We start from the raw sequence: 72,089 nt of genomic DNA on the forward strand, positions 1-72,089 counted from the left end.
ACCTGTGGACTGCTGAAAAGAATGTATATTCAATCATCGATGAATGAAATATTCTATACACATCTGTTAAGTCTAAATTATTAATTGTATTTTTGTTCTATAGCTTCTTTATTTAGTTTTGATTGGAAGATCTATCCAGTAGTGAGAGAGATGTGTTAAAGTTACCCAGTGTTATCATGTTGTGGCCTATATGATTCTTGAAAGCGAGAAGGGTTTGTTTGGATTACATAGATTGTTTGACACATAAATATGTACCATTGTTATGTCTTTTTGATGTATAGTTACCCTAAGCTGTATGAAATGTCCTTCTTTGTCCCTTCAGATAAAATTTGACTTGAAGTCTACTTTATCTGATATGAGAATGGAAACCCCTGTTTGTTTACACAACCCAAATGGGTGATATGCTTTTTCCCATCCTTTCACCTTCAGTCTGTGGATGTCTTTGCCTATGAGGTGAGTTTCTTGGAGACAGCATATTGAAGGGTCTTGGTTTTTAATCCAATCTGCCAGTCTTTGTCTCTTGAGGCAGTAAATTTTCTACTTTGTGGACAGTTTAGGGAAAGACAGATTATAACAACAACTGATGTAAATAATATATAGCATTGAACCAAGTATAATAGGAAGAGCTATTAAATCTATAATGTTAATTGTCACAATAAATAGAAATGGTGTGAGATTAGGTCATTGACACTCAATGTTATTATTGAGAAATGGTTTTTATACTTTATTATTTGAATTATTTCTGATTTTTAATTTGAATTAGTTTCTTGTTGATTGACTATTCTTCTAGTGTAGTTTCTCCCTTTGCATTTTAACCTTTATTTTTCATTACTTCTTCATGAAATATTTTATTGAGTATGTCCTATAGTATAGGCTTCCTAGTTGTGAATTCTTTATACTTTTTTAAATCATGGAAAAATTTTATTTCATCCTCAGTTATGAAGCTTAATTTTCCTGGATATATCATTCTTGACTATCATTCATTTTCTTTCAGAGCTTGGTATATATTATTCCAAGATCTAGTTTTGAGGGTCTGGGTTGAGAAAACAGGTGAAACCTGAATTGGTTTCCCTCTAAATGTGAATGCCATTTTTCTTTGGCAGCCTTAAAATTCTATCCTTATTCTGCATGTTACTCGTTTTCATAATAATATGTCTTGGAGTGCGTTTGTTGTAATTTTGTGTATTATGGGTACTGTAAGCCTCAAGTGTCTGATTTTCCATTTCATTCTTTAGGTTTAGGAAATTTTCTGGTGTTATTTATTTAAAGAAATTGTGCATTCATTTTGTTTGCATCCCTGAGCCTCATTTATTCTAATAAGTGTTAAATTTGGTCTTTTCAGTTTATCTTATATTTCTTGGAAATTCTGTTTATTGTTTCTTAACATCTTTTATCCATGATCAACTTTGTTTTCAAGATTACGTATTTTGACTTCATTGCCTGAAACCATGTCTTCCAAGTGGTCTCTTCTGTTGATAATACTTTCCAATAGGTTTTTAACTTGACTTACTGATTCCTTCATTTTGATGATTTCTGCTTCATTTTTTTTCCAGAATCTCTACCTCTTTTTTTTGAAGTTTTCTTTCACTTCCTGTATTTTCTCTTTGATTTTACTCCTTACATTGTTCTTTACCTCTCAGATTCACTTATCTATATACATTCTAACCTCCTTATCTGACATTTCTTCTACTGTGGTGTCACTGAATTCTGTTATTGAAGCATCTTTGTTTCTTTGGAGAAATTTGTTCTCTTGTTTTTTCATGTTGTTTTTGTGTCTAACCATATAATAGTATTGATCTGAGGCAGTAAATTTTCTAATTTGTGGACAGTTTAGGGAGAGACAGATTATAACAACAACTGAAAAATAATATACAGTGTTGAACCAAGTATAATAGGAAGAGCTACTAAATCTATAATGTTAATTGTCACAATAAATAGAAATGGTGTGATCTGTTATTGCCCTCATTAATTACAGTAAGTTTGCAAAAGGGTATACAACTTAGAATGGTGGACAGAGTGAACAGAAGTAAAGTTGGATGTGATGATTATGAGGGAGAAGGAGGAAAAAGAAAAGTGAAATATTAAAGGAAGATTGAAAGAGAGCAATTGAGATTGGCTATTAGCAGAAGAAAAGAGAGAAAGAGAATCAAGGAAAATAGATAAGTGACATAAAAAATATATATAAAGTAAAACTTTAAAAAATAGAACATTTAAAAATAAAAATAAAAAATAAAGCGAAACCAAAATATATTAATCAAACATTCTAGTCCTTAAAATACTGATCCATGAAAAATAATTGCCTTCAAAAATAACAGGAATGATAAAAGAAGCAAGTATGAATATGTATAACTCTCTATGGACTATTCAGGTAACAAACAGAGAGAAGGCAAAGAAAAAAAAAGTAAAATTTTTTAAGAAGACAAAATTTGGTTGGAGGGAGACTGGGTTTTAACTCAGGGGCACTCCAACACTGAGTCACATCTCCAGCCTTATTTAGTATTTTATTTAGAGACTGGGTTTCACTGAGTTGCTGAGTGTCTCACTTTTTCTGAGGCTAACTTTGAACTGGTGGTCCTCCTGCCTTAGCCTCCCAAGCTGCTGGGATTACAGGTCTATGCCTCCATGTCAAACTGAAAAAAAATATATTTATCTTGAAAAATTAGAGAATTGTTTCCATTGTAATTCAAAAATTTCTCAGCTCCCCTTCACAGCAGTGTTAGGTGGGGTGGCCTGCTTTGTGATGCCTGTTCCACTTTCAGGGCCAGTTGCTGTCATGTAAGAGCAAATCCCATGGGCAGAAGGCTTGGAGGTGGGGTTTAGGCTTAGGTAGTGTCCAGGTTCTTCTTTGAATGGTTATTGCCATGAAGATTTTAAATCAGCACAACCCCAGGCCCAGGAGTTGCTGATCTACGATGGAAGAATGGACCCAGGGATGTAATCCAGGTTCCTTTCCTGTGGTGGAGGAGACAATGCTTAGTCCATCACTGCTGGACACCACATTTCATGGTCTTGGATTCAGTCTCCAAGCTCAAACTCTCCCACCCCGCCCTTTTGAATTCCCAGTCAGGTCCGTCTCTCCCACCCAGTCTTTCAAGCCCAATTGCATGAAAAGAAGGGATCTGGGTGCGTTTCTGTGACTAGTATTTCCCTGTGTAGACCCCTCCATGTTCGATTTTCTCCCGGTCAGTTAGGTTCACTCTATGTCATGCAGTGTGAGTTTGCCAGGTCTGTATTTTGGGCCATACTCAGGTTTGCTGGGAATCAGCTTCCCCGGGTGATGGCCCCACATCATGGCTGCAAAATGTTTCTTTCTTCTTGTTCTGCAGGCAGCCAGGAGAAATGTGGTTTCTTTCTCCACAAAGATATTGTGCAGCACACCTCTCAGCTTAGGTGGGCAGTGCCTTTGATCTCTGATTTCTCCTAACCCAGACGTACCTCAGGTCTCCTAAATTGCAGGTTCCTGTAATTCCCTTTTCCACCCACTTTGCTCATGGAAGGACTGCTCTGGCTGCCTCCAGCGGTTGTTGTTGTTGGTGGCACTAGGTATTTCTTCCTCATTTTATTATATCCATCTTCATGTGTCTAATACCTGGTTTGAATGTCCAGTATTAAATCCCAGTAAATACCCCCCTTTTTTTCATCCACCTTGCTAAGGAACTGCCTATCTGCTTTTTTGGTTTCACACAAAGGGATAACTAAGAAAATGACCTTCTCTATTCTGCCATCTTGCAAAACTCTAAGATCTGTGATCTTAAACTCTGAGCTCTGTTCTCTCACTAGAAACACAAAAATAAACAAATGAAACATAGATTTCCTGACCTCAGGTTATTTTTTATCTCTAGTATTTTTTAAAATGTTATTTTAACACTGCATGTGCTAAAGAGTAGAAACTGTAACAGTCATAATCTTAGAGTATAAGGATGAATGATGGGAAATATCAGAAAAATAGGTAATTACCTTGTTTCTAATTTGTTTATGAACATGAGGCTTTCTACATAATAGAAAATGTGGAATATCTAAAAGGGTAAAAAGAAAAACCTACAATTTGATCATATTGCAAATTAAATGTCAAACTCTTATGGTTCATATATTTAATTTTAATTTTGTTCTATACTTATACACAAACCTGAGAGCATAAACATGTAACCTGTTCTATAAAATGGAAACATTATGTGTTAATAAGTTTGTGTTTTATGTTGATGTTTACATCTTGCATTATATTTCTATATTTGTCTTTAATGTATTTATAAAATTTTATTCTAATGCCAGTTTAGTGTCTCCTTCCCTTTTGCTTTTCCCTTCTGCCTTTCTCTTTTTTCCTATTAATACTGAAAGCCTGTGATGTTTTCACATGTATCTATTGGTACTGCCCTGATACATGTGTAAAAAAAAGCCAAAGGAAATAAAAATGAGGCCTTCGTCTTAGGAGTTCAATTCCATGACAACAAATATGAAAGCAAATTAAGAAACTAGATAATTATGTTTTAGTACAGATTAGGAAGGAAATAAATGGGATGATATGAGTCATTAATTTGTAATCCAACTGTAAAATAACACAATTGTAGATTGAGTTAGGCATTTTTAGAAGAGAAATAAACTTATCAGACATTTACTTAAGCTCTTGGAATTTATTCTCTCAATGTTTACATTAACTACATGCCATGACTACATTTATATGTAAGTGAGATCAGTTGGGTGAAAGTAATATTTTATAAATTTCTAAGAGAGCATCTGATTAAGCCACATTAGTATTCCCCTTCATTTTTCAACAACTGTAATATCATCACTCACAACCTATCAGCAAATTAATATCTCCTTTAATTTTCATAGGGCTAATGGAAAGAAGCATTAATATTTCATAGAACTTCAAAAATCTGAGGTGTGAAGAAGTTGTTGACATGTCCAAGTGACGCTGCTGATCATGTCCATGATACTTCAGTTGATTGTTTCTGCACTGTGGACCCTCAGGCTGGAGAAGGATGCCCTAGCAGCTCCAGGTAACTGCTCCACCTACTCCTTCCACCTGGAGGACCAGTGAGGAGCTCCCAGGGCAGAGCAGAGTGTGCCCTTGGGCACAGCAGAGTTCCTGGGAATGGGAAAAAAAAAAAAAAATATATATATATATACATATATATATATACTTTTTTCATATACATTTATTTTAAGTAGTTGACTACATAAATATCAATTTTCACAGGACATGAATAGCAGTTTCCCAAAATATTTATTGCTACTTGTAATGGCATCCCTAATCAATCTGTTATCTGATCTATACAATAACTTCCTGACATTGGTTCCATTATTATGCTCATTTTTCATATAAGCTATCTGGGGCCTAAATTTAAGTAGTTCGCTTATTATTTAACTTTATTGAGTCAGAACCTAAACCTTAAACCAAGCCTTAGTTCCTAATGCCTGCTGTCATAGTGTATCTTTTTTTAGCCACTTATTGCATAAATTTGGTCAAGTATCTTTGTGCTCAGCATCTCTTTTTGTTAAATGAGCGTAATATTCACCAACCTGCTTATGAAAGGGAAAGGTGGCCATCAAGACCACAATGTGAAATGACAAGTGAAACACAGAAATAAAACTGTGAATATACTTAATAAATCCAATCTCTATACGAGTGGATATGCTATTATGAAAGTCGAGATGCACAGAACAGTTCAAAGTAGTTTTCAGCAAAAGGTAGACTAACTCTAGAAGATGACAAGTACTGTTTGCGTGCAACAGTGCCAACCACTGATGGGCAGTTGACCTTGAAGTCACCGAGTGACTTGAATACTAAGGTTTTTTCTTTCCTCTGCTCAAAGTCGCTGTCAGCAATTCAGTGTCACTAAGTTTCTGCTCTGCCAATTGGATTAGCATAGTTAGAAAAGACTATTTATAGCTAAATCTTGATGGTGTTTCATTTTATGAAATTTATATAATTATGGTAGTGAATCTTAATTTCTTACATCTTGATGTAATTGCTTTGCCTTCTTCCTACCATTTACATGAAATATTTTGTAACACTTTTACAATTTGTATTTAGTAGAATTCAGAAATAATCAAATCTAATTTAGAGAGTAGAAAATTAGTTTTGAAAGTAGTTAGCGACTGATGCAGAGTCACATCTTCAAAGCAGAGAGAACCTGGGTCACTTAAATCCCTATTCACCTCTTCTTTGAAATCAGCTTCCCACCTCCTAACTAAAATGCACGTGAAATATTTTACTTATCTTTAAGATTCATCTTTTTTATTAATTTCGCTACTTCTCTATACTTGATTGAGGTTGACCAACATATATCTCAACATTTATTTGAAAAGTTTTCAGAGACGTTTAGATAATAAACTATTTTCCATAATTAGTTAGTTTAGGCACAATAGTTCATATTTTAGAGAAAATACTTGTAATTAGGACACAGATAGGAAGAACTATAATTTGCAATTGTTACTAAGATGATTTCAAATCTCAACTAACCTCTTTTCCAAACGGCAACCACTCATTTAGTCTTTAATGACAACAGAGATTCAAAAACAACTGTTTAAACATATTTATGTGATATTGTGGTAACTTAGAAATCCCTAAAAGAGCAGTAAGCTATGGTTATTGAAAACCTCAGGACAACAGTATGGCTTAATTGCAAAGTGCTTAACAGAAGACCACAGATATTTTCCTAACAGAAACTAGACACTACAGGTATCCCTTAGTAATACACTGAAATGGCATTGCCCCATGCTGTGCAGAAATGAAGTCTCCTCCTCAGGATCCATCACGTTAGATAAGCTTCCACTTTCGTAGCATGGCCCTGCTGTCCAGCCACACGGGCAGCCACTCAGCCATACTGGCCTCCATCCTTTGATAATCTGTTGGCAGTTGCCATGACCAACCAATAATAGTCAGTGGCTCCAAATGGGTGTTCCAGACAGTGATCGATCACAGATATTAAAGGAAGCAATCCAACCTTGATTTTCCCACCCATGTAGTTTTGTGCAAACCAACCAGACTCCATGGCTTTAAAATTGGCCAAAATCTAACCTGAGAAAGCTTCACGAAATTCAAAAGCATCAATATCATTCATGGTTAATTCTGCCTTTAAGATTCATCTTAAGTTCTGTCTACAGTAGCCAGTTCTGACTGAGGTGAATCTACCATTTTCAATCATTATTTCAACAATGCAGAGATCAGCAACCCAGAATATCAGTAGGCTGGGCCTGCTCCCCCTCTCTGTTAGACAACACAACATTGGTACTGGTATTGAAGAAGACAGATGGGTCCCACTTTATGCCCCTATTCACACGACCACAGAGCCTTGGTCCTGTGTCCCATTCTAAAAGTGCTGCCAGGGAAAAAAACTGGCAGGGTGTTATAATGTAGCATCCTGTGTCCAGAGTTTTATCTTTTACCATGAAATAGGACAAATCTTCATGGCAACAGTCATGTTACTTTTAGCAACACAATTGAAAAGTGAGTTTCTTACCACTGAACTCTAATATGAAAGGTGTTGACAAGGACTGGGATCTCTATCAATAGAAGGTGGTAAACGGGAACACCTCCTGGAAAGCTAACAGTGGGGCAGAGGTAAGGCAGCACCTGTAGGAAAATTCTAGCAAGGATAACAGATAGGACGATGGGGTTATATTCACTTTACAGAGTCTACACCACAGCAAAACTGGAAATTATCTCTCTGAGTTCCATCTTGCCTAAAATCTGTGATATGACCCAGACACGTGCTCCCTGGGGCCTCAAGCTGCACCACCAGGCTTCTAACACGGGGACGGGCTGCACACCTCCTGTCAGGCTCGGTGCCTCACAACCCTGCAGCTTCCCATGCTAACGCTGTGCATAGGGGCCCTCAGCTCCCTGACTCCCGTCACCCGCCCATTCACCAGTCTTGGCTTGTCCACACCCAAGATTGCCTAATGACTGTGGGCCATCTCTGCCCTGGGAAGCCCAGAAACCACCATTGCTATCCAAGGGGGCTGGCACTGCAACTTCTCCAGAGAGTTCTGAATGCCATTTCCAGAGGGGAAAATTGCTTCAGAGTGGTTTCCTTCTTTGTGTGCTCTTTCTCAGGTTGGAACAGTCCCACACGCTTTTCTTCACACAAGCAGGTGTAGCTACAGTTAAAAGTAGTAGTTCTTGTTAAACTATCCCTCTTCGCTTTATGACTTCATGTGTTTCTCTTGTTGGGACCATGACTGAGGCAATGAATGCGTAATAATTGCTGGTATTTTATGAGGACTCTTTGTGTTGAGGAAACTCTGCTAAGCTCGTTATCTAAATTATCCCCTATATATATCTGTATTTACATCAATATTTATATCCAGTGCATGTTTTTATGTGTATACAAACATATATCCTCAAAGAAGAAAATAGGAGAATTTAAGTATTTTATGAAAATGGTGGGTTCAGGCACTAATACTTTGGGTAGAGCTGATATTGATACTTAATTGTACCCACACGTCACTTCCATGAATTCTATGAAATTTACCTCTTTGAAGCCATGATAACATGCTTTGCTGGTATTTCTACAGCTATTTTCCCTCTTTGTATTAGTATGTGTGTGTGTTTGGTATGTAGAAAGAGATCTAAACCACAGAGCTTGGAGGAGTTCTATAACATGGAAAATATATTGGCAATGTATATATGTTACATAGCCTTATCATTTCCTGTACAAGGCTAAAATATTAATAATTATTTTCATCACTAGTTGTGAAATGACTAAACTGTCAAACTGTTGGAGCAAAAAAATATATTTTTGAAGATGGATTTTTTTTTGTAAAATGTACATATCTGTGATTTATAAGTACGGAAACATCCAAACACAAGGATAATTTTACAGTTATTGTGTCCAAATTTAGGTAGGAGTATTGACTTGATCAAATAAACTTACTCTGGCATTATTTTCAATCAATTTTATTGGTCAAAGATATCAACTTTTATTAGATACAGAATTTCTTCACATTATTACCTGTAATAAAAAGAATAAGACAAAACAAACAAAAATTCAAGTCTATTATTTTAATAAACAACAAGAAAAAAAAAAAGAAACACCAAAAAACAGGATGTAGAACTCGCATATAGATATTGCAGAGAAAAGTTAAAAGTGATTGGTTTCCCTAATTATTAAGAGGAGCATTTCACCAATTAAATGATGTAAATTTTAACAGGTATAGTATTTGATAATAGTGTCTCTGCTGTCTCCTTCCCAAAGGGATTCTGCTTGTACAATCTTTCATGATAAATCTAATTTAGGTACAATTCTCTTGAACTGGCAATTTCCACAAAAGATAGCTTGAAATTGGAATGATCAAACTGAAAAGTCCTGATATGAGTACAATTATTCAAAAGATAAGTAACTTTGAAAAATAAAGGAAAAAAATTCTAACTATCCAGTGGTTATTATTTTTTTTTTAATTATGGAAAAAGACTTTCAAAAGTAGTTTTGACTTTAAAATACCTTCAATGGCAGTGGGCATTTCTCAGGATTAGAACAGGGGATAGGAGAGCCAGGAAAGGTTGACCAATGAGTAAGATAAGAGCAGGAAATTCTAGTGTGTCATTGCACAAACAGGTGATGAATAATGGTGACAGTTCGCTGTGTATGTCAAAACCTAATGGAAGGATTCTGAAAGTTTTCCCATAACAAAAGTGATAAGTAAGGAGATAGATATGTATAACCCGAGTTAAACTTTACACAATGTATTCACATATCAATACATCACATGCTACCCCATAAATCTGTACAATTTATATGGTTTGATGTATCAGTTAAATGTAAACTCAAAAATTAGAAAATTACAGTTAAAGACAGAATAATTTGGGATTTGTGTGGGGTTTTATTTACTAAGTAACCGACACAATTTTATTTTTATTTATTGAACATTATTAAATCAAGAAATGCATGTCTATCTCTTTGAAAAGCATAGTCTCCATGTCCAATAGAGACAAAACACTCTATTTTTAAAACTTATTTTATTCTTAGTTGAAAAGAAATATAAGTACAAAAATAGAAGCTTATCTTTCCTTTTCTTGCTTATTTTCTCTCTTAGAACTTCAGTGTTCACAGTTTCCCACTCAATGTATTGTGTTAGGCTACTCAACATACATACAATGCGAAACTAACAAATCAATGAAATTTCATGTTTTTCTGGAATTGATCCACAAACACTGGAGGAAGATATCTTTCTTTCTCTTCACCTCCCACCTCTCACTCTCTCTTCTTCCCTTTGTTTTAATTTCAATATGTATATCTAATTTTAAGAATTGATAAGTAAACTTGGGGTCAATATTGCTGCTACATGGGGAAACGGAAATGTTTCATTCCAAGAAACCAGCATGATCAATGATTATCACTGAGTAAAAGCACAAAATTGCATTACCAAATCACAATAATAACATTTCAGTGCCATTATATTCACAAGTACAGATGCAAAATCCTAAAGAAAATACTAGCAAACCATGTTCAGTGTGCTGGCACCTGACCCAGACTGGTCACTGTGTGGAAGATGCAGTGGTGAGCCCCCTGCCGGGAGGGAGGAATAGCCATGCTTAATTCAACCTCTGGGTGCGCAGGGTGAGTTCTGCTGAGGTGGCCAGGCTAATGCCAGCACTTGGAGCCAAATCTGTATGCGCTCACATGTCAAAGTTATATTTATGCCAGGAACGCAAGGAGGATTCAACAAAGAAAAAAATGCATTGATGAAATTCACAATATGACCACAGGGAAAGTTTACATATTATATTTGTGTTTATCATGTGTACAATTGGAAACAGAAGGCACACAGATTCGTATAACTTGAAGAGGGTTTATTTAAAAAGAAGTAAGGACAAAGATAGTTGGGTTATATGGATGAGAGGAGGTATATTGAAGGGGCTCACCTCACAGAATTGAAAAAAAATTCATCATAGTATCTGAGAATATCCATATATGGGAAAATATAAATATATAAAAGTAAAGATTCTTTTACATCCCTCTTAAAGAAGGGATAAAATGCTACATTTTTATAAGGAATTCAACAAGATAAATTAAAAATGTATGTGCATGGTCAAATAGCCATTGAGAGCGACTACCATCTTAATGAAAAGAGGTTCCGCTATGGAAGGAGGGAGATTGTCTGAGCAGATAATCAGAAATTATAAATCAAGAGCAACAAAGACATGTGGTATTGTCCCAAGGACAATGAGCTCAAGCTGTGCATAAATTTGAGTGTCATGAGAACAGTCTCCAAAGGACTTCAACTGAAGTCCAATTGTGCCTGGCACAATTGATCTAAATAGAAGGATCAATTTGCCTTATGACTCTCAGTCAATTTTTTGTCAGTTACCCAGTGAAGTTCAGAGGGCTAATGGGCTGCTGGGTGAGGTTATGGATGGGCTCAAGAAAAATGGACAATTTCATTGAGGCTGGGTAATTTCATCTCCACCTCTGCAGACTGAGAATATCAGGGAAGAGCTTTTTCATCAAGTAACCATGTTGCGTAAGTTGTGGGGGACCTCTGGCTGATGATGCCTAAGGACACTTAACTGACCTTTACTCCACTGGCTGCTTGAATGTTTTCTTAAGCTTCAAATCTCTGTAGAAGGAGAATTTATATCTAAATATAGGTGTTGGAATACACAGAATGACTTTTGATATTCTGACATAGCACATACGATGTAGATCTCCATTACTATATGCATCGTTGAAACATTTCTAAAAATTTTTTTTGGCCCTTAGACCATACAAGTATGTTAGCCTTTTTTTCCTCTACTAAAGCACTGTGAACAAATTTCAAACTCAGAATTAAAGGCATATTTAATATAGAAAGTATTTACTTAAGTTTTGACAAAATGAGTGTAACATAAAATCCGTTTGATAATTTTTCTATTGATGGAATTTGTAAAAGTATGTTTCATATATGTGTATATATATATAAAACATATCAAAATATATGTATATATATGAAATTCATATATATGAACTTCATAGGTATATATGAATGATTAATTTGATCTTCAGAAGGTAAAACATCATGTATGCTATAAAACACTAATTTCAATCGATTAAATGGATAATTCTCCATTTTTATATGTGCATATCTGCTTATTAACCTACAAAAAGGTTTTCATGTATGGGATATCTCACTGGTGGAAAAATACACACATTCACTACCACCTTCTTCCCAAAATAGTAAAAGCAAATGAGCAAGATAAGCATTATTTCGGTGATTATTTGAAGGAGTTTTCAGGAGAATCGAAATTATGCATATTCAGTAATGAAAGGTATACAAAGTCATTTTCTGGTCTCATTTAAAATATTCAATCAAAATCATTGCTTTTGTAGATAATGTAGCTGAAAATTAAAAGACTGTAAATCAGCTAATCCAAAACCCACTGCATAGAAAGCATCTTGTCAGATCAAAATTCTAAGCAGAGCTCACTTTCAAGTGAGCTTTTCCCACTAATCTAAGTAGGAGTGACTGGGTGGTTTAGAGCTTCAGATCTGACAGAATATTTCAGCTGTTAGAAGTTCAGTGATGCCACTGCCCATTGGAGGGAAAGATATTCATGTAGGTGGCACATGGCCTCAAAAGCTAACTAGGAGATGAAAATGATTGGGCTTACTACTAATAAAATGCAAGGCGTGCTGGTCGTTTTTAGGACTTAAGGATGATTTAGATCACTTAGTAAAATATTGTCCAAGTCAGGATTTCTGAGGATAGTCTAAATTTATTTGAATTAATAATAATAATAATTGTTTTTAAAGAAAAATTCAAACCTTGCTAGACTGAAATTATCTACTTGTGTGTGACAATTATAATGTCAAATTTTCTGGAAGTGTAATGATTTTCAAATTATACATTAGTGTCAGATATTTAAAAATAAAATAATACAAGTTTCCTTTGATAATGCAGATTTTACGATATTTAAATAACTTTTTAAAATTTATTTATTTTGATTCATTGTACACAAATGTGGTACAACTGTTGTTTCTCTGGTTGTACACAAAGTAGAGTCGCACCATTTGTGTGATCATACATTTCAGAAAATTTCCCGTATCTAAATGACTTTTTTTTTTAATTACTGTTTAGTTTTAAGAGATTAATTTGCACAAAACAATAGGTTGATCTTTACTATCATGATTGCTAATTTATCATTCAGATTTCAAACAAGATGAAATTATTAAGAAAGGAATGCCACTGAGAATTTTCAGTGGCAGCAGGTTGAGTACTAGCTTGATTGCTTGTCAAATAGAGCTCATCAAAACAGCCTGATCTATCAACATCTCTTCCAAAGCTCTTGTTGAGGTTTAATTGCATTGCTTCAGCATTATAGGGGCCCTTTAAGAGGCAATAGGCTGCCCCCCTACATGAATTGGTTAATATTGGTATTGCCAGAGTGAGCCAGTTGTGACAGGCAAAGAGAACCTCTAACTCACCCAACTCCATCACCTAGTCCTGTGTCCCACTGGATCCCAGCTCTCTGATACTTGAGCTCTTGAACCACTTGATCCTCTTCTCTATTCACATATCTGTTGCTTCTGTTAGTGAATTTTAGAAACAGAGGATACTGAAAGGAGCAAATGCAATACAAAACAAAACCCTGAAGTCAGAGCAGATCCAGATTACAGGAAGAGGCAGGTATTATTACTATTATTATCTTTATTATTATTGCATTTATCTTTTTATTTTTATTCCTTTCAATTTTTTTCTTTATTTTCTGTGTGCTCTTGAATGAAATAAAGGAGACCAAGGCAAAGTGCACCTGTATATTGTATCTGCATTCCCCTGTATTGATCTGGTTAAGGTTGAATACAGGTTAGCAGGGGTGGCACACACCTGTTATCCCAATAGACATGAAGAAGCATCACAAGCTGGGCCACTTAGTGAGACTCTGTCTTAAAATAAAACATAGAAGAGACTCTGGACATGCCTTAGTGGTAGAGCACCACTGGGTTTAATTCCCAACTGGAATTGGGGTGTGAACAAAGGAAAGAAGTAGTTAGCATAACTAAGTGTATTCTTGCTGAGTTCTAATCCATTGTGACTGGGGGACATTATAAATGCAGCTAACTTCATACATAAATTTAGTCACCACAAAGTGGGACTGTTGCCCTTCATGAACCATCATGATTTGCCCCTCAGCTCTGCTGTGTAAGCATTTTAACAAGAGTTAACCAACAATCTCCCAGTCCCAAATATGCAAAAGATCATCAATTTTGCATTGTAGTAGATACTATTAGGTTTCTGTTTTTTTCCTTTCCAGAATATTTTACTCTCTAACTTCCAATCATATTCAACATCTGCGGTAAGACTTCTGTAGAACTGTAAAATACCCAGTACAAATTTTATCTCCAGGAACTTATTCTAAATATTTGGCAGCTCCCCCACATTCCAGCACATCCTTTTTCTCCAGGCCACAAAAAACTAAGCATCGATAATCTTGTTTTCTCTATCATGTAAGATATTTGGTACTGGGTTTCCCCTGAAAACACAAAAGAGTCAACTAGCTGTCTGGACACTCATAGTGTACTAAGAAAGATCCTGCCAAAATTAAAGAGCAAAAGGAGAACACAAAACAGTACTAACAGTGTGATTTCATGTTTCATGTTGATGTGGAGAAAATCTTAGGCGATAAAGGATTGCTTATTGATTATTTGATTATCTTATTCAAAATTTAATAGGCACAGAGTACTGTTTGGTTTCCTTTCTAGCCTTGTTCTCCTCAGATTCCATATACTCTATGAATTAATCAAACTCCTGCATTTAAATCATAACCTGTAGAATCATGAGGCTTTTACCTGTATTTTCTCAATATCCAGATACATGGATCCAACTCCTTAATATCTCCTAGATAAGAATCAGTTAACTTGAACTTCATGTACAGAAAGTCTAACTGTATCACTGTGCACCATATTGCCTTGATCAGAGGGGAATTAAAATTTTCTAATTTTAAATATTTTCACAATTTGCTGTCAGTGTTTCTTTTAATACCATATGTATTTGGTAATGTTCTTTTCCTACCATATGTATTTTTTTTTCACTTCAGAACTTCATCATCTCCACTACATATGTGGTATCATAGAATTCTAATTTGTTTTCAATTTCAATATTCAATTTACCAAAAATTTGTCAAGCTACAACTAATTTTAATTTCACTAACATTAAAATTATCTTTACACTTCCTTACTTGAAACACTTGAATGTGTAACAAATGTATGAAACATTCAAAACTCACTGGGACATATAGATTAAAGGTGTTTTTATTTTTATTTTTTTCTCAGATAACTGTGTTTTCATTTTTATTTTTTACTTTTGTTTTTGCACTGGGGATTGAACCCAGGGGTTCTTAACCACTATACCACATACCCCACTCTTTTTATATTTTATATAGAGACAGGGTCTCACTGAGATGCTCAGAGCCTTGCTAAGTTGCTGAGGATGGCTTTGAATTTACCATCCTCCTGCCACCTAAGCCACTGGGATTACAAGCCTGTGCCACCACACCTGGCTCAAATAACTGTTTTTAAACAAGTCACTAGAAATTTCCCTCATATGTGTCTTTCTTTCATAGACTCTATCTCTTGTACATTCTATAAATTACAAATCCTTTTAAGCAGTAAAAATCACTAGTTCAATCTCCTTTAAATTATTATTTTTATTACCTTTCTTGACCACCTCTAGCTAGGGTGTAATTTATAATCTGAAACACAGACCATTATGGAGTGGCAGGTGGGGACTTACCTTTCTGTTCCTCTTCCTGGCCACTCATCTGCTTTTGATTGGAGCAGCAGAGGGGAGAAATTTCAGGAAAAGAGCAAGAATCTATTTATTTAACTGGAACTTTTGTAACATTTCTTGGCTCTACTTGGGCTTGATCAGTCTGGTCTTCAGATGTTGGGTCTCTTGAAGGGCTCATACCTCTATGCTTTGACCATTTCCTGGGTCCTTGATAAGATATGCATTCTGTAGTATCAGGTAGAGGGCTTTGTATGCAATGCTATTGAGATCTATCTGGTATTGTTTACAACTTCTGTCTCATTTATTTCCATTGACTCTATTTTGTACCCAGAAAATAATAATGCCACATTAACATATCCCAGTTTTATTGGATTTTATCAGAATTTTTGCATTTTATGCTTGTTTAGCTTCATAAAGGTTGTTGCTCTTTTAATTGGTGCATACTATTGATGAGTGTTATATTTTCACTATGGATTCTGGCTTTCTACCCTAAAAGGTGTTCTCCTCCAGCATGCCTATTCCTTTGAACTTTTATTTAACTTTTTCTCTAAATTATAACCACTGTTCTTTTTATGTTTTACTGTGTCAGACAGAATGTGTTTAATGTGTTTATCCTTCTACTCTTTAGTCTTTCTGAATCTGTATTATAAGTTTTAGTTTGCAGTTCACATTGAAAACATTTGTTTCAATGCACAAATTAAGTCCATGAAAATTTAGTCTTATGACTTATGCTTGTTCTTTGTCATATAATTATATTTAATATGTTGTAACATTGGTCCATTTTCGGCTTTGAATATAGCCCTTAGTGCTCTGCCAGTTTGAATTATTTTTAAAAGGACATGTTTCTTTCTCTTCCTCTCTCCCTTCTCCTCCCTAATCTCTCTCCCTCCCTAATCTCAGGGGGAACAGGATTACCTTTGTTACCCATCCTAGACAGAGCGATCTGTCCCTGAGCACACACACCACAGGAACTGAGTAACTCATACTTGGGGACAGCATCAGAGGATCTCAGCAATGATATCTTCCTGATTAACAAGTGAATTACAAGTCCAGACAAGAAACAGGTGGAACATAGCCTTTCAATCACTTCTAAAATCCCCAATTCCCCTAATGGGCAGAATCACAGCCTCTGGCACAGGATTTCCCTGTGTTTCTCATTTGCTAGCAAAGCAATAAAACTTCTTTTTCCTTTTTCTCAAAATCTTGTCCTCATTATTGGATTGGCACGCAGGACAAGGACCCAGCTTACTTAACAACCTTGGTACCCTTAATGGGACCCAAGACAGCCCCCACTCCAGCTTTCTTGGACAGGCCTGGCTCTCCATGCAACCCCACTTCCATGGTGAGGATGCAAGGTGGCTGGTGAACTTGTTGAGAGCCAACTGCAGGAGAGTTAGCAGATGGGTGAGTTTGTCTCAAGTCTAACTGGAGATGCTGTTCCTGTGAGTAAGGGGAGGGATCCAGGGACCATGCCAGCAGCTGCTGAAGTTCCTTTTGCTTTGGGAAACTCCTGCCTTCTCTCCCTGAATGATACAGGTTGCTCTATCGTGGTCCACTTTGAAAAAAAGGAGAGTCAACTCAGTAAAGTTGCAACCCTCTTGGCCACCTGGTAAGCCTCACCCCCGGCCGCCCTGGTATGCATGCCAAGACCAGTAATTCCACACATCTGGTTCTTCTTTGTGGGAACATCTGGTCCCAATTTGTGGGACTATCTGTGGCACCGCTGGTGTAGGAGTCAGGCACAGTTAAGGGGGACTCTAGGGATATCTGCTTCCTTCTGGTCTATTCTAGGTTCTCCTCTGTTTGTTGACCTTGGGTTTGGGAATTCCCTATGGTTGTCTGTCTATGTTTTTGTTTAGATCTCTTACTGCCTCTTGAAAAGACATGGGCAATACTGTGTTGATCCTAGAGGTAGTCTTGACTGATCTGTTTTAAAGGTCCATATGTTGCCCATGGTTTTGGGGATTCTCTCTGATTGTCTGTTTCTTTTTCCTACAATCTTGCTATAGGAATTGGTCTGCAACAGGTAAAGTAAGTAAGTTGAAGAAAGGTCCACCTATATATATAAAGCTAAGAAAAGGATCATGTTTTACTGTAAGAATCGGGCTTTTGAATACCTTTCTGAATTATTATACAACCTTCATCTATGATTAGCTTGCTTTGTATGTTGGTTTTGAAAAGTCTGAGATTAGTCTAATTCCTTTTTTTATTTTTATTTATTTTTACAGACTGCATTTTGATTCATCATACACAAATGAAGTACAACATTTCATTTCTATGGTTGTGCACGATGTAGATTCACATTATTCGTGTAATCATACATGTACTTAGGGTAATGATGTCTGTCTCATTCCAGTCTTTCATACCCCTGCTCTCTCCCGCCTCTCATTTCCCTCTATGTAATCCAAATTTCCTCCATTTTCTTTTACCCCCTCCCATTATGTATCAGTATCCACTTATCAGAAAAACCATTCTGATAAGAAAAGCCTTTGGTTTTTTGGGATTGACTTATTTCACTTAGCATAATATTCTCCAACTCCATCCATTTACTTGCAAATGCCATAATTCTATTCTTCTTTATGGATGAATAATATTCCATTGTGTATATAACTAAATTTCTTTACCCATCCAGCTATTAAGTGGCTTCTTAATTGATTCCACAATCCAGCTATTGTGAATTGAACTGCTATAAACATTGATGTGGCTACTTTACTGTACTATGCTGATTTTAAGTTCTTTGGGTATAAACCAAGGAGTGGCATAAATTCCTTATTCCTTTAGTTTTTATGTTTTTTTTTTTTAATTTATCATTTTGCCTAGAAGTTTTGAGTATTCTATTTTCGAAATCTTACAGTTTTAACAAGATGCCTCTGGATACAGATTATTTCTTTGAAATTATTCTACTATTAATATCTGAGACTACAAATTTCCCTCAACTAAAATGCTTCAGCTGCCTATTAGAGGTTCAAACACATTGCCTTCTTATTTATTCACAACAGACTTTCATTGTCCAGCTACAGAGTAGCATCTATTCATTTCATCACAAGCGTTCACTCAACAGCCTCTGTTCTTAGCGACACTGACAGAGTACAGGGCTCTCTCCTCTCCCTTCAGCGTCACTTGTACTAGACCACAACATCTGCGACTTGTTTCCCTCATTCCTTTGCCATCTTGCCATCTTAGTCTATCCTTTCTTTAAGTCTCTCTCTCTCTCTTTTTTTTTAAATAAGATAGTGATTTCCAAGTATTTCTTTTTGTAAAGTCATGTCTCTCTCTCCTGGCTTGTACTTATTTTGGTATTTTGTCTGATTTTGTTTTGTTTTCATTTTTGTCGCTTTAGTGATTGTTTTTTTTCTTCTTCTTTCACTTACCAATGCATTCATTAAATATTAGTTAATTCCATATTAGATATCAAAAAAAGTAGAGCTCTCTGACATTCATGGGAAAGGAGGAAAAGACAAAAATGAAATAAAAAGCTTTAATAAAATGTAGTCATGTTTTCTCACTAGTTCTCATGGGTGGAAGCTGGAGAATCAAATTCTACCTGGAGGATTCAGGAATAGCTTCATCAAGGAGAGGAAGATTTTTTTGAATTCTGAAATGTTTAGTATCTAACCCAGGAGATAGTAAATAGCACATTGTAGGCAGAAGGAAATTTTCTTTTAAATTTTGACTACAATGAATAAGAGAATGGTAAATTTGGGGAAGTGTTCTAAGGTGAACAGAAGTTCTTGTGCCAATGCGGCTACAGAGGAGTCTCCACAGGTGGGCGAGGGATGATTAGTTTTCCACCCTCAGATTCCCTCTGGGTTGTGGCCCTTCTGATTAGAATACAAGGCAAGTCTCTGCCTATCTAAATTTGTATTATCAGAAAGTTTGGGCAATTTGTTCTGTAACATTCTTTTTTATCCCCAACTGTTCCCACATTGTAACAGTTAGGAAAACATTAAAGGAATTGCCATACAATTCTTTTTACAAATTTGTTTTGTTACTGAAGCAGTGAAATGTTTTCTTTAGAGTCTGACAATAACAAACACAAAATCTGTAACAGAATCAGGCTTTTCAAATCTATCCCATTGACACCAATCCCATTATCTCGAATGAAAAGACAGGCCTCTTATAACTTGAAATAAAAATTACGCCATAGTGTTTAGGCTCATTTGCATTGGATGTTGAAAGAAACCCACTATTGAGACAGGAAAATACCTAAGAGTCAGGTGGGAGAACATTGAAGTCTGATTCTTTGTAACCATATTCAAGATTCCAAGAGGACCAACTCCTAAGGGAGATTTTAACTAACTTTGCTTCATTTCCCATTTAAATTGTGTTTCAATGACTTTCAGGGTAAGTTTTACATAAAATAAATGCAGAATCTAGCAATTATTGATGTAGAAAGTTTATTGAAAAGAGACATTTTTACATCAATTAAAACTCATGGCATTCATCCAACTCACGTTTCGTCAAGACTGCAAATAGCCTAAGCAATAATCATAGAATCATTTTATTTGGGGGATCTGGTGGGTAAGATCTCATAAGATCCAAAACGACCCTTCAAGGTGGAATAACGTTGCATAGAATGCAATTTAGAAAAAGTCTGACAAAAGGCTGTTAGGATATTTTTAATTTCATGGGATTTCATCCAAGTCATTTCTGTTTCTAAGTTCACAATATTTGGAACGTGATAGTGCCAGTGCGTTCATGTTACTCCTATGATTAGTGATTATTTTTAGCTAAGAATAAACTCAAACAAAATAACAATAGAACTACCTTATGATCCAGCAATTTTGCTGTTGAATATGCACCCAAAGGAATTGGGATGTACAAGCCAGAAGGACACCTGTATGCACACACTAGTACTGCACTGGTCACAGGCAGCCGGGATATGATGTCAACCTGCATGCTCATCAAAAGATCAAGATCCGTTCATGAGAAAATATGGCATATATACCAAATGCAATGCTATTCAGCCATAAAATAAAACATGATCCAGAGGGAGGGGGAGAAGCAATCAAAGGAAAGAGTGTTAACATCTGCTGGCAGGAATCATTTCTGGTGCTCCCTGGCACCAGAAATGTATTTCCAATTACAACAGCTTTTTCAAGTAGTTTTCAAAAGTATCTTTGTGCTTCTTCACAACAGGTCTACTGAACTGACACTGATAAGCCCTGTGGACTTTCAGTGACCTAGGGTTTCTAGACTCCCCTCGTACTTAAGGAAGATACTATCCTGTGCAGTGAGCATTGGGACTTGCTTGAATCAACTGTGTACAACTGTATTAATTCTCTTTTATACCAAGTTACATTTTTTAAATGCTTAATTAGTCTATCATAGATTTTCTTTTTCTAGCACTTAAAAACTCCTAAAATTTCCTTTTAGTAAATATCCAATAAGTTTCTTCTCTATTTTCTTGAAGCTTTGATTTAAAAAAAATTTTTTTTGAAAGGTAACTTGCAGAAGTTGTCTGTCAGCCATTCTTCTTCTCCTTTTGATGGCGTCCCATGCATGGTAGAGAAATCACCCACCTTAGGGAGTGAATTTTATGGGAGTACAGCAAAAAGAATAATGAGGGTAGTGACCAGAAAGACTTCTACATGTGCCAAAATTATCACCCTATGTTTGAGAGTAGATTCTAGGTGTTTTTCTATTCTTGTATGACAAATAAGGTAAAAAGGTTCTATAACCAAAGGAATCTAAATCAGGATCAGAAGTCATGGGACTAATGTAAAAAAATATGTATCAATATAAATATTTGTTTTTAATAGTAAGCCTAAAAGTAAACTTATTACAAATTAATACTAATATTTTAATATTTGGACATTATTTTCATAAACTAGCAAATAAAAATAAGTGATTATGAAAAATTAAATTTTCCAAAACCTGTAAATGCCATTGTGAACTTGGTTAAACTTTTCACAAGTACAGATTATCATGTCACACATGTCAAATTGTCTCAAATGCTTTAAATCCTTTAAAAGTTAGATACTCAAACAAGATGCAATTAACTTCCTCTAAACGCAACATTAACAGCAAATTTTATTAACTACACTCTTACTGAATAAGTCCCCATGTGTTCTTGATATAATTTTTATTTTTTCCTTGACTGGTTTAGCCCCAGAGCTAACCCCTATAATGAGGTAAACTTAACATCCCTATATATTTTTTTTTATTATTTCTGATTTTATATCAGAATTCTTAATTTCTATATTCTCTTTTCTGAATTGATATGACTTTGTTCTTTTAGACAATTTATGACTTGGGTTTGCTTTCTGTTACTGAAATAAACACTGACATATGCAACTTAAAAACAGAAGAGTTTTATTTTAGCTCATGGTCTCAGAAGTTCCAGGATGTCCAGGTGGCCTGTGGTGGGCCTGCATGTTGGTAGCCAGTAGTGGAACCACCACTTTCCTCAGGCAACCGAAAGCAGAAGAAGAAGAGGAGGGGCCAGGGAACGAATATCCCCTTCTAGGGCCTGCTTGCCAATAACTTAACTTCCTTTTGCTAGGTTTCTCCTAAAGGTTCCACCACCTCCAAATAGCACCATGGGCCACAGACCAAGCCTGCAACCTGAGCTTTTGGGGAACGTTCAGAATCCAAACTATAATGTAGATAATTTGTCTCAGTTGAAAGAAAATCTCAAGCTCATGGTTTTAGAAGAACTCAGTGATAAGTTATTTACCCGTGTCTCAAGATCCAGTTGGAAGAATTATCCCTTTTATATAGTTGTGAATGATCTGCATGCAATGTATAAAGCTGCTCCCCTGCCCATCAGGTGCAGTCATTTTCCCCGCCTCCCAACCACTTGTCAATCTGTGAACATCCTAGCTAGCTATTGGTTCATCAGTCAGCTTGCAAGTATCCTTCTCTGATATTGGTCCCCTGTTAGCCTGGCAGAATTTAACTGTTTACTCTAGCTTCCCGGCCATCTTTACCCATCCTTCTGCCTGTCCTCCTCACTTTCTCTACCCTCCTGGCTTTCACACTCTCTCTAGTGTGTGCTCTTTCTCTTTCCTTTCTCTTTCCTCTCATTTTCTCTCTTACCCTGCAGGGAGACACTCTGTTTGCTTAATAAACTCCCTTATGTGATTTCCCATGTCCAGCGTGGTTCCGTGGGATTTTCCTTACACTGCATATCTTAATGAATAATTGCAATGGTTGATTTTAGTTTCCTTCTTTGTATTGAAAGCTTCCTTATTCTTTACTTTTTACAAACTTTGGTTTAACGTATATCAACCTGACCATTATTATTCTTCATCTGACTGAGGGGGATGTCTTTAAATGCCTTTCTTATACCACTGAAAGGATACATTGGCATCTTTAATGCCATATCCTCTGAAAGCTATACCTTTGGCGAAGTTTTATGTTATTCTCAAAGGAGGAAAAAAAATAAATAAAGACAAGAAGAAGAGGCAAAGATGTCCTTCTGCTCTCACTGGGAGGACTGGATAGCATGATCTATCTACCATTGTAATTATGTTTCTTTATTGGGGTAACTTCATTGAAGTGAAGATCTCAAATCCAGGGTTACCATAACTCAAGCATATTATGAAAATATCTTCTTAAGCATCCAATTCAGAAAAAAACTCTGCTTCCTTGAACCCTCCCCCAAAAGATTCTAACCGAAACCCAAGTGAGTTTCTTCTTGTACCATATCATGTAGAAGCTTTACTTCAGCAAGAAGTATGTCCAACTGTGTTGGGTGCTATGGTTTGGATATAAGGTGTACCCCCAAAACTCCTGTGTTAATGCAGGAATTATCAGAGGCAAAGTGGTTTGATTATGAGAACCATAACCTAATTAGTGGATCAATCATTTGAAAGAACTACTATCCTGGGTGGTAGCTGTAGGTGGATAGGGTGTAGGTGGTGGAGGAGCATTGTGGAAGGTGTGACTTTGGGGATTATGTCTTGACCTCCTAGCTCTGCCTTCTCTTTCTCTCTTTCTTGGTTACAATGAGTTCGACAGCTTTCCTCTGCCACACACTTCCACCTTGAAGTTCTACCTCATCTCAGGCCCAGACTAATGGAGTTTGCCATCTACAGACTGAAACTCTGAAAATGTGAACCAAAATAAATTTCCTCCTCTAAGTTGTTCTAGTTAGGTATTTTGTTTACCTGGCTGGATATTTGTCATATTAATGGTATTTTGAAATTGTATCTTAGCTGAGTTGATCTCCCCTCTCACAAGTAACTTAGGTTTCAGGGAACCATCTGTATGTAAAAGATTTAGCAGAAACTGCCCTGGTCTGTGTTCAGGAGTCCAATTCCAGATTATTATTATTATTATTTTGCCTTTCTCATTCTACTCCTTACCCCCTCTGAAGTTCTTGTATATCAAAAGAACTACATTTTATAACTAAACTGTGCTATTTAGTGCCCCACACCCAGTTCATTTATCCAGTTGTATTCACAATTAGCCTGAAGTCACTTTGTTTCTGGAAAAATGAATGCAGTAATGTTCGGAGGAAGCAGTCACAATAGACAAATAATATTTTGTTTTTGTTTTTTCTTCATCTCAAAGATGATACAATTGTGAAAAGAACTTTAATAAGAGAACCATATGTTTATTTTGGCAAACTTTTTCCTTCCAAACTCATTTTATGAAACTAAAATCACTCTGATACCAAAACCAGACAAAGACGCATCAAGGAAAGAAAACATCAGACCAATATTCCTAATGAACATAGATGCAAAAATTCTTAACAAAATTTTGGCAAATCACATACAAAAACATAAGATAGTACACCATGATCAAGTGGGGTTCATCCCAGGGATGCAAGGTTGGTTCAACATCCAGAAATCAATAAAAGTAATTCACCACATCAACAGTTTTAAACTAAAGAATCATATGATCATTTCAATAGATGCAGAAAAAGCATTTGATAAAATATAGCACCCCTTCATGCTCAAAACACTAGAAAGAAAAGGGACAGTAGGAACATACCTCAACACTGTAAAGGCTATCTATGCTAAGCCCACAGCCAACAGCATTATAAATGGAGAAAAATTGAAAGCATTTCCTCTAAAAACTGGTATGCAGAATTTTTTCAAGATGGATTTCATGTTTTCTCTGTTAAAATTAGATAACTAAGGTAGAGAATCGGAGGTTCTAGACCAATGCCCACAAGCTAGCGATTGGGAGAACTAGGTTTTAGACTGAAAATTACCCTGACATGGAACACTGAACTTTAATTTGAAAGACTGTTAAATTAAAAAAAAAAAAGAAAAAGAAAAAGAGAATATTTAAGGAATACACACAATATTTTGAAAAAGATCTACATGTAATAACATACTAGTATAAAAGGAAGACCATTTTAAAATGACATAATTGTAGGTAATTTTCAGCATATTTTTGGTGTTTTGTTATGAATTGGTCAAATATGATATTTAAGAGTTATGATACTTTATTAAAACCATAATTCATTAAAACTAACAAAGAGATTCTCTATACTGTAATTATTAATCATTTAATTTAACATCCCTCATCGTTTCATATTGAGGATAATTACAGATCACTGCACAGTTGAATACAGATGAGAACAACCATAGAATGCTGGAGAACATGAACCAAGAGTCATGACAGACATGTAAAGTGTAGTGAGCAATCCTGGACACAATTCATGAGTTTTGAGGAAAAGTGGTATGATGCAGAGGTATCTCTGAATATTGTTCTACAACTATAATTATGTGGAATGAAATCAGAAAAATATACCTGTATGTTCAGTTCTCTATAAGCTGAGGCAAGTCTGTAACTCTATTGGACATGCTAGGGTAAACGATCTAATGAAAATGGTTTTAAAGGTACTGAACTGGAAACATAATGAATAGATGCACTTAGCACTATCAGTCTCTGAGTTCTTATTGATAAGACAAATACTTTTAGAACCTATGACTCATCCACAGAAATGTGAGGGAGCATTTTCTAGAGCTTTCTGGAATGCTAAACTCGTCAAATCTGCAGCATGGTTTTCCTCTCTAATGCAATGAGCTGTGTAAATTACAGTCATCATTAAATAGGAATGCTAATGTACATGGCATTTCCCAAGGTTAGTTTTTCCATAGCCTTAGAAATCAGCTGCTGCCAAAAACACATTTCAGCTTCATATACATTCCTATTATGGCAGTTTTCATCTGCTTACCTCTGCTATCTGATAGCAACTGGAATCCGCAATATGAAAATAAAAGAAGAAATGCAAGTCTCGCTTTTCCCAAACAAAAGGGACTCTTATCATAGTTTTTGAGAAAGCCATCCTACTTCTCTTATAGACATTATTTGAAAGACTTTAGGCTTTATAAGAGAAAAGTGTGTGTGTGTGTGTTTGTGTATGTGTGTGTGTGTGTGTGTGTGTCTGTGTCTTTGTATATATGTACACACATGCATATGAGTATTTAATACCACTCAAAGGACACTACCATGAAAATTGGTTCAAATTAACTGAGGTACTCAGTTTTAGTAGAACACTTACCCATTTACTCAAGTGTAAATTAACTTATATGGACTTCTTAACTGACTCTAAACAACAAAAAGGGGTGTATTGTAGTATTTTGTCCTTATATTGTAAGCACCTTTGATGATGCCCGGTACGTGGACATGCTTACTAAAATGTTTTTGATTGAATAAGTCAGATCATCCTTGAGTTTCTGTCTATCATAGCTTCACAAGGCACTGGCTGACTGATTGGGTATAATAATATACATGTAGACACACAAACTTAATGACATAGTGTTTATATCATAAAGATTATCTACAACAAATAAGATTTAAAAAATTACAAAAAGATTATATACAAGATATGTAGTGATATTAACATGTATTGATGATATGATACATATGTATAAATTAGAAATAAGTCATTCATTTTCTAGGCCATACTTACACCTTGAGTTTTTTTGAATTTAAAATGAATAGAACTTCAATGCAAGGTCACCCAGTGTCTGGAGTTCTATGTTCATTTTCCTGAATGAAGACATGGGCACGATTGGTGATCACCCTACAATAACATCCTGCCAATTAGGAAATAAGTTGTTGGGACCCTGAGTAATTCTGTGCACAGTGTTTCTATTTCTATAGATAGGTCTTAGGAAATTTGATAACTAGATAAAAGGCTAAATTCTAAATTGCCACACATTCATTGTTGCTTCATGTTCTCTAAAGATTGCTACAAATCTATAATTATAGTATTTTTTCTCCACATGAATATCAAATCCCAAGTTATCCATATATATTATAAAGAGTTATTTTATTTTCATGTATGCATTGGTGAATCTCTGTGAAATATGCATGCAGACACATGTATTGCTCATTTTTTTTTTTGGTAATAGTTTAAACATTCATTTGTAGAAGTACATTTTTACATTATATATCGTTACATATATTACAAATGTTTTTATAGTTCATCATAGATTCCATACTGAAATTAACTCATAAATAATCATATTTGTCAATATTTTCCTAAATGCTTTCTCTTGTTATATTTAAGGAAACTTTTCTCATAATTCACAATACTTTCTCCTAGATGTCACTCCTGTTCTCATTGTTCTTATTTGTAGATGACAAAATTCTAGTTGACCCAGACCAGGTAATGGTCTATATTGAGTAACTCACAGTATTAAAGGGAAGACAGAAGAAATTGGCTCAAAGTAAGAGCAGACCATGGAGACAAGTTTCCAGAGGACAGTAAATCTCCCTTCAGAAGCGTGCGCTGCTGAGGCAAAAGCATCTGCCGCTGTGGTCACTGCTCCACACAGGTAGTGGGTCCACAATGGTAAGTCTAGGTACCTCTGCAGGGAATCGACACTTCTCTGATGCCAACTTTTTGATCTCTGTCAGATTTCAAACTTTTTAAAGAAGCATTCTATATTAGTTTCCTAGCCGGCTCTGACAATTTAGTGCAAAGTCAGTGACTCAAGCTACAGAAATTTGTTCTCCTACAGTTCTGGAGGGCAGAAGTCCAAACTCATGTATAGGCAGCTCTGTATTTCCTCGAAGAATTTCAGAGAGGAATCCATTCTTACCTCTTACAGCTCCTAGCAGCTCCATGTATTTCTTGAAACGACGCCTAGCTATTTGAAGTTAATAGTAATTCACCTAAAATTTGAAAATCAATGAAAATTCAGTTCCTCTGCTGCACCAGTCATATTTCAAATGCTTGAAAACCACATGTGGCTACTGGGTTCAGTATCAGACCATGGTGGATAGAACATGGTAACTATCTCATGAAGTTCTCTTGTACAGTATGGCTCTGAAACACTAGGTCTTACTTGCAGGGGGTTGAACACAGACAGCCCTACCATTGCCTGACTTTTATAAAAAATTCAGCATTTATTTCTTGTCATCACCATAGAGTCTGTATATTTCATATTAGGATATTATTTGCCCTCTCTCAGCCTTGCCACCAATCATGAACTTGTGGATGGCCTTCTCCACTTCCATGGTATTCAGCCAAACACAAGAATGGACTTCATCCCTGTTGTTTCCCATGGTAGAATTCCTTTGGAGGTTAAATACCATTCCATTGTGTGTGTGTGTGTGTGTGTGTGTGTGTGTGTGTGTGTGTGTCTGCAGTATACTACGTAAAGTGTAGTAAGCCAGACAGAAAGAAAATACTGCACAATCTCCCTTATATGTGAAACTAAAACCATCAAATTCTAGAAACAGAACTACAATGGGGGTCACTAGGGATCAGAAGGTAGAAGAAATGGAGAGATCATGAAAAGGTACATATTTGTACCATGAATTATTTATGAACCCTCAATGTACAGCATGGTAACCACAATTAATAATACATATATAACAATAAAATGAACCTGAAATTTCCTAAGATGGTAAATCCAAAATTTGCTCCTCACACATTAAATGTACCTCCAAACAAGGAGAAAAATTAACTTTTCAATGATGGGTATGTTAATTAGCTTAATTGTGGTAAACATTTACAATAAACACATATATGAAAATTTCACGTTGTACACCTTGAATACATTGAATTCTTATTTACTGATTATACCTTAATGAAGTATGGGGTGTGGAGAGAAAGAACTTGGTTCACAACCAAATTATTATGCATTGGGTTCTATCTTTCTTACCATGAATGCTGCCACGTGAAGCCACTTGATCTTCTAGAAGTAAAAACAGACTGTTTAAATCTCAGCTGTAGCTGTAGCGTATCCCGACTCACAGGCTGCTGCAGGTTACAACTAGCAGCTAATTTATTTAGTTACCTTTCCCAGAGTCAATGAACATGATTTATACAGCTAAGATGAGAACAGTTCAGATAATTGTACCAAATGTTTTATATCAGAACAGGTGCTTCCCAAGTCTATGACTTTCCATGACTAGACCAAGCAACAGCAGTACATAAAATTTCACCAGGAAAATGGTGAGGTTTATTCTAAAACAGAAACTGAACCTACCCCAGTCAAACACTTTTCTTTGGAAATTATAATCATGATTATTTTTCTACCATTTTATCAATTAATTTTATTTTTAATTTCTGGAGATTTAAATATTGCTTTTTGTAGTTGCCTACTCTTCAAATATCTCAGAAGTGACTAATTAAATTTAAATAATACCTTCTGTTTTCTGTGTCAAATTTTTTCATGAGACATTAAATTGGATGGGTATGCTTCCTAAATTCACTCTTTATTATTCTCTAAGATCAGGTGAGTTTTTAAGTTTAGAAGTCAATTTTAAGGATGATTGCCTACATTAGTAGCTTCTGATAATTTGAATTTATATCTCATCCCATTCATTTCTCTCCTTGACCAACCATTGAATGCAAATTTCAATAATTTTTCCTTGGTTCTGGTAAAGCTTCCAGGAAGAAGACATATTGTGGGTAGGCCTTCCTTTCAACATATCTCAGGGTGTTTTATTTCCTATAATTCCTATATTTTTTCAGGAAATCGGGTTACCTGAAGATGACTCCTTGTTTCTCCAAACCTATTGGTTAGACAGATGTCCGACTTTGAAGATTTTCTGACTTAGAGAGCTATTTGTGGCATTAACTAGAGCACCCCGCAGAAACCAGTTGCTATGGATTAGGCAAAATGTTGAGACCTTATCTTGGTGCTTTGTTTTCTTAAATAATGTATTCAAGAGACATCTCACAGTGTTCTGCTTTGAGTCTCTGGCCCTCATTTACAGATTCTTTTTAGAGTTCATTTCTGTTTGGAAAATTCACTTTGCTGTAGATAACCTCTTTTTCTTCTGGAATTAGTTACTCCTCAATTCAGATTCATTATGCTGTCAATCCAACCTGTTTTGCTGTACAGATTCCACAGTTCCACCACAGTCTAGGGCCGTGATGTGTGTGTTCATGAATTTTCAATATCGGCATCCATTCTTTTGTTGCCTTACACTTTTTCTTAAGATATTTATCTTTTCTTTCTCCCAAAGAAGAAAGGAAAACTCCTCCTGATTTTAGAATCCCCTGCCTACCAAAAAAGAAAAAAAAAAAAAAAAAAAAAAAATACATACGTATTTCTGTGGATTTTTTTCTCTAAAGAACTCTAGGTTATGATCCAGTAATGGTAAAAAAAGAATGTTTACTGTTTTATCAATGTTCTCTTCCCATTAACATGAACAAATGTGTTCTGGAAAATAAATATGTCATAGTAGATTTTTTTAATGTGAAAATGTGTAGTTGGGGGTTAATTTTCTGATATCTTGGCACACTATGAAGTACAGAAAGATAAGAAAGAAGTTCAGACACTCAATTCTAGTGTAAATCTACATAGGGAATGTGAGAATAATTGCAAATCTTTTATTTTACTATCATTGAGGAAAGGGCCTCTGAGAATATGTTCAAAGAAAAGCAATATGGATATAAACCACTAAATGCACTACTCATCCCAGACCTAGAAAAATACTTAATTGCCATCTGCCATGGCGAAGGCTCTGAAACTTATACAGTTTTCTCCTCCATTCACTCAATTTGTGTCTACTTTAATGTCTCAATATTTTAGACTGGAGAGGGAGAACTTTGAGGTGAACTCTAATGGATGTGCTGTTGAAACACCTCATTTATTTATTTATTTGGGTACTGAGATTGAACCCAGAGGTACTTAGGCACTGAGCCACATTCCCAGCCATTTTAGTATTTTATTTAGAGACAGGGTCTTGCTTAGTTGCTTAGGGCCTCTCTGAGTTGCTGAGACTGGCTTTGAACTCACAATGTGGTCTTCACTTCCAGAGAGACTGGGATTACAGAAGACCTTTCTTAACATTTCTTAACAAGGTGAATTGGTAGGTAAGCAGATAGTTTATGCCTTTATTTGTTGTAAAAATAAATTTGGGTGAAATACACACACCCACACACATATGTACAAATGTATTCACATCTTTGCAAGGTGGGCAGGGTGGATCACCAGAGAGGGAAAACACATGAAATCATATAATTTAAATAGTTAAAGTTGCCGAATGATCAGCTTTGCTGCGAATGTGATGGGTATCTTAACATTATGTTAAATAATGCATTTTATTCAGATGTCTAGAAATAGAGTAAGCTGGAGATGATATGTACTTTCAGAATAAATTTATAAAGGCAGTAATTTCCTTGATAATAATGTCAAATGTCCTGACCTTATATAGATCTTTGTCTACTAAATACTTAAAGAGGGAGAGGTATTTAGACATTATGATTAATATCATTTACTGATTAAACAAGCTCATTCACTGCATAATTTGGCTAATAATATATAAAAAATATGAAATAAGTATTTTGTAAGAGCATCTATTGAATAATATTGTATTGCAATGTCAAATAGTAAATTCTGCTTGAAGTGTTGGTTTAATATCTTGAAGAGATATTAAAGATATTCAAGATATCTTGAAGAGAATCTTGAAAGATTAAGTACTCAAGTGTTGGAAGATTAATTGAGATAACAACTAGTACTTTTCCTGGTTGAAGTTTTCTCAAATATACATAGTGAAACTTTAACAGCACATATTTATCACCTGACCTATATGCAGGAAGACCTCACTCATAAGAATCACTGACATAGGATGGGAGGTATCCATGAGAAGAAACATCGGTCAAGTTCATAATCCTGCTATGTCTGTAACAGTGTACACCTCATGTTCTAAACAGCCCTTGCTGCTCAGCCACTGAGGTATATTTTAAATAGGACGTGTTTTCTTTTCCTCTTCTCCCTCTCTCTGTCTCTTGAAACTCTGGGGAAACAAGGTTACCTTTTTCCCATTTGGGGCAGAGTTATCTGTATTTGAAGACACACCGACCACAGAAACCAAGTAATAATTCAGATTTCAGGGATGGTGCAGATCTAAGATAGGTCTGTCTCCCACATTATCAAGTATATCACAAAACATAGCTCCACCCCTGCCAAACACACAGATATGGGGTACACCTAGATGATTCAGTTCTTTAAAGACCCTCTGTTCACCCTGATGCACAGCCTTACAGCCTCTGGGACTGGAGTCCCCTTTGTTTCTCTGTTAGGGTTTGGATGTGAGGTGTCCCTCACAAAAACTCACATGTCAGATAATGTAAGAAGGTTCAGAGGAGAAGTGATTGGGTTTTGAGACTTTTAATATAATCAGTGAATTCATTCATGATGAGATTAACTGGGTGGTAGCTGGAGGTAGGTAGGTTGTGGCTGGAGGAGGTGGGAATTGGGGCATGACTATGGGGTATATACTTGTATCTGGTGAGTGGAGTCTCTGCTTCCTGATCACTGCAATGCGATCTGTTTCCCTCCACCATCCTCTCCGCTTATGATGTTTGGCCTCACCTTGAGCCCCTAGGAATGGAGTGGCCTTTTATGGACTAAGAACCCTGAAACTGTGAGCCCTCAAATAAACCTTTCCTCCTTTACTGTTGTGCTGGTCAGATCATTTAGTCAGCAGCAAAATAGCTGACTAAAACGTTCTCCTTTGCTAGCAAAACAAAAATACTTCTTTTTCCTTTTCCTCAAAATCATGTTCTTGTTATTGGATTGGCACCAGGGACGAGGACCCAACAGTAACATATTTATATATCTCCATTGAATGAAACAGGAAGGCAGGTGAAAATAAGCTCAATTTATAATAGGGATGAGCTTATTTGAAAGGAATTTCATGAAGACAATTAAGATCAAGTTTATCCTCCCTTTTTTTTCCTGAAGGATTTTGAGAAAAACATTTTGTTTTTCTCTGTAGAAAGAGTTTATCTCCAATTTGACTTAAATAAAAGTAAATATTGTGTCATATCAGGTGCCCATCTGTGCTCATGCATCCTAACAGGGACTAGGAAAGTAATCTGGCTTCTTAACTGGAAGCATCATCTAAAGTGTCTGGAGACCCTGAGAGGAGACTCAGTGTCCCCATAACCAGATGAAAGCCCATCACCTTCCCGTAGGAGTGATTAGGTAATACAGGAGCAGATAGGTTCTACTCAGAGACCCGAAATGCCCAGACTAGGTACAGTATTAAAAAAATCGTTTACTGTTCGATGCAGGGAAGTATTCCAAATAATCTTTATATGGAGATATTTTATGGATGCTATGGCAGCGGTTTATAGAAACTATAAAAGACATTTTATAAAATTGTGAAATACTGCCATAGTATTTCTTTAGATTCATTGTTGCCATCTTAGGGTCATGTTTCATTTGAACCAAGTGTAAAGAAAAAAAATAATTTTGCAGTTTTCAGTAATATTTTTCATATTATTCATTTAAATACCAATTATTAGAATATATTAGGCAAGTTGCAAAATTGGTGCAATAAGGAAAATTTAAATTATCACCTCCAAACTAAACTATGATGTTCTGCCTGTGTATTTTGACCTGTTTGATGGACAATTTAATGCAGTGGTACATTACATTTTCTGCCTTTGAAGCTTAAAGTAAGGAACAGGAAATCTGTAAAGGAACTGCTTCCTAAACACAATCTCTCTCTCTCCCTCTCTTTCTCTCTCTCTGTCCACACACACACACACACACACACATACACACACACACACACACACAACACAACACACATATTGTAAACAAATGAAGAGTGAAACAAATACTAATGACACTGGCCACTGGCAAAGAGAAGCAATCAGTTTGGGGAAATGTCCTAGAGCAACGAACTAAAGTTCACCCAGCCTTCAGGGCTGCTGATGATGGAGCTGATCCCGGGACACTTTCTTACAGACATAACCATTATGAAGAAAAATCCCAGAATTGACAGTTAGCATGAGAAGTGAAGGACTGATATGCACAAAAGAAGGAAAAAGAAAGAAAGAAAGAAAGAAAGAAAGAAAGAAAGAAAGAAAGAAAGAAAGAAAGAAAGAAAGAAAGAAAGAAAGAAAGGATTAAATGGATTGAATGAGGGACAGAATTAAAGAGAGAAAAAGAAATGATTTCAGAAAGAATGGATTCCACAGGTCCAGAAGGCACAAGTTCTTCAAATTAAGACAGATGAAATGTACAACTGGAAGCATTTTATTCATATAACAAATACTGAAGGCAAAGCTTTAAAAAAGCTTAAAAGCCACCATAGGGAAAAGAGTGAGCAATTAGAAAGTCAAGACAATTAGAAAAGTAGATTTCTCAGTAGGAAACATTAAATAAAAAGACAGTACTATCATGATTTCAAAGTGCTGAGATAAATTAAATGTCTTCTCTGAATTTCATGCCAGTAAAACCTTTTAAGCCACAGGGGGGAATACACAGAGACAAAACTTGAGTTTGACACCAGTAGACCTGTGCAATAACAATTTAAAATAAAATGCAGAGGATTTGGGGAAATAATGGTAGAAGGAAAGTCTGAACATCGAGTAGAAAAAAAATTCCAAAGTAAGGCAGACCATGGTTTTAAAGCAACTCATGACATAAGCCCTTTTAAATTAAATAAAAAGCTGGTCACCCCTAAGAACTATCACTTGCTTTAGAACCACCTTGGATGTATAAAAAGATGTAATCTGTTAACTGGTGGTCATCTCCAAACTGCTTGTTTGAAAAAACATTATCATTTGCTTTTGGGGTCTGATAATATTGTCAAAGAGTAGGAAAATTTGAGCTTTTTAACACGTAGAATTGGCAAAAACTAACATTATTGAAAATTGGAATGTTTTGAATATGTAAGAAGATGCAAGCAGAGTCCAAGTGACTATCAGGCCAGCATAGGATTTGGTGTGAGGTTATCACGGGAAGCTGTGCACACAGTAACCTCTCCATCAGGGTCAGCTGTCATCCTGGTCACCGTCACATTCTTATCAACACACTGGAGTTCTCTCGGGTGATAAAAGTGAGCAGGGAATTAGAAGTGTAAAACCAATGCTAATCCAATGCTGGATCGAAGGCCATGGATTACATAAAATAACTGGATAAAACAAATATCAAGAAACCAGGAAGTATTTATGAAGTAAAGTTATATAGAAGACAAGAAATGAGGCGAAAGAGTGGGAGACATTTCTGGTTAATATAGCAGGATCATGGTCTCTGTTTAGGTTGGAGTTTTCTAATATAATATTGCATGAATATGTGGTTAAGGGTAGCAATAGATGTGTTTGTATACACAGAGATACATATTATTTTTTGTGTTTTGCATGTAATCATAAGAGAGAATGAAAATGGTATCATGTGGAGCAGAAGAGGCATAATTCGTTCCCTTTCAAGATGATTAATTTCAGTTTATTAATTATAATGTAAACCCTATATGTTTAAAATCTTGGTGAAATTTCCCTTTAATATACATAATGAAAAGTGGGAAAGTGTTCACAGGCATCATGGCACCATTTCTTGGCAGTCATGAAATGTGGCCTTCGTGGTATCTATCATATCAGTGAAGACATTTTCTGTGCAATGATGCAGCAACGCCCACTACACCCATTAGCAAAATGAGACATTTTTCAAGATCTCTTCATGAATATTAAACAGATCAGTAGGAAATATGCAGAATCAAAGCGTGGGGGATAAATCCATTTGAACTGTAGTTTGATTAATACTGCTGTTCAACATTTTTATTCTGACAATTACATTTTCTTGCACAGTAGTACACAAACATACAACTTTATAGAGTATACTTATTTCAATTCAGCTTAATTTATCAATTGAAATCACCATGTAAAATATTTGGATACTTTGAGAGGGAAATAGGAAATAAAATAGGATTTATATAACCTTTCCCCTTCATTAGGTGTTACTATGAATTCTTCACAACTGTCACTTTGCAGAGTTCCATACCTGCAGTTTAGAGTCGCTTGCATTGATTTTTTCCTATTAGGATTTCTTTTCTGCATATTATTTACTTCCAAATAATATCATTATAAGGCTGACTTTTGATCTCAAAATATCTTCCTTATTTATCCTAGAAACAGGAAGATAGTATTTTCAATAGAGAATCTCTTAGTGATACTGTCCCACAGATATTTTCCTAGAATAATTTGGTTTTTGTACTTTTCCCCCCCAAACTTTAATTTTTTGATCGATAATTATACTTGAAATCCCATGCATCCAACATATAGCCTGGGATGTATATCACTGAGCAACCTTCTATCTAAAGCTCACATTACAAACTTTAATCATTTTAAACACTTTAGATAATAATTCTTGTAATAAATTATTGAAATAGCTTGATTTCAGTGAAGAAAATGGTCTTTGGCTGCAGCATTTGTCAATGACGTTTATTGAAGCAACTTGAATAATTTATTCATCTTTCATAGGTCTTGGTTGACATTCTATCTTATTTTCAAGCACAAATAATAACAAAAGAAATTAAAACTTTACTTTTCTGATGGTAATATATAAACAAAATCAAAATAAGAAATATTTATTAAGTGATGACTCTCCACAAGATTTTCATGTACCTACACTCCCTATTCTCACCCAAACAGAAGTGGATGTAATGATCATTCTGATATTCCAGATGAGAAAGTGCCCTGAGAACTCTTAGATATATAAGTTCACAGGTGCGTGTGTTGGGTGGTAGGTAGATTAACTCTTGCACAGTTGAGTCCAACTGTTTTCATAATAAGTTTGTTAAACGTCACTGTCTCTTGATTCTTATTGACCAACTTCCCAAAGATTACAAAATATTTTCCTTGCTATGATTCTGTAAAATTTTACTTTTATTAAAATGCTTGCATTATAAAGAAAGCCAGCAAATTAGCAGCCTTCAATTGTAAAGGTGTTTGAGTCACATTTTGCAAATAATGCAAAGAGAAGCACCTGTAAGAAAGAAGCACTTGGAAAAGTCAGCACATACAAGTGTCAATTGTAAAAATTTTATTTTTAGTAATTTCCATAATATCTTGCCAGGGAAATATTTCTCATTTGCCTAGAGTAAGAAGTAATCATCATTCATTCTTTGTATCTGGTGAATCCTGGTCCCATATGTACCCCTTAAGTAGCAACTGGATCATTATCACTTAACTATTGTCACACAGTGTCTCTCTCTTTATTAATTATTAGAGATGAGATTTTGGAAAACTAGGGATTCACTCTGATTACATAAGGGTCATTTTAATGTTCAGTTTTTCAGCAAGGACTAGACACTCATGATAACAATATTTCATAAACTTAAAAACAATTTATGGAAATTTTTAGAAAAAGTTGTCATATGTATTTAAATGTGACTATCTTATATGTTATCAGAAATAGAAAATATTAGTTTATTTTCATCCAATAATAGTAATAGCGGTAAAATGTTCAAGACAATGTCTCTTACAACCTTTTGGACAAACATAATGCTAAGGGAAATTTTTGTCAATCTTGAGATAAAATATTATCTGAAAATAATTGTATAAAAATGCAACATAATGTTGAAAAAGTTTGTTAGTATCTCAAATCCCAAATGTCTTTCATACAAAATATTTTTCTCACAATTTTTATTACACCTTTAAATAAATTCTTTCTGCTCTTAACCGTGCATGAAGAAAAAGACCATGATATGTTTGTGATACAAATAAAGTTTAGTTATAAACTAAAATGTTTTCTTTATTCTGCTTCAGTGTGTTAACTGACTAGAGGTAATTGCTTTATCTTCTTTTCACATGAATGTGCTACACGTCTTTGAAATCCTTAAACAAGACATATGGTAATATAGAGTGCATGTTTACTAGCTTTAGTTGCATTCTCTCCATGTAATAGCAAAACAGGCTGCTTGAATCTGAAGTGCTTGAATTGAATAAAAATTCAATGTGATTATGATGATTACAAGCAAATGTGCTATTATAGAAACTTTTCTTTGAACTTAAAAGGTTATGGTTTGGGTATGAGGTGACCCCAAACAAGCTCATGTTAGACAATGAAGGAAGGAAGGAATGGACAGACAAAATGATTTGATTATGATAACTGTAACCTCCTCAGTGGACTAATCCCTTTGAAGGATTAATGATTTGAATTTATTATTGGGTGGTGGCTGTAGGCCAGTGTGGCCTGGTTGGAGGAGGTAGGTCACTGGGAACATGCTCCTGGGTATGGTACATCTTGTCCCTGCCTCCTCCTGCTCTCCCTCTCTGCCTCCCAGCTGTCCTGAGCTGAGCCGTTATCTCTGCCAGGCTTTTCCACCCTCACCTTAGGCCCTTCCATCCTGAGGGTCTGCCTCACCCTGGGCACAGAGCATGGAGTCAGCTGACCATGGCCTGAACCTTCAGAGAAAATGTGAGCCAAAGTGAATTTTCCTCCTTTAAGATGTTCTAGTCTGGGGCTGGGGATATAGCTCAGTTGGTAGAGTCACTGCCTTGCATGCACAAGGTCCTGGGTTCAATCCCCAGCACGACAAAAAGAAAAAAAGATGTTCTAGTCAGGTATTTGGTAACCGTGCGAGAAACTAACAATGCCTTACGGTGAATGAGCATCCAGATTGCTTTTCAATTAGTAGTCTGAATTGTATTTTTATCTCTCATGGGAATACAATTTTATTTTTTTGAGGCTGGGGTTGTAGCACAGTGGTATAGCACTTGCCTCGTGTGCTAGTATGTGTGATGTCTGCATTTGCTCCCCAGCACTATAAAAATAAAAGGTGAATTTCATGGCAGGCATGCCCATAATCCCAGGTCCTCAGGAGGCTGAGCAGGAAGATCACAAGTTTGAGGGTGACATGGAAAACTTACTGAGGCTCTGTCACAAAATAAAAGAATAACAATTTTTAAAAAGAGTTTGGGATGTAGCTCAGCTGTAGAGTGGCTCTGTAGCATATGGAGGACCTTTGGTATCATCTCCAGGATTGAAAAAAAAAATAAAGTTTATGTTCTTTTTTTATTTTGAAGTTTTTCCTTCCTTGAGTTTATTTAGATCTTTCAATTATTTCATAGTTTTCCATAGTAGATGTATGACATAATCGTATTTATAGTTTCCTCACTATTGAGAAATTTGTCTACATTTTTGCTAATAAAACATGCATTAATGAACTTATTTTTAAACATATTCTGGTATGGACATATTTCTAACATAAGTATTTCTGGACACAGAATCGATGGTTCACATTTATGCTCACTTTTACATTTGATGATCCTGCCTTAGTTACCTCCCTACCATGAATGTAGAAATAAGCATTTGTCTCCATCAATGTCAAATGATAAATTCTGATTATTACATCATTTTTAGAATATTTTTCCTGGATTATTATATTTGCAAATACTCATTCTTTTTCATGAGAATTACCTATTGTATGCTTTGACCTTTTTCTCTAAGGTATTTTATTTTCTTATGGATGTGGAGAAATGTGTTTCATAACCTAGCTGAGATGCAAACTACGCAGGCAGAGGGATGGGATAACTTCCCAGTCAGACGTTTTTCTCAACTGTAGTGCAGGTATCCTCCTATAGGAAGAATGAGATCATAGTTCGCTGTTCTTTGAAAATTTCTCCTACTATACTTCTAAATCCATAGTGCCTTTTCTATGGAAGTCTCTTGAAATTTTCTGTGGAGCACAAAAGTACAAAACAAGATGGAGAAGTGTCCCAAATACAATTATATTTATTTCTATTATATAATTTTCAGATTTCCAAAGGAAATCTTTAAATCTGTCTGTGGACACTGGTCACCTTTTAAGTAGAAACTCTTTATTGAAATCATTTATTCAATAATGACCATGGGATTTTTCTTCAGCTTCCTCTCCAAATTTGGACCTATCTTTTTGTCTAAATTTATTTTCTATTTGGTGTGATTTAACAAAATAATTGATGACCACTAATCAATTTATTTCTTGTAACTATACTGAGAACTTTTATGGAAATTAGTTTTCAAATTTAATTGTTAGACTTGTTCAGGTTGTCAATAAGTTTTGTGGACTTGCACTATTATTTTCCTTGAGTTTATTTGAAATTTTAATTTCAGGTACTTTATGTACAGGTATTTATGTGAGTTGATATATTTTATAAAACAAATGAGGGCTATTTTACAGAAATTGAAGAATGATGAATTCAAATCTCATCAGAAGATATACCTCATTTTATAAGAAGAATCTAAATCTAGTGTCCACATGGACAGCTTTTGACACGTGTTTTCTATCACTAATGAATACATAGGAGACTTTTCCCTTAGAATTTTCTCAATATTGCAATTCCCTAAACTTCCTAATAATCTCCAAAGACTCTTACATACTTTCATCACTTTGCTCTTTTAATCTCCCTTGAAGTTGATCTGCTAATAGAGGTTTCTCCATCTCAGTTTCTTTGAGCTGCTTTTTCTTGCCAACTGACTCTGTGTGCTCCCAATGTGCTTCTTTGTTTTTAATTTTTTTATTAGCTCTAATTAGTTGTACGTGATATTAGGATGCATTTAGAAATGGAGTGTAATTTACCATATTTCTGATTGTACATACTGCAGGATCACATTGGTCATGCAGTCATACAAGTACATGAGGTAATAATGTCTGTTTCACTCTACTGTCATTTCTTCCCCCACACCTCTTCCCCTCCCTTCACTCCCCTCTACCTAATATAAGGTAACTCTATTCTTCCCTACCCTTGCCCCTTATTGTGCATTAGCATCCACATTTTATAGAAAATATTTGGCCTTTGTTTTTTTTCAGTTTGACTTATTTTACTTAGCACGATATTCTCCAATTCCATCTATTTACCAGCAAATACCATAATTTCATTCTTCTTCAAAGCTGAGTATATTCCATTGTATGTATATATATATATATATATATATATATATATATATATATATATATATACCACTTTTTCTTCATCCATTTATCTGCTGAAAGGCACCTGGTTTGGTTCCATAGTTGAGCTATTGTGAGTTGAGTTGCTATAAGCATTGATCTGGCTGTGTCACAATAGTATTTAAGTCCTTTGGGTATTAACTGAGGAGTGGGATAACTGGGTCAATGGTGGTTCCATTCCAAGTTTCCTGAGGAATCTGCATACTGCATTCCATAATGGTTGGACCATTTTGCCATCCCACCAGCAATGTATGAGTGTGCTTTTTCCCCACAACCTTGTCAACATTTATTTTTTATTGCATTCTTGATAATAGTCATTCTGATTGGAGTGAGATGAAATCTTAGAGTAGTTTTGATTTGTACTTCTCAAATCGCTAGAGATGTTGAACATTTTTTCATATATTTGTTGATTGATTGTATATCTTCCTCTGTGAAGTGTCTGCTCAGTTCCTTAGCCCATTTATTGATTGGGTTATTTATTTATTTATTTATTTATTTGGTGTTAAGTTTTTTGAGTTCTTTATATATCCTAGAGATTAATGCTTTGTATGAGGTGCATGTGGTAAAGTTATTCTTCCAATCTGTAGGCTCCCTCTTCACATTATTTATTGTTTCTATTGCTGAGAAGAAGTTTTTCAGTTTGATTCCATCCCATTTATTGATTCTCGATTTAACGTCTCACATTTTAGGGGTCTTGTTAAGGAAGTCAAATCCTAGGACAACATGGTAAAAATTTGAGCCTACTTTTTCTTCAAGTAGTGACAGGGTCTATATTCTAGGACCTGTCTTTGATCCACAGTGAGTTGAGCTCATGAAGTGTGAGAGATAAAGGTTTAATTTCATGTAGTTACATGTGGCTTTCCATTTTTCCCAGCACCATTTGTTGAATAAGCTGTCTTTTCTCTAGTGAATGTTTTTGGTGCCTTTGTCTACCATGAAATAACTGTATTTATATGTGGGTTTTTCTCTGTCTTCTATTCTGAACCACTGGTCTATGTGTCTGTTTGCTGCCAATACCATGTCTTTTTTATTAATATAGCTCTGTAGTATAGTTTGAGGTCTGGTATTGTGTTGCCTTCTGCTTCACTTTTCTTGCTAAAGATTGCTTTGTCTATTCTGGGTCTCTTATTTTTCTAAATGAATTTCATGATTGCTTTTTCTAGCTCTATGAAGAACGTCATTGGAATTTTAATAGGAATTGCATTGAATTTGAAAATGCTTTTGGTAGTATGACCATTTTGACAATATTGATTCTGCCAATCCAGAAGCATGGGAGGTCTTTCAATCTTCTAAGGTTTTCTTCAATTTCTTTCTTTAGTGTTCTGTAGTTTCCATTGTAGAGGCCTTTCACTTCTTTTGGTAGATTGATTCCCAAGTATTTCATTTTTTTTTTTTCACTCACAGAACTACCCAGTTCTCTTTAATTCTCTTTCAGTGGATTCCTTACTGATGTATAGAAATGTGTTTGATTTATGGATATATCCTACTACTTTGCTGAATTCATTTATTAGTTCTAGAAGTTTTTTGGTAAAATTTTTTGGATCTTCTAAATATATAATCATGCCATCAGCAGATAGTAATATTTGAGTGCTTTACATATTTGTGTACCTATAATTTCTTTCTTCTGTCTAATTTTTCTGGCTAGAGTTTCAAGGACAGCGTTGAATAAAAGTGGTGAAAGAGGGCAGCCTTGGGCTGGGAGCTCAGTTGGTAGAGCGCTTGTCTTGCAAGCACAAGGCCCTGGGTTCGATCCCCAGCACCACAAAAAAAAAAAAAAAAAAAAAAAAAAAAAAAAAAAAAAAAAAAAAAAAAAAAAGGGCAGCCTTTTCTTGTTCCAGTTTTTAGAGGGAATGCTTTCAATTTTTCTCTGTTTAGAATTATGCTGCCTTGGGTTTAGCATATATGGCTTTTATGATGTTGAGGTATGTTCCTACTATCCCTAGTTTTTCTAGTGTTTTGAAGATGAAGGGGTGCTGTGTTTTGTCAAATGCTTTCTCTTCATGTATTAAAATGATCATATGATCATTGTTTTTAAGTCTATTGATATGATGAACTACATTTATTGATTTCTGTATGTTGAACCAACCCTGCATCATTGGGACGAACCCCACTTGATCATGGTGCACTATCTTTCTGATATGTCTTTGTATGTGATTTGTCAGAATTTTATTGAGGATTTTTGCATCTATGTTCATCAAGTATATTGGCCTGAAATTTCCTTTCCTTGATGGGTCTTTGTCAGGTTTTGGTATCAGGTGATATTAGCCTCACAGAATGAGTTTGAAAGGGTTCCCTCCTTTTCTGTTTCATGGAAGACTTTGAGAAGTTTTGGTGTTAATTCTTCTTTCAAGGTCTTATAGAATTCAGCTGATTGTCTGGTCCTGGGCTTTTCTTAATTGGTAGGCTTTTATGGTGTTTTCTATTTCATTACTTGAAATTGTTCAGTTTAAATCACATGTGATCTCCTGATTCAGTTTAGGTAGGACATATGTCTCTAGAAATTTGTCAATGTCTTCAATATTTTCTATTTTATTAGAGTATATATTTTCAAAATAGTTTTTAATTATCTTCTGTATTTCATTTGTGTTCATTGTGATATTTCCTTTTTCATCACATATTTTAGTAATAATGGATTTTCTCTCTTTTTCTCTTCATCAGTGTGGCTAGGGGTTTATCGATCCTATTGATTGTTTTCAAAGAATAATTTTTTGGTTTTGTCACTTTTCTCAATTGTTTCTTTTGTTTCAGTTTCATTGATTTCAGCTCTGATTTTAATTGTCTCCTTTCTTCTACTGTTTTTGGTGTTGATTTGTTCTTTTTTTCTAGGGCTTTGAGTTGTAATGTTAGGTCATTTATTTGTAGACTTTTTATTCTTTTCATAGATGAGCCCAATTAAAAGAACTTTCCTTTTAATACTGTTTTCATAGTGTTCCAGAGATTTTGGTATATTTTACTGGTATTCTCATTTACCTCTAAATATTTTTTCTTTTCATCCTTGATTTATTCTACTATCAATTTGTCATTTAACAGTGTATTATTTAGTCTAGATGTGTTAGAGTAGCTTCTATTTTTTATTTTATTCTTTATTTCCAATTTCAGTCCCTTATGGTCTGATAGAAAGCAGAGTATTATCTCCATTTTTTTGATTTACTAAGAGTTGCTTTGTGGCATAACATATAGTCTAATTTATTTTTTAAATTTTTTTTTATTGTAAACAAATGGGATACATGTTGTTTCTCTGTTTGTACATGGCATAAAGGCATACCATTTGTGCAATCATAAATTTACATAGGATAATGTTGTTTGATTCATTTTGTTATTTTTCCCTTCCCCCAACCCCTCGCACCCCACTTTTCCCTCTATACAGTCCTTCCTTCCTCCATTCTTGCCCCCCTCCCTAACCCTAACCCTAATACTAACCCCTCCCACCCCCCATTACGTTTCATCATCCACTTATCAGAGAGATCATTGGACCTTTGGTTTTTGGAGGTTGGCTTATCTCACTTAGCATGATATTCTCCAATTTCATCCATTTGCCTGCAAATGCCATAATTTTATCATTCTTTATGGCTGAGTAAATTTCCATTGTATGTATATACCACAGTTTCTTTATCCATTCATCAATAGAAGGACATCTAGGTTGGTTCCACAATCTGGCTATTGTGAACTGAGCAGCTGTAAACATTGATGTGGCTGTATCTCTGTAGTATGCTGATTTTAAGTCCTTTGGGTATAGGCCAAGGAGTGGGATAGCTGGGTCAAATGGTGGTTCCATTCCAAGATTCCTAAGGAATCTCCACACTGCTTTCCATAGTGGCTGCACTAATTTGCAGCCCCACCAGCAATGTATGAGTGTACCTTTCTCCCCACATCCTTGCCAACACCTGTTGTTGCTTGTATTCTTGATAATCACCATTCTAATTGGGGTGAGATGGAATCTTAGGGTGGTTTTGATTTGCATTTCTCTTGTTATTAGAGATGTTGAACATTTTTCCATATGTTTGTTGATTGCGTGTAGATCTTTTTCTGTGAAGTGTCTATTCATTTCCTTTGCCCATTTGTCGATTGGATTATTTGTATTCTTGGTGTAGAGTTTTTGAGTTCTTTATAGATTCTGGAGATTAGTGCTCTATCTGAAGCATGATTGGCAAAGATTTTCTCCCACTCTGTAGGCTCTTTCTTCCCATTGCTGATAGTTTCCTTTGCTGAGAGAAAGCTTTTTAGTTTGAATCTATCCCAGTTATTGATTCTTGCTTTTGTTTCTTATGCTATGGGTGTCCTGTTAAGGAAGTCTGGTCCTAAGCCAACAAGGTGAAGATTTGGACCTACTTTTTCTTCTATAAGATGCAGGGTCTCTGGTCTGATTCCAAGGTCCTTAATCCATTTTGAGTATAGTTTCGTGCATGGTGAGAGATAGGGGTTTAGTTTCATTCTGTTGCATATGGATTTCCAATTCTCCCAGCACCATTTATTGAAGAGGCTATCTTTTCTCCATTGCATATTTTTGACACCTTTGTCTAGTATGGGAAAATTGTATTTATTTGGGTTTGTGTCCGTGTCCTCTATTCTGTACCATTGATCTACCTTTCTATTTTGGTACCAATACCATGCCGTTTTTGTTACTATTGCTTTGTAGTAGAGTTGAAGATCTGGTATGGCGATACCCCCTGTTTCACTCTTCCTGCTAAGGATTGCTTTAGCTATTCTGGGTTTCTTATTCTTCCAGATGAATTTCATAATTGCTTGCTCTATTTCTGTAAGGTACGTCATTAGGATTTTAATTGGAATTGCATTCAATCTGTATAGCACTTTAGGAGTATGGCCATTTTGACAATATTAATTCTTCCTATCCAAGAACATGGGAGATCTTTCCATCTTCTAAGGTTTCCTTCAATTTCTTTCTTTAGTGTTCTGTAGTTCTCATTGTAGAGGTCTTTCACCTATTTTGTGAGATTGATTCCCAAGTATTTTACTTTTTTTGAGGCTATTGTAAATGGGGTAGTTTTCCTAATTATTCTTTCCAAAGATTCATCACTTATGTATAAAAATGCATTAGATTTATGTGCATTGATTTTATATCCCACTACTTTACTGAATTCACTTATGAGTTCTAAAAGTTTTCTGGGGGAATTTCCTGGTTCCTCTAAGTATATAATCATATCATCAGCAAATGGGGATAGTTTGAGTTCTTCTTTTCCTATTCATATCCCTTTAATTTCTTTGGTATGTCTAATTGCTCTGGCTAGAGTTTCAAGGATGATATTGAATAGAAGTGGTGAAAGAGGGCATCCCTGCCTTGTTCCAGTTTTTAGGGGGAATGCTTTCAGTTTTTCACCATTTAGAATGATATTGGCCATGTGCTTAGCATAGATGGCCTTTACAAAGTTAAGGAATGTTCCCACTATCCCTATTTTTTCTAGTGTTTTGAGCATGAAGGGGTGCTGTATTTTATCAAATGCTTTTTCTGCATCTATTGAAATAATCATGTGATTCTTGACTTTAAGTCTGTTGATATGGTGAATTACGTTTATGGATTTTCAGATTTTGAACCAACCTTGCATCCCTGGGATAAAACCCACTTGATCATGGTGCACTATCTTTTTAATATGTTTTTGTAGGTGATTTGCTAAAATTTTGTTGAGAATTTTTGCGTTGATGTTCATTAAGGATATTGGTCTGAAATTTTCTTTCCTCAATGTGTCTCTGTCTGGTTTAGGTATCAGTGTGATATTGGCTTCATAGAATGAGTTTGGGAGGGTTCCCTCCTCTTCTATTTTATGGAATACTTTGAGAAGTATTGGAATGAGCTCTTATTTAGAACTAGGCTGAGAACCCATCTGGTCCTGGGCTTTTCTTTGTTGGTAGGCTTTTGATGACTTCTTCTATTTCATTACTTGAAATTGGTCTATTTAAATTGTGTATGTCCTCCTCGTTCAGTTTAGGCAATTCATATGTCTCTAGAAACCTGTTGATATCTTTGAAATTTTCTATTTTGTTTGAGTAAAGATTTTCAAAATAGCTTCTAATTATGTTTTGTATTTCATTTGTGTCTGTTGTGATATTTCCTTGTACATTCCGAATTTTATTGATTTGGGTTTTCTCTCTTCTTCTCTTTGTTAGTGTGGCTAAAGGTTTATCAATTTTGCTTATTTTTTTGTAGAACCAACTATTTATTTTGTCAATTTTTTGTATTGTTTCTTTTGTTTCAATTCCATTGATTTCAGCTCTGAGTTTAAGTACTTCCTGTCTTCTATTACTTTTGCTACTGGTCTGCTCCTCTTCTTCTAGGGCTTTGAGCTGTAGTGTTAGGTCATTTATTTTTTGAATTTTACTTCTTTTATTAAATGTGCTCCATGAAATAAATTTTCCAGTAAGTACTGGTTTCATAGTGTCCCAGAGATTTTGATATGATGTTTCTTTGTTCTCATTTACCTCTAAGAATTTCTTAATTTCCTTCCTAATATCTTCTGTTATCTATTCATCATATAATAGCATATTGTTTAATCTCCAGGTATTGGAGAAGTTTCTGTTTTTTACTCTTTCATTTATTTCTAACTTCAATTCATTATGATCTGATAGAATACAAGGTAGTGTCTCTATCCTCTTGTGTTTGCTAACATTAGCTTTGTGGCACAATATATGGTCTATTTTACAGAAGGATCCGTGTGCTGCTGAGAAGAAAGTGTATTCGCTCTTGGTTGGATGGTATACTCTATAAATGTCTCCTAAGTCTAAATTATTGATTGTGTTATTGAGATCTATGGCTTCTTTGTTCAATTTTTGTTTGGAAAATCTGTCCAGTTGTGAGAGAGGTGTGTTAAAATCACCTAGTATTATTGTGTTATGGTCTATTTGGTTTCTGAAATTGAGAAGGATTTGTTTGACATACATGGATAAGCCACTGTTTGGGGCATAGATGTTTATGATTGTTATATCTTGCTGATTTATGCTTTGCTTCCCTTAAGCAGTATGAAATGTCCTTCTTTATCCCTTCTGACTATCTTTGTCTTGAAGTCCACATTATCTGAAATGAGGATGGATACTCCAGCTTTTTTGCTGTGTCCATGTGTATGGTATGTTTTTCCCCATCTTTTCACCTTTAGTCTATGAGTGTATTTTTCTATGAGGTGAGTCTCTTGCAGGCAACGTATTGTTGGATCTTCCTTTTTAATCCAATTTGCCGGTCTATGTCTTTTGATTGATGAATTCAGGCCATTAACATTCAGGGTTATTATTGAGATATGATTTGTATTCCTGGTCATTTGGTTCATTTATTTTATTTTATTTTATTTATTTATATTTGACACAACTTGATTCCTCCTTTATTTGACAATTCCTTTAGGATAATTCCTCCCTTTGCTGATTTGCTTCTTTGTTTTTCATCTCTTCCTCATGGAATATTTTGCTAAGAATGTTCTGTAATGCTGGCTTTCTTTTTGTAAATTCTTTTAGCTTTTGTTTATCATGGAAGGATTTTATTTCTTCATCAAATTTGAAGGTAAGGTTTGCTGGGTATAAGATTTTTGGTTGGCATCCATTTTCTTTCAGGGCTTGAAAAAATGTTGTTCCATGACCTTCTAGATTTTAGGGTCTGGATTGAAAAATCTGCTGATATCCATATTGGTTTCCCCCTGAATGTAATTTGGTTCTTTTCTCTCACAGCCTTTAAAATTCTGTCTTTATTTTGTATGTGAGGTATTTTCATAATAATGTGTCTTGGTGTGGATCTGTTTTAATTTTGTGTATTTGGAGTTCTATAAGCCACTTGAACTTGATTTTCCATTTCATTCTTCAGATTTGGGAAATTTTCTGATATAATTTCATTGAATAGATTGTTCATTTCTTTTGTTTTTCCTCTAAGCCTTCCTCAATCCCAATAATTCTTACATTTGGCCTTTTCATGATATCCCATAGTTCTTGTAGATTCTATTCATGATTTCTTACCATCTTCTCTGTTTGTTCAACTTTGTTTTCAAGGTTAAATATTTTGTCTTCAATGTCTGAGGTTCTGTCTTCCAGGTGTTCTATCCTATTGGATATGCTTTCTATGGAGTTCTTAATTTGGTTTATTGTTTCCTTCATTTCAAGGATTTCTGTTTGTTTTTTTCCAATATCTCTAACTTTATTGAAATGATCTTTTGCTTCCTGTATTTGCTCTTTTAACTGTCGATTGGTGCGATCATTCAATGCCTGCATTTGCTCTTTCATCTCATCATTCAGTGCGTGCATTTGCTCTTTCATGTCATCGTTTGCTTCCCTGATCATTTTAATTATGTACATTTTGAACTCCTTTTCTGTCATTTCTTCTGCCATGCTGTCATTGGGTTTTATTGATGTAACATCTAGATTTGTTTGGGGCATTTTCTTCCCTTGTTTTCTCATATTGTTCAGGTATCAGTGGACCGCTGAGATATTGCAGATTTCCTCTATTGACTTATAATGTCCCTGAAGATTTCTAGTATATCCCCTCTTAGCCTTCAGTAGGCTGAAGTCTTAGAGGAAGTTGATAGTGTGGTGTTCCACAAGGAATCTGCCTCTGTAGGGGTGGTCGCCTTCAGGTGGGGTATATTCCCTGCTAGTGGGCAGAAGTGCCTCCACTTGTTGACCAATGGTCATCCAAAGGGGAACTAGGCTCCAGGCTGCAGCAAGTCCTGTTTGGGCCTGTGTCTCTGGTTTTTCTGTCCTTGTGGGGAAACCTCACCCGGCAGAGAAGACTGACCCGGTGGGGAGGTCTCGCTCGTCCGTTCCCCTACTAGAGGTTCACCTCAATCTACAACTACCAGCTGGGCTGGGCTGCCTTCCTCTGCAATGTTCCCAGGGACCCGGATCTACCTCCTGGGCCTGGAAGCCTCATCCTTCTCAGACGAGTCTCCTTAGCCTGCCTCTCCTCAGAGAATCTGCTCTGTGTGGCTCTTCCACCAAGAAGCCTCCTAGGTCCTGGGACCCTGCTCTGCACCTAATTGCGTGGCTATGCAGCCCCTCCTCTGAGCAGCCACCTGAAGCCCCGTACAATTGCTCTGAGTACCAGTGACCCGGATTCCTCCGGGCAGCCGCCCAGTGTTCCTGTGCGGTCACTAGGAGTCCAAGCAACTCAGTTCGTGCCTCCTCCTCCCGCCAACCGCCCGTAGCTCTGGGCAGTCTCTCCGAGTCCAAGTTACCCGCTACCGCGAGCCACTGCTGTTTGCCGACGGGCTGCTTCAAGCGGCTCCAGTTACAGAGCAAAACCGCAGCCCCAGGGCTGCTTCATGTGGCTCCGGTTATGGAGGAAAACTGCAGCTTTTTTCCCTTTTCGCTTACCTAAAACCACCGCTTCTCGCGCTTACGGCCCGACCAGCGGGACAGAAGATACATACGCTTCAAAGGTTCATCAAGCAGCTTCCCCTTTATTCAAATAACACTCTCAATATACAAGCAGTCTCATGCATAAGCAATTGCAACCAGATATGTCCATCCAGTCCTGTTAAAGGTCAAGCGATCACTCACTCGAGCATACGTGTAAAATATATGTGTCCACGTGCTAGGTGGCTGAACTGATTATTATACGGCCAATTGTAAATGCGTTCTGCCTTTCTCCATGCATGATCAGAATGCCATTTGCTCTCTGCCAGTCGCCGTCTTTGGATGCAGGTGGCGTAATCCTGGGCCCCGGGTTCTGCCCGCCACAACCCGCCCCGTTCCTCCTCCTCCTCCGGGTAGCCCCCCGGTGTTCAGGAGTGGTCGCTTTGAGTCCAAACAACTCACCACTTGCCTCCTCCTCTGAGCAGCTACCTGGAGCTCTGATGCAGTCACTGCGAGTCCAAGTGACCCTCCGCGCTCCTCCTCCTACTCCAGGCAACCCCATGGTGTTCAGAAGTGGTCGCTCTGAGTCCAAACAGCTCACCGCACAGCTCCTCCTCTCGCAACCGCCTGTAGCTCTGGTGCAGTCACTCCAAGTCCAAGCGACACCCCCCCTGTGCTCCTCCTCCTCCACCTCAGGGCAGGCCCCGGTGTTCAGGAGTGGTTGCTCTGAGTCCAAACAGCTCTCCACACAGCTTCTCCTCTGGGCAGCTGCCCAGAGCCCCAGTGGTTGCTCCAAGTCCCAGCGCTGTGCTGAGCTGCCTCCTCTACAATGCTCCCAGTTGTCCGAGTTCACTGCTCCAGCGGGGGGAGGGTGTCTCACCGGGCAGCTCTACTTCACAAAATTCCCTGTGTTCCAGGATTACTGCCCCATTCGGGACACCTCCCCAACGGGAGAGGCTCACTTGGCTGCTTTGAGTTGGTCCCAAGCCTCTCAATATCTCCTCTTTTAAATTCTGAGTCCTGGCGCAACATGAAATGCAGCCACCCTCTAGTCCGCCATCTTGAAAACCTCCATATGGTCTAATCTAGAGAAGGATCCATGTGCTGCTGAGAAAAAAGTGTATTTGATATTTGATGGATGAAGAATTCTATATATGTCGGTTAAGTCTAAATTATTGATTGCATTATTTATTTCTATAATTTCTTTTTTTAGTTTTTGTTTAAAAGCTCTGTCCAGTAGTGAGAGAGGTGTGTTAAAGTTACCTGGTATTATTGTGTTGTGGTCTATTTGATTCTTGAAATTGAGAAGGGTTTGTTTGACGTACAGAGATGCTCCATTGTTTGGGGCCTAGATATTTAAAATCATTATGTCTCTTATTACTAGAGATGTTGAACATTTTTTCATATATCTGTTGATTGTTTGTACATCTTCTTCTGTGAAGTGTCTGTTCATTTCCTTAGCCCATTTGTTGATCAGATTATTCTTGGTGTTGAGTTTTTTGAGTTCTTTATATATTCTGGAAATTAGTGCTCTATCTGAAGTATGATTGGCAAAGATTTTCTCCCACTCTGTAGGCTCTCCCTTCACATTACTGATAGTTTCCTTTGCTGAGAGAAAGCTTTTTAGCTGAATCTATCCCAGTTGTTGATTCTTGCTTTTATTTCTTGTGCTATGGGAGTCCTGTTAAGGAAGTCTGATCCTAAGCCGACATGTTGAAGATTTGGACCTACTTTTTCTTCTATAATCTGCAGGGTCTCTGGTCTGATTCCGAGGTCCTTAATCCATTTTGAGTTGAGTTTTGTGCAGGGTGAGAGATAGGGGTTTAGTTTCATTCTGTTGCATATGGATTTCCAATTCTCCCAGCACCATTTATTGAAGAGGCTATCTTTTCTCCATTGCATATTTTTGACACCTTTGTCTAGTATGGGAAAATTGTATTTATTTGGGTTTGTGTCCGTGTCCTCTATTCTGTACCATTGATCTACCTGTCTATTTTGGTACCAATACCATGTCGTCTTTGTTACTATTGCTTTGTAATAAAGTTGAAGTTCGGGTATTACGATACCCCCTGCTTCGTTTTTCCTGCGAAGGATTGCTTTAGCTATTCTGGGTTTCTTATTCTTCCAGATGAATTTCATGATTGCTTGCTCTATTTCTGTAAGGCACGTCATTGGGATTTTAATTGGAATTGCATTGAATCTGTATAGCACTTTTGGTAGTATGGCCATTTTGACAATATTAATTCTGCCTATCCAAGAATATGGGAGATCTTTCCATCTTCTAAGGTTTTCTTTAATTTCTTTCATTAACATTCTGTAATTCTCATTGTAGAGGTCTTTCACCTCTTTTGTGAGATTGATTCCCAAGTATTTTATTTTTTTCGAGGCTATTGTGAATGGGGTAGTTTTCGACCCAGCTATCCCACTCCTTAGGCTATACCCAAAGGACTTAAAATCAGCATACTACAGAGATACAGCCACATCAATGTTCATTGCTGCTCAATTCACCATAGCCAGATTGTGGAACCAACCTAGATGTCCTTCAATTGATGAATGGATAAAGAAACTGTGGCATATATTTACAATGGAATATTACTCCACCATAAAGAATGATTAAATTATTGCATTTGCAGGCAAATGGATGAAATTGGAGAATACTATGCTAAGTGAGATAAGCCAATTTCAGAAAACCAAAGGAGGAATGATCTCACTGATAAGTGGATGATGATATATAATGGGGGGTGGGAGGGGTTAGCGTTAGGGTTAGGGTTAGGTTTAGGATTAAGGAGGGTGACAAGAATGGAGGAAGGAAGGACTGTATAGAGGGAGGGGTGGGGGGAAGGAAAAAAATAACAGAATGAATCAAACAACATTACCCTGTGTAAATTTATGATTACACAAATGGTATGCCTTTACTCCATGTACAAACAGAGAAACAACATGTATCCCATTTGTTTACAATAAAAAAAATCAGTATTTCTTGCTGTTGTATAATTCCCTTCAGTAGAATGAAATGTCCTTCTTTGTCCTTTATGATAAAGTTTGGCTTGAAATCCACTTTATCTGGTATGAGAATGGAAGCCCCTTCTTGTTTATGCAATCTATATGGGTGATTTGTTTTTTCCAAACCTTTCACCTTCAGACTGTGAATGTCTTTGCCTATGAGATGAGTCTCTTGGAGACAGCATATTGTCGGGTCTTGTTTTTTAATCCAATCTGCAAGTTTTTGTCTTTTGATTGATGAATTTAGGTCATTAATATTCAAGGCTATTAATGAAATATGATTTGTTTTACTGCTCATTTTATTTTATTTCTGGCTTTTAATTTGATTTAGTTTCTCCTTTGACTTTTCCTTTAGTATAGGTCTTCCCTTTGCTGGTTTTCACTTTTTTTGTTCACTTCATATCATGGAATAAATTTTTGAGAATGTTCTGTAGTGCCGGCTTTCCAATTGTGATTTTTAAAAAGCTTTTGTTGATCATGGAAGGTTTTTATTTCATCTTCTAATCTGAAAGTTAATTTTGCTGGATATAAAATTCTTGGTTGGCATCCATTTTCTTTCAGACCTCGAAATATGTTTTTCATTATCTCCTAACTTAGAGGGTCTGGGTTGAGAAATCAGTTGAAATTAGAATTGGTATTCCCATATATATATATATATGTATATGTATATATACATATACATATATACATATGTGTATATATATATATAATATATATATATATAACTTGCTTTTTTTCTTCCAAGGCCTTTAGATTTTTTCCTTATTCTGTAGTTTAGTCATTCTCATTGTAATGTATCCTGGTGTTGGTCTGCTGTAATTTTGTACATTTGAGGTCTGTAATCTTCTTGTATTTGATTTTACATTTCATTCTTTAGGTTTTGGAATTTTCTGATATTTTGTCATTGAAAATGACAAAATGCATTCCATTGGTTTGTGTCTCTACTCCTTCTTCTATCCTGATAACTCTTAAATTTGTTTTTTTCATGTTATCTTTCTTGAAGTTTCTGTTCATGGATTCTTACTCTCTTCTCTGCATGGTCAACTTTATTTTCAACATTAGATAGTTTGTCTTCATTGCCTGAGGTTCTGTCTTCCAAATGGTCTAGTCTGTTGGTGATGCTTTCCACTGAATTTATGATTTGGTTTATTAATTCATTCATTTCAAGGATTTCTACTTTGTTTTCCACAATCTCTAACTCATTATTGAAGTGATCTTTCACTTCCTGTATTTTCTCTTTGATTTCACTCTTAATACCATCCTTTACTTTGAAGAACCGTCTAACACTGTAAATGCTAAACTCCTTCTCAGACATTTCGTCTGTTGTGTTGTCAGCAGATTCTTCTATTGGGACATCTTGGTTTTCTGGGAGCACTTTGTTCCCTTGTTTTTTCATGTTGCCTGTGTGTTTTCCCCTCTAATTGTATGGATCTGAGGCAGTACAACGTAGTCTACCCTGTACACCTATATTGTCCCTGAAGATTTCCACTATCTCACCTGTAAGTAGGAGACCAATAAAGACAGTACCCCGGTGCAAACAATGTACAGCCTCAAATCTAATAGCTCCCACCAAGGCGTCCACTGCCCTCTCCATATAAATAGTAATGATGAGTTCAAACACTGTCCTCAATAAAAGCAGAAATTTTTCCAGATTTTTTTACAATCTCAAATATTGGACAAAGAGAGGACAGAAAAATTGCAGGACATGATGTTCATGAGGGAAAAAGAGAGAAGACAGAAGCAAAAATCCACAGGAAGAGGAACCAACAGAGATCGACTATTTGGTGGAGAAAAGGTAGAAAGGGAATCCAGGAAATCAGACAAGCAAGAGGAAGAATACATATAAAGATGTTAAAATAAATTAAAATATGAGAATATACAGCAGAACTGCAAAACACCATACATATATCACCATCCTCAACAAACTGCTGCACAAAAAACAAACAAACAAACAAACAAACACACAAAAAAAACCCTGCTCCAAATATGGTGGAGAGAGATGCCAGAGAAGACAAAAATACAAATAGAATAAATCTTGGTGGAACATGAACAGCTGTCTCTACTGGTGCCTGAAGCTTCACAGTCCTGTCTCTGATTTCCACAAGGCTGACTGGCCCAGACCATCCCTGGCAAACCCAGTCACTATTCCACCAGTCTGGACCCCAGATGTCCTGGGTCCGGCCACGTTGCAGTCCCAAGGTCTCAATGCCACTGGAATTTGGAGACAGACCAACCAGGGATGAACAATCCTGAGAGACAGTAAGTAGATGGTGGCCACCAGCACTCCCAGGAGGAGGGCTCCAGGCACAGCCAAACCTGCAGTCACCCTGACACCAAACCTCCAGGTCCTGGCCAGTGTCCCCAGACAAGGGTGGCTGTGCCCCAAGATGGCAGTGGCAGCAAACCCACTGGCGCCCCAAACTCCGACTTTGGCTGGTGTCTCAGGATGAATGAAGCCACATGCAACCAAACCTGGAGTCTCCCTGACAGCCCACCTCTGGGCAATGGTGAAGCAGTAGTGGTGGGGGTCAGTGGCAGCAGGGGTGGCGTTGTCAGCTGTGGCTGCAGCTGCAGAAGCACCCAGAGAGGAGACCTTAAGGGGACCTCTCACTGGCAGCAGAAGCTTTGGCGGCAGTTGCTTTGGCGGCAGCAGCAGCAGCAGCAGCAGGGGCAGCAGACCTCTGGGCATCTGCCACAGTGACCACTAGAAGCTATATGCCCAAAGCAAAGGCCTCCGGATTATTTTCTATGGTACAGGTAAAGAAGCATCTGGACACAGCAAACAATGCGCCTACACGTTCTAAAAACATACTGAAGCCAAGAGGAAGTCAAATAATACGTTCAATTAACAGCTCATCAGCAATAAAACCTTAAAAACAAAAACATCAGAGGATTCTATCACAGGTTCTGAAGCTTTACTTAGAAGTAATTTTATTCTATATTAGAAAAATATGTGCAGGAACAACATTTATTTTCCAAACAAATTGCCTTAACATCCTTCTTAAAATTAAATGACCATATATACTCGGAAGCTTTTCTGGACTCACTTTACAAGAAGTTGAAAATATATTCAAATCTGGCCTATGATCTGGTTTTATATGACCATAATTTTAAAATGTATTTACTTTTTTAAAAAAAAATTGAATGTATTTCTAAATGATGTATAAAACAAAACAAAAAAAAGTGTGAGTTGATGGAGTACCCTGTTAATGTTTTGATACATGTACACATGCTGTAAGGTTTAAGTGAAGTTTAATGTATCTATTTCCCAAACATCTATCACTACTTTCTGGTAAAAACACCCAGAGTCCTTTCTTCTCACCTTGTGAAATGTACAGCACATTATTTTTATGTATAGTCACCCTACTCTACAATTACACACTACAACTTCTTGACCTTACTGTAACTGGGTATCCAGAATAAGGTCATTTAAATGTATGAAACTGACATGAGAAAATAAATTAAAACTATGATACGAGAGGTTCCTACCTGAATATGAATTACGATGTTTCTACAATAGAAACCATAGCATTGAGTAAACTAACTGGTTACACTCTGTTTTACACTTAGTCACTAAGCACACCAGCACATAGTGTGCCCTGGCTCCATCCTTCGCTGTTGTGCGAAGAGACTGTTCATCTTTGAACTTTTTAGAAAGAATAATGCTGGGGTCCAGCCCTAGCAGGGGTCATAGTGGTCTCAGGGGATGGAGGAGGCGTCGGGGAGGTGGAGAACAAAGCAACACAACACAAACTCAAGGAATGGATGCTATGTTCTAAGTTTTATTTTTCCCTGCCAGCTTTTTATACCAAAAGGTAGGCAGTTACACATGTTTTTTCAGAACAGGAAAAAGTCACAAGGAGAAAAACAAAAATATTTTATATGATCATTACTAGACTAGACAATGAAGTAATCTAATTATTCTAGTAATTGTTTACTTGTGATAACCTATAACTAAACAATAAGACATGTTAATATTTAACTGATCATAAAGGTTAAAGCAAGTACAGCAGGGTTAAATAAACATCGGTCGTGTGACTACTGCTGTAGCTAATAAATGCTAGACATTTTAAGCTAACAAATATATGATATCATCTTATACTGTGTGAACTTAACATTGAGGAACCTTTTATTTCTTCTGTTCCTATTATTCCTTCCTGATGGGGTTGGAATTATTTGCCTATGCGTTTCAGGTCATCTGAGAGTAGTCAACAGGGGATTGGCAGCTAGAATCAGTTTCTGTATTTTCTCATGGCAATCTTGGTTACTCAGAGTTTCATAGCAAATGACTAAGTCTGAAATCACTGTTTCATAAGAAGTCTGGTTTTTATGTTCTAACCCTAGTTCTGTTAAGACCCCTATTTTCAGGGAAAACACATAAAATATTAATAGTAAACCTACACATATTAAGCAAGCAAAGAAGGAAAGCCTGCAACCCAAATTCCCAATGAGATGAGACTTTGCAAACATCTTTATTACCCAGCAGAATCCTTGTCAAGCACTGAGGGGAATTGCAGGTGATGTAACAGAATAAGAACTGGCTTGTGTTTGGACCTGACGCTGTAAAGTCCAATCAGTTTATTTAAAAATTCTCACATAATATAGCTTTTCTTTGATTGGAGAGAGTACCAAAATGATAGCATGATGTGAGGAGTGAGTCCAGTAGGAACAGAGTCAATATTTGGGGGCTTTAGCCAATGTTATTTTCATAAGATCATTATGATACCAGGTATTTCCAATGTGCCACAGATTTGCAACATTTTTGATCTGAACAAGTATAAAAAAATGAAGGGATTGCATTGATTTATTTAGTTTTGCTTGTTGGCTTGTTCAACCTTTCCTAAAAAGTATTTTGAGGCAGCTGCTAAGAGGGCCTAAAATGACACGGGCACCCTAGGATTGCAATTCATGTTACAAGAGCGAAACACAATGGGGAGTAAGGAGAACCACGTGACCCTACAGCACTGGGTTTATCCCAGTAACCCTAACCAGCAAGAGGTCCTGCTCTGTAATCTATGGTAGTTGCTAGTTGTTCACAAAAATAGTTACAGGAATCATATTGTGCATTAGGTATAGTCCTAGATGCTGGACTCATGGCCCAAAAGTGTAGCAAAAAAGAAGGCAGCAACTTATTATTATCCTAAGGAAGCACAGAGTCCACTAGAGGAAGAAGCTAATTAAACAGGTAATGATAGTCTGGGATGAGAATGAGAGGAATCGATCTATCCACCAAAAGGTTCAAGGAAGGCCTTTGCGAAGTGACATTTGAGGAAGGTTGTAAAGGAAGAGCATAGTGATCAGCGTGAGCACAATCATGGGAACAAATGTCTGGAAAGTGAATTACATGTGGGAAAGTGGTGTTCCAGAGATCATGCTCTGCTGCTTAATGAAAGGTATTGGGAGGGAAAATCAAAGTTCCAGAAGGTTCAAAGAACTGGAATACCATGTACAGAAGGAAATGCAAGGTGCAGAGGAAAGATGTGGCTCAGAGTAGACAGACATGCAATCACGTTAAGGAGAACGGAATTAGTGGGACTCCATTGACAAGCTTAGTGATGCCTGCAAGTCTTAATATAAGTGAAGGGATGACACTGTAGGTTTTATTTCCAAAGACAGTAAGGATAAAATGTGCTGGAATCATGATTACAGACTTTGAAAAACTTTCATAAAATATGAATCAAAATCTGGCCCAATGACATTTGGACACTTGCTGTATTTGTGAAAGCAGTTGCTGCCGGGCCGTCTTCCCACACAGCAAGGATAAGACAACCTGTTAGGAGTCCCAGGTAATTGGCCACAAGAGGAATGATCTTGATGGGAAAGAACGTGGTAGCAGGACGGACGAGGATAAATGGATGGCTTTAAAAGAGATTAGGAAATAAAATGGAATGAGACTTGTATTTCCACCAGTTTGGGATTTGAGCAGAGGAAGTAGTCAAGAGTAGCTCCTGAATATGTCATCTGTAAAAACAGGTATCACGTAGGTGTCTTATGCTCAAACAGGGCACACTACGAGAGATAAAAGGTTTGAGAACCATGCACAGAATTCATTGTAGAGTTTATGTTTAAAGTTCCTGGCAGACATTTAAATGAGGAGTAAAGGGATGTTTAAGGATGAACCAAGCTGAATTTACTGGAAGAAAAGTTTGTTATGAGACTGGGGGAGAATATGTAGCTATAGCAACCCTAAACAGCAGTACAGGACTGGAATTCAGTCTTCCGGGCAAAGAGTGGCAGTTATGCTCAAGGACCAGAAAAAACAAAAACGCAAACAACAACAACAACAAAACACGTGCCTTTTACTCAAGATATGAAAGAAGGAGCATGGCGTGGCGTGACAAGGGACCAAGTAAGACTGTGTTTTTATGGGTATGGCAAGGTCAGAAGCTAAGGAAGATTAAAACTGAGTCCAAAAGGCAAAGAGGAGACCACTTTAGGATTTATACATTAAAAAGAAGAAGAAACCCAAGGGGGCTGCTGTTTTGTTCTTCCTGGCTTTGGCTCATCAATTCAGAAAACTGAATGCACTGTGCTAGGCTGGCAAGATCTATTCCAACCAGGAGACCCTAAAAATACGAACCATGGAAACCCAGGGGGAAGAACTTGAACCGACTTTATAGAACAGCATGTTGATAAGCAGTACTTGGCATGATGTTAGCCACTGGACTGATAGGTACACTGAAGCAGAATGATATGTGCAAAGAACATATTAAAATTCTGAAATGGGTACTTTAGAGAACCATCGGATCAAGGAGACAAAGAAGAGAGTTAAGAGGGAAAGATTGCGCTCTACGAAATTTACAGGTTTATGCCTCTGTGGTAGAGCCAGTTTGCCCTGTAGAAAGTAAGAATTAAACTGTTACAGACTTTATGAAGTTTAACTAGGATGTGATATGAGAGGTGAGAAATATGTGAAACCAGACCCGATTCACCATTTCAAACCTCCAACCCAGAACCGTTTCTGCCACAGATAAGGAACTTCATAAATGTTTATTGAATGAGTAAATAAATAAATATAAATGTGGCAGAACATCCAGAATAAAATCTGGAAAAGGGGCCATTGCCCTGTACACCTTCAACAGTTAAATTTTCTTATTGCCAAAAAACTTCTTGCATGTTTTAGTGCTGCAAAATTTCTTTAAAAGGATATCAGGCCAAAAGGAGAAAGAAAAAAAGAAGTCAGGCAAAATAAAATTATTAGTTGAAATATATTTCTCAAACCACAGATGCTCACATTACTTTATGGAATTATTTCCTATAGTGCCTGAAACAATCAATATATTCCTGAAACAAAGCACTTCCATTTATAATTCTTTGTTCATCAACGCTCCCAGTGAGAAGTTCAGGGGAAGAAATGCTAACATAAAAATGAAAATAAACCTAATTTGCAATTATATCCTTCTATTTGTAAAGTCAAAAACAAATACTCTAGCAAAGTGTTTTCTATTTTAAAATGTTGCATAACTTTAAAAACTCATTTTGTTTTATCGTTGTGATACTGATTTAAGTCTCCTTTATTTTCTCCTGAATTAAAATGCCTAATAGCTGAAAAATTATTCAAGTAAAGGTAGATTTACTTTTTGAAATGAGATCCAATGGTCATCCTGAGTGTCCTAAAATAATTTTGATAACCTTATTCTCCATCACGTGTGTATTCCTGCAATATTTCGAGTATCCTTTATTATTTGTTTTCCCAGTAGTGATTTAAATCCATTTAAGATACAATTAAAATGTTTCTCTCAAGTTTACAATATTAACAGTATTAAAACACTTGTCTCATATGCACCATGATGCATAGATGAAAGCTGCTTCTAAATGTAGTGGCACATTTTATATAGATTATTGGTATATTTAACAAATTTCTCATGAATGTAGGTAATTAAAATATAACATTTAGCGTAAACTTTTAACATACTGATTGCTAGGAAAGGAAAGGAATCTGTGCCACATGTTCTAAGGAGTCTCCCCTGCTAGCCACTACTTCGCATACCTGAAAGTCTGGTTGTTGAAATACTGGGATTCCAGAACATTCTAGCATGTTTTGTATGTCCTCTTCTTTGTTGATCCTGCCACTTTTTATTGGCCACCAGACCACCCACCATCTTTTATGATTGATCTGTTCTAAAAGCAGGACTGCATCGGCATTAGTTGACTCTCTTGAACACAATCTGCATGCTCTCCTTAAAGTCCTATCTTGTATATAGTTCTGCAGTGATACTTGCAGTACTTTCTGGTACTAAGGTTTTTCAGTGCAGTTTAACTAAAGACACTTTAGGTCAAGGACTGTGTCTTCCCTTTTTGCACCTTTGCATGTATTTCAGTGCACGTCCCTTGGTAGGTAGTTAATGATGGTTGAAAAGGAGAGAGGGAGGGGAGGGTCAGATTTTTATTAGCAGATCTCCTGAAAGGATCCAAGACTGAAACCAATAGTCTTACTTTGTACAAGGTTAGGATACATTTCCAGACAGATGTGAGATTTCCTTCTTGCTGTACGGAGCTCTTAAGCTATGATGGTCTGTGCCTGCATTTGTAGTGTTTTCATAGTGTGATTTCAGCTTCAAGAGCAAAAAGCAGCCAGTCCGGTTGGTCTCATAGAAGAGCTAGCAGAATAGAGATTCTTACTTTTTAGTAAGAAGAGCAATTTTTAAACTTCTGAATGCGTGAGATCAATATGACTTTTGAGTATCTGGTTAGATAGTGGTGAAAAACTATATTTCAGAAGTGAAGATAACCATGTGGAGTTCAGATTCAAGACTGTTCACATTTGCATAACCTCACGAGCTTATTATCACACAGAGCTCTCATTGTTTGATTGGATAGTGTAGACGTGGGTCATTTTGTCCTCGTCATCTCTTTCTGTTTATTTTTATCCCTGGCTTAACCGCATCCCTCCTCATCAACCTTTATGTCAGAGTAAAGTGACAAGGGAGGTTGAACACCTCTCAGTGCTCTTGCTGGGATGGCACATGTCACTCTGTCAGTCACTCAATGTGCCAGGGACATCACATGGAAAACCATGACATACAGTGTGTGCAGCCCCAGAACATCATTTGTTGTCTAAAATGAGAGATTTTAAGAAGGATCATAAAGAAAGGTGGAATATATGCTGATCACAATTCTACTCCCTTAAACAATTTGTTATGAATATGAAATCCACAATATAGAATGATAAAATATATTTTCTCTGAAAAGTTGAGCGAATGGGAGAGTCAGATTCTCCTATTCCTTCCACCAGAGGAAGGAATAAACAGTAAACAGAGCAGGTGTCCTTTGTGCTGGCAGACAAGCCAATTATCAGAGACAAGATATGTGGATGGGTAGTGTGTTGGTGGGAGAGGAACCAAGTCTCTCCTAGTTGCTTCTGATTTCTTTCTGAGAGAAGTGGAAGGCAAGGTCATCAGCTGAAAGCCGGAAGGCAGTATGAGGGGCTTTAGAAAGAAATTAAGGACTCCTCCATGAGGTAGGAAAAACAAGATTTCCAGAAAAACGGAGTTCATTTTGTAATTTTGTTATCAATTTGAAACCCGTGATGTCTATCCAAAGATAATATATCCCAGTTCAGGGTGTGAGAAGAAATTAAGCCAGTCTTCAACATCTTTGGTGCTGTATGATTAAAAATAGGATGTTATCAAGATAGAAGGGACTTGAACATTTCATGAATATTTTCTGCCAAATCTATAGTATTTTCTGCAGAATACTTGCCAGAGTTCTTAAGAAGAAGATGACCGGGAAGGATGTTTGATGTATGTGTTACTCAGAATCATACAGTGTGTGAATTGTATATAAAATCTATAAGTGATCGGAACATTATTTTCATATTACTTTCAGACATGAGGAATGAAAACTGCCACCAGAATATCTTAAGATTGGAATTCTATCTAACTACATTCCTGAACCTGGACAATAGGATCATGTTTATGCATGAGATAGTCTTCTAAGAACTATCTTGCATGGTAACTGTATTACAGTGTATGACACTGTAAAGCATGTAAGATAGGCATCCTGTCTTTAACAACATAGAAACCACTAACAGAGGGGCTAGAGGTTCAAAGTCACGAACTTGGGAGTCGACCATTAGCAGTTTGATTCCAGAGATCTTTCTCTAATATTCACTTCCACATAGATTGTAAGAAAACGTCCTGATAATCATACCTCTGTTCTCAGGATGAGGAAAATAGAACAAAAACAGCAGGCCACCCCACGTGCACAAGAGCCTGAAGGAAGCAGAGTGTTTTCCTCAACAAGATGTTGTGCACACCCCCATCTTAGATTTACTGACCCTCAAATAAGTTGGTGGGTGAACTGCTATAAAACTATGTATTTGCTCACCTTCAAAAACAACACTTGGTTATAGAAGATACTTGATTGTGGAAGCATTAAAAATTTAAAGACAGATTCCTACCCTGAAAGACATGTGGAGTGAAACTCTTAATATTTAGGTTTATTCTTCCAGTGAATACTGGGTTAAAATGAAATGAAAGTAAAAACTTTTACCATGTGTATTGTCCTTTCACTATACACATTTATATTTGAATAGTTATCAAATATAAATTAGCTTGATATTTCTCATATAGTTAACACATTGCCCTTAACTATCACTTAACATTTACACAAAAAAAATATCCAGAAGATCTCAGCTATTCTTCAGAGAACAGGCAAAAGCAATCAAAAGTTCCGAAATCACAAATTAAATTAAGCTTGAACTTGAAACATTATCTTAACCGGTATATTTCTTCCAACTGCAATGATAGAAAATTGCTTAGGAAACAAACCTTTTCAAAAAGAAGGTCGTGGGGATGTGTGTTTGTTTATCAAATTGATGAATAAATTCTGATATTTTCGGTATTACTGAAAACAGACTTACAGTTTTTAATGAAACAGACTGAACTTCCTGTGCTGAAAATTGACATACACAACCTTCCCACATGAAGAGGGTGAAACAAGGATAATGGTAATTTCATAGAAGATGTGGCGGAATGGCCTCGCTGACGTGTAGGCTCACTAATTCTAACAGGGTTCATGTCTTTTCATTCTAATTGGTTGGCAAGGTCTACAGAACTGGAGTAGGAATCTATTTCTGGATACTCATTATAAGTGAATGCAGTCAAGCATCATCACATCCTAAAAATTCAGACTGAAAATGTCACCTCCAGAAGGACTATCGACACGCGGTGTTGAAGTGTATAGGATAATCATTAAGCCTGAGGAGAGGAAGTGAAATATCTAAGTTATATTGTCTAAAGATGTAATAAATTCATACCAGGAAGAACTGGTTTTGTTTTCTACTAGAGAGACAAACTAACAGTTAACAGACAAGGCCAAAATTGGTTACTTTATAGGGATGTGTATATAGATAAATCCCCCAAACTGAGTAAGGTAAACTAACAATGGATAGAGCCGAATAATGCATCCACACAATATTTAAACCTTCCTAAAATTTCATGTATTCATACAATGATTTCTACTGACTCCCAAAGAGCAGTTGTGATTATTGTATAGTAAACGGTATTTTTTTGTTATTCATATACAAACACAACTTCTGAAGGTAAACAAACACTAAAAGCACATTTTCATTCACATGCAACCAAGAATATTACATGTGGACATTAATATCTCAAAGTTTAGCTAGCTGGTTCTCGGAATATGAGCTTTTAATTTTAATGTAGTGTTCCATGGCCTTTTCAAAGTCTTAATGCACTCAATTTGAGATGTTAGGAAAGATAGATCAAATAATTTCACAGTAGCTCCAGGAACAGAAAATCAAAGTCATTGGTTTCAATTCTTTTATATGCATTGGTATTTAGGTTTAAATTAAGACATTGACTATCAGTCTTAGTTAATATAGATTATATAATATTCTGGAATTATCTTTTTAAAGCTAAAATTAAAATATAAATGATGTTCCCCCTTAGCTTCATGCCTATATGGCAGGACTTTTAGCTAATGTTATATTAATATTAAATGCTTAATTGTACAATGTATCAATAAACTATTAAGTCTTCAAATTATGGTCTTGAATTTTAAGCAATGTTTCTGTAAGTCCATATAAATAGTTCATTTTGCTTCAGTCATGAAAATACAAAAGGCTAACCTAGAATTTACACTGTCCATACTCTTTTCCAACAGAGAATTATGCCAGTGAACATCAAGTTTCTATGAAATCCTTACCAGTTATACGATATGCCCCTCTGTTAAGCATGTCAGATTTGGAACAATCCTCTCTTATGATGAATTACTTGGTTACTGACAGTGAATCAGCAGCAGATGTTGGTCATTTAATGTGTACGTTGACAAGAAATGGTAAACTGGAGACTGTCACTCCTCATTGTAGATGTAACTCAACATCTCAGCATCATTTTCATATCTATGGCATTTTTTGATTGGCAGGATGTCAAAAGACTTCTTTCTGATGGGGTATTAAAAGTTTGTATGAGATTGCTAACATTTCAAGTGAGCTCCAGAGGCTTGTTGAACTTTCCAAATGAGAGTGGCACTTCATCCATACTTGTGAAATGGGAACAGGTGACCCCTGTGGGCTTTGGAGTCCCTACCTTTATGTTAATGACAGCAGATTCTGCATTTATCTTTGTTTTGTTTTTCCTTTTGTTATTTTGTTTTGTTTTTTGCAGATTCAGTTCAAAACCTTTCTCTGAGGATTTTTAAACCTCTGATTTAGCAGATTTATAGGAACTCTTTAAAAAAAATCATCACATGAAGAAAATATTGAATTAATTTCATCTGCTATGATACATTTTGTGAAACCATAACCAATTAGGATGTCATAATTCCACAGCTCTGCTCAGTAGTTCCTGCTGATTTTTCTTTTCTGAGTCTTAAACTGCTAAAGCCGACCAGGCAACTGAAGCTGCCTGACTCTTCCTCCTGTCTGCCCACACACACATGCAACTGTGTTGACAGCACTGTCCCCTCTCACCAGCGAACACTTCCCTATTCACTTGGCCAGTCGCAGTCACCCTGGCCTAGCACTGGGGAGGACTTCTGTAATTTGAAAGCGGACTCTGCGTCATTTTCTGGCTACAACCTTCTCTGAAGCAGTTCACATGCCCTGCTCACCGTTAGGTCTAATTCGGAATCTCTCTGCCGACAAGATATAGTTTTCTGTATTAAAGATTTTTTATCTCAAAAACAAAAACAATGCCTTATATACATCTGGCTCTTTAGTGCACATTTTCTCTACATCAGTACTGAGTGTATTCATTATTGATTCCCTATATTAAATCAAATGTTGATTTAAATTCTGCGTTTACTTTTGGAGGACACTGTCAACTCCAAATTCTCAATTTCTTTGACTTTTTTCTTCCACATATCCGAGAATAAAGATAACTTTAAAATAAGAATGATTATAAAAACCCTCTGGACAGCAGTCTTCTTCCCACACTCGGCTATCTAGCGATAATGCCAAGCTTTGCTCCCACCTAGCTTTCCTCCTGAGCAGTGTCTCCATTAGCTCCATATATTTTGCTCATCGGGAAGAGGGGCTAATTTAAAGGTCTGCCTAATGTTTTTCTTCACCTTTTCTCCAAGTGCAGACCCTGTTGTGGTGCTCCTCACAATCAAATGCTGTGGTGTGACGTCAAAAGTCACACGGCCCCAGGACACAGGTGAGGGTCTCTCACCATCAGAGATAGGCTTAGAGGAAAACCCGTGGTTGTGTCCACGGTACCTCCGGACTGTGCACAGTGCACAAGCTTTGGTAGCATCAGTGGCAGCTCTATAGACACACCAGATTCCAGGGAATCGCTTCTCTGGTGGGAAGAATAGAGAGACATTTTTTCCTTCTTTTATTTTTTTAAACTCAAAAAACTCAAGGCAAGTCAAGGACATGGATATTTCATTAAAAAAGTGTCTGACTCTTACCAGTATATCACAGTCTTCAGTATCCAGATAAATTAATGTAATATTTCACTGGATCTTAATAAGCCTGTATACCATATGATAAAAATATTATATATGGTTGTCAAATATTGGCTAAACATAACTGTCTCTACCATACATACTTGAAAAGGACACAGCAATACATTTTGAAATAAAATACTTCTATCTTGGTTTAAAATCCAGACTTGTAAGATTTATATAATTTATATGAGGAACTTATACTCTCTGAAATGTCGGAAATATAAGCAAGGAGACTTTAAGGCACTATGGCAAGATTGTCATGTACTTGCCAAATTTCAGTTGGCACTTAACTCAAGAAAAGCGAAGAAATTAGTCTTGATTTGACAACTGTACTTAGTACCTTGTTAAGACTTGTTCATTCCATATTATAACTTGACATATTTCTGTGATTCCCTCACCGCTTCTGTGTCTCCTTTCAGAATAACAAATATGGGCTCGATTACAAGATCAAATGCAAACTCCAAGGCATATGCCCATCTCACAGTGCAGCTTTTCACCTGTAGTTTTTCCTTGCATAAAGATCACAGATTTGAAAACAAATATTTAAAAGCTAAGACATAATGACTATTTTAGGAAAAGATTGGTAAACCAAAAGAAACAGGCATGTTTACATTTGGTGAGAAACTGAAATACATCATTATATGTAACAAAATTATATATTCTGTCCTTTGAGAAGTACATCTTTCTCTGCAGTGATCAAACTAAATGCTTTAGTCATATAAAAGAAAAAGTGTAAATGAATGATGGGTCTCTCTGCTTGAGTTTTAAAAGAACAGGTAGTCAGATAAATGACATGCCACCCTTTACATCAAATGTTTCCCAGATCTGCAGTGATTATGTATGTTCTATCATGTTCTTTGTAACCGGGCAAGTCTATATGGTCAGACCTTCAAGAGCCATTTAATAGCCAGAACTAGATATATTGTTTAAGAAGTAACTAAAGGATATGTGGAAGGAAAGCTTTCGGCATCATTAAAGCAATACTGCCTTCTTCTGTTCCGTCCATTTACCTGACATAACATGCCATTCTTCATGGCTGAGTTAATGGTATACATGAACCACATTTTCTTTATCCATTCATATGTTGATGGGCGGGCTCCATAGCTTAGCTCTTATGATTTCCCTGAAACTGGAGACCACCTTGCTAAGTGAAATAAGCCAGGCTTAGGAAGTCAAGGAGCCCATGTTTTCTCTCAAATGCAGAAGAGAGAGAGAGAGAGAGAGAGAGAGAAAAGAAAGATGGAATAATAATGGAATAATAATAAAAAGGAGAGATCTCACAAAATAGACAGGAGAACAAGAGAGTATAGGAAGAGTAGAGGAAGGGAATTAATAGGATGGGAGGAAGGAAGGGCACGGGGAAACACTGTGGAATAAAATCTACCAAACTCTGCTGCATCCATGTATGAATACGTCAGAATAAACCATGCACATTTTTAAAATTTTATCCTACTAAGTGAAATAATAATAACATAAGGAAGGTCAGAGGTAATGTCAGTAATATTAGAGAGATGTAGTAGAGCTAGTAGATATGAAGAAGGAAGAAAGCAGGGAAAGGTCTGGGGAATGGCATTGATTAAATTATGTTATGTGCATGTATGGATGTGACACAGTGAAATCCACTGTTATGTATAATCACAACACATCAGTAAAAAAAATATTACTTTCTTAAACCTGAACGTGTGATTTTGCATTTTTCTCTCTAATTCGTCAGCCCTTGGAGGGACCCAGGAAAGAAGTACTACTGTAAAATCACCTAGAATTTAGAAAAATACTCTTTGATAGCATGGAGCTATTCTGTGGGCAGTTTCTTGTTAAACTTGTATTGGCTTCATGAGTTTTGAGGAACTAAATGCCACTACTAATCTGTTCACCTCCTATGATCAAATTTTTTGGAAGATTATCTTTGCCAGTCATTCTAAATTAACTTAGTGTTATTTTAGTGACAGTTTAACAAATTGTCTAAAAATTTTATCTATATCTAATCACAACATTGTTAAACATGAAAAATTTGAGGATTATAGCCACGTGATATGCAACCCAATCTATCTGTTCTTTTCTATATCTAAGTATATATTTACCTATATACCTATCTATAGGTATTTAGCTACATATTTTATATCAATACAAATATATAAACTTATCATTTTCCATTTCCCTCTCCAGAAAAAAGGGATATAATTTAGATATCATTTGTACTTACCCTTTACATGAGCTTATTTGCATAGGTATGTCTATTTGTTAAGACATAAGTGAGCTATAACACTTAGTTCAGCTTTCCTAAAACTCTGGACTAGAAACAGGTCATATTTTACAATCCACATTTATAGCATGTAGACAAGGTAGATTTTGTACCATGCAGATTCCTGTACTTCATACAAGTAGTGAATCAGCAACCAGACATGGGTCCAAGCCTGTGTTAACCAACTACTCAAGAGCTTCCAATTTAACTGAGATTTAATAACAAATACTAATGATAATAAATGAGCTGATATTCAGAGAAGAGCACGTTTTTGTGCACATATACAAATATAGGTCCCAATTTCCACTTCTTCAAATCTAAGATTCTAAAACCCTGACCCCTAAAAGTGTTTTCTTAATTTTAAATCATATCTGGAGGTGATGTAATAGAACATATTGGGTATGGGTTCCAAAAATTAGTCCCTCACTAAAGTAGGCATTACAGTGATAAACACAGAGAATCAGTGTTTCTGGAGCTCTGAAATCAATTTAAAAATGTGCAGCAACTGTGGAAATACTTTATCAAGAAAGAGGCCAAGAAAGTTCAGTAAGAAAGTCTTGTGTGGCATTTTTGCTAAACCTCTTACCATCTTCTATTCTCCAAGTTGCAGTGGCCATCCTGGTGAGGGAGCATGCAATGTAGGTTTTGCTTTCAAAGTGTTGTGACTACATTTTGACATGCCTGATGGTTCTCTGAGGGACTATTGGACCAGACTCACCTTGGGGTTGTCTATCCCAGGATGTGACAGCATCTTAAGCCAGTGTCTATTGAAAGCATGTAAAATATCTGATGGATATATAGCTGATAAAATTTTAATAGCCAAAATATGTTTTTAAAATTCTGTGACTAAAGAACAAACCGACTAAGAATCCATTTAAAAAAATGGGTTAGGTACTTGAACAGAGATTTCACCAAAGAAAATATATGGAACATTATTCAATAGGTATGTGCCAATCAAAAACACAATGAAATCCCAACTCACACCTACTAGACTCACTATCATCAAGGAATTGGAAAGTGAAAAGGCTTTATATGATGAAATTGGAACTCTCATGCACTGATGATTATAATGCAAAATGACCCAACCACTATTAAGAATTTGGTAGTTTGCCCCAAAAGTGAATGTTAGCAATTCCACTTCCAGGTATAGACATAAAATAATTGAAAATAGGAATGAAAGAAATTCTTGTATATGTTTATAGGAGCACTATTTACAGTAGCAGAAAGGTTGAAATAAGTTGAATCTCTGCCAATGGATGATCAGTTGGACAAATTATGGTTAAATACAGAGAAAGAGTTATGAAATACTGATACATCTTATCACAAAGTAGACTGATCTAAAAAGGCTTAGGCTGTGCAAAGACATCCAAACACAGTGATATATTTTATGATTACATTTCTATGAAATACCCAAAATAAGAAAATTCACGGAGGCAGAAAGCAAAGTGGCAAATACAAGACAGCTGATGCATGATTACTTATTAAAAGAATAATCATTGTACTTGTTGTAGACATTTGATGGAACAATTGAAAATGTAAACAATCACTAAAAACACAAAGTAGGTAGTCACCTAAAAACACAAAGTAGGTAGTCACCTCATTAGCACCATTTTTAAAATAAAATTTATTTCATTCTTAGAAAGTCAGGGCAATAGTTTATTTCCAGGAATTCTGCTAATGTAGAGAAAATAATCCTCCTTTCAAATTGCCCCAAGTTTTTGATAATCTGTGATTTCATGCTCTGTAACATCTACCTCCACAATTTCTATGGAACACTTAAAATCTGTGGGAAACTCTCAAAGTCTTATGGAGAGGGACGCACACATGATTTTAAAGATAGAATCGATGTCACACTGCAATATGCTCTAAAGTACCAAATAGTATGGAACATCCTGAAAACTGCTAACGATGACATTTCCACATAAGATTCTCAGCCTTCTCGATAAATTTCTATCTTTCTTCATCTTATTAGGCAATTAGAAATGACCTTTCTTAAAAGAAACTATGACAAGTTTTACATTATTCTTAAATCCTGGTGGCATATGATTTTATAGCTTTCAACTTTTATGGTAATATGAAAGTAACCTCTGAGCAGGTGATGTAGCTTACATTTTTTCATCAGAAAAACTTTCAGTCCTTTGGTTCTTGGTGTATGCAGTTTCCCAGACTTTGGACAATGTTCTCTGCCATGATAACTAACGTGATATATAGAGAAAGATTATGAAAATTAAATACAGCAAGAGATTTGATGGAAAGGACAAGTGAAGAATTGTATGGGTGTTAAGTAAGTTTTGTTTTTAGCAGAACTTAATTTTTATAAAAAACGTACACACTAAAAGTACATTTATGAAGTGTTTAGGAAAAGGAAGAAATTCAAGTGAGCATTTTAAGGAGGATTTAATTGTTTAAAAAATATTAAAAAAAAAAAACACAAGATGGTAGTTTCCAAAAGAATACAGTATTTGCTGAAAATTCCCACAGGGGGTAGTAAATTAATTGTAATTAAATTGAATTCTACTGAAGTTGGTTGAACATTTTAAATAATTACAGACAGTTTTAAGTCACAGCACTGGCGTTTCACACCATCCCTGACGTCCTCCTCTGTGAGGAAGTTCTCCTCTGGATGGACGCCAGCTTCTCCTGCTTCCATCCACACCATGGATGGCTCTCTCAGACTCTGCCCTGCTCTCCTCACCCAGATGTCTTTTAATTGTTGAGTGTTAGGAGGCATGGTCTTTAGATTGCTTTGCTCTCAATTCCCAGTCCTCAGGGAATCTTCTATAGCCTCATACCTCTAAGTGGTTTCTATAATATGACACTTTCTAAATTTGTATATCAG

Source organism: Sciurus vulgaris, assembly GCF_902686455.1.
Source record: "Sciurus vulgaris genome assembly, chromosome: 13".
In the NCBI taxonomy this organism is placed as follows: Eukaryota; Metazoa; Chordata; class Mammalia; order Rodentia; family Sciuridae; genus Sciurus; species Sciurus vulgaris.